The sequence below is a fragment of the Bos grunniens genome, chromosome 9 (genome assembly GCF_055505025.1).
Source record: "Bos grunniens cultivar Pamir isolate PY7600 chromosome 9, Bosgru_T2T1.0, whole genome shotgun sequence".
Classification (NCBI taxonomy): domain Eukaryota; kingdom Metazoa; phylum Chordata; class Mammalia; order Artiodactyla; family Bovidae; genus Bos; species Bos grunniens.
In genome coordinates, this window is record NC_141173.1 from 58,773,397 (window position 1) to 58,845,485 (window position 72,089).

Below are 72,089 nucleotides of genomic sequence, written 5' to 3' on the forward strand. Positions count from 1 at the left end.
CTTCACCTCCTGCCTTCAACACTTCCCACCATCAGGGTCTTTTCCAATTATTCGGCTCTTTTCTGCTGAATGAATACCACACACATAATTTCTAGGTACTATTGGGAAAAACCTGAGGTATTTGTGGGTTTATTAAAGTACTACATGCATCTATGCTAAGTTGCTTCAGTCATATCCCTCTTTGCAACCCTATGGACTGTAGCCCTCCACCCTCCTCTGTCCATGGAATTCTCTAGGCAAGAATACTGTAGTGGATTGCCATACTCTGAGGGACTCTTCCCAATCCAGGGATTGAACCCACAACTCCTGTGGCTCCTGCATTGCCACTGGATTCTTACTGCTGAGTCACCGGGGAAGCCCTTATTAAAGTCCTAGACAACTCTAACTCTTATACCAAAAGCAGTACTTAAAATACTCACTATGTATATAGTCTAGTCCTTTGTTATGTGTGATTAACCACATTCACTGTGAAGGAAGAAAGGAACAGGATGTTTTACATTGACACTGATGGAATGTTTATTGTTGTTCAGTCACTAAATCTTGACCAACTCTTTGTGACCCCATGGACTGCAGCACACCAGGCTTTCCTGCCCTTCACTGCCTCACAGTGTTTTGCATTTTTATCTTTTTCTAATACAATGTCTATTTGCTGGTAAAGAAACATGAGCTCACTAGTGTTTCAAGCTATTTTCTTTTCATTTTCTGCTTATTTATTTTTTAAAAAGGTATATTATGTTTGTTTTTCTTTAAAAACAGAAGAAAATAATCCAAACATGTCCTTCATGAAGAAACTATTTAGTACTTTTGTAATTTCTATATATCTCAGAATTTCAATGAAAACATTTAAACTGAAGGTAAATTAAATCTAACAAACCTTATTGTGTCTCTTAACAGAGAAACTAGAGGGAATTATTTCAAAGATACCTGCTTCAGCCTCTCAGGAGGACGACTTGGACACTGCTTTGCTTATATGAAGAAGCTCTGGTGCCCTTTCTCTCTCCTGTCGGGCATGACTCAGCCGACCTAATTGGTAAGTAAAGCTTCTTTTCTCTTAGGTTATTCATTCCCTTAACATGGTGTTAGATGTAACATTTCAGGAACAGGCATTAATATTAAGTTTTGCAACTTGTTGAAGTCCTGCACTGCTTGTTCTTCATTGTTCATTAGCTGAGATTTAAACTGCAGTGGAGTAGGCACATCATTAATCCTGTCTGTGGAACTTAGTACCTCAAGCAAAGTCACTATCTTGGTAATACTGTTATAGAGTCAATTTTATAGACACACACAGAGTAAAAGCAAGTTCACTAGATATGCCCAGGAAGCAATCTGAAGAGTGGATTTCATAATGTCATTGAGGGCTGGAGTCAATAAAGAAGTTCTGATGACTAAGAATATTATCTGCCTTTTGTTGGTATAAAACTATAACTCATAAAGGACATGTATAAAAATATAATAGTAAATGACAATAACTATCAAACTGGTAATTCTTAGAAGTTGCACAAATGTTAATTATTAATAAAATTAACTTTGTTTTAATTTATTTTATTTGTATTTGTTTCCTTGCCTGAACTGATTGGCATTATAATGTTGAAATACAGACAATGGACTATAACACTCCACTTAAATACTTTTGTTCTAGGATTTTATAGTAGACATCACACATCTGCTTCCTCTCTTGCTCTTTATGGTATTCTGCTTCACTTGATTAATGGTGTGATTGTACCAAACACTAAGCTATTAAGAGATGTTAGTGTTTTTTATAAATAATCTTTCGTTAGTGTGATAAAATTCAAATATTTTTCTCTATTGTAAAATGTTTATTTTATGATCGATTTTGTTTGTATTTATAAAATTGAGAAATCCCCTTATCTGGAGAATAGTGATGATCATCTGGACTCCCACAGTCTTAACTGAGTTTCCCTCTATCCCATCAACAACATGTAAGGATTGTTGTTTACTAGTATCCTAGCCATTCAGAGTTCTTTAAATATACTCCTTTACTTATTCATGCATTCTATTTACTATCCCAGGCAACAAAACTATTATATGTTCTACTGAAGTAATTGATTGATTAATTAATGTATTCATTCAATAACACTGCCTGATTGTCTACTATGTAATTACAGGAATATCTCAGAGACATTATGGGTTCAGTTCCAGACCACTGCAATAAAGCAAATATTGCAATGAAGCATGTGTGTATGCTAAGTCACTTCAGTCACATCTGACTCTTTGTGACTCTATGGACTGCAGCCCATTAGGCTCCTTTGTCCATGGGATTTCTCCAGGCAAGAATACTGGCGTGGGTCGACATCCCTCCTCCAGCAGATAGTACCACTAAATTTTTGGTTTCTCAGTTCATATAAAAGTTGCTTATACTGTACTGTAGACTATTAAGTGTGCCAGTAGCATGTCTAAAAAACAATGTACACAGCTTGGTTAAAAGTGCTGTATTGCTAAAAATGCTAACCATCATCTGAGCCTTTGGTGAATTATAGTATTAACAGTATCATAAAAGGTAACTGATTACAGACTATCATGACAGATATAACAATCATGGAAAATTTTGAAATCGTGTGTGAATTACGAAATGTAACACAGAGATATGAAGTGAACAAATACTGTTAGAAGAACAGTGCCAATAGATTTGCTTAAAGCAGGGTTGTCCCAAATTTTCGATCTGTAAAAAATGTAATATCTGCAAAGTGCAATGCCTGCATAGGATAAATCACATATGTTAATGGAGTAGTAGTGGAAAAATATGTAATAATCTCCCATTAGTTTTTTAAACTGTATTAATTTCAATATGAATCTCTTTTTCAATATGCCAGACATCTTTATGTTGTGAATACTACTACCTACTCTTCACTATCAGTAGCCCTCTTTTTAAAGCATCTTTTATACCTGTGTCCCGGTCACTATTCCATTTCTGATATTCACCTCTCTCTACTGTATATTTTCCTATAAAAACTCTTTTCCTTTCCCATATCCTGAATTATCAATTACTTTCTAATTTGAAGGGGAAAAATTAGTATCAATTTGCATTTTTAATACATAAAACTCCTGAAGACCTGATTGTTGAAAAAGCATCTCACCAAAAATATGCTTTGAACAGTATTTTTCATCCTTGCATAATTTGTGACATAAATAACCAGGCACACAGAGATTAGCCAGTAATGTTGTGAAAAACTGTACTGCTGCTTCACTTGCCAAGATATCTTTCAGATCTTTGTTTTTATGAGTCGAATTACTTCTCCCCAAAGTTGCTGAAGTCCTAATCCCCACTACCTGTGAATGTGACCTCAGTTGGACAAAAGATGTTTGTAGATGATTAAGAGGTCATTAGGGTGGGCCCGTAATCCAATGAGATTGGTGTTCTTATGAAAAATTTAAACACAAAGATGGCAGGTCTGTTGGGATATCACTAAGTGACGATGAAGACAACTACAAGCCAAGCAATGTCAAAAACTGCCAGCAAAAATCAGAAGCTAGGAGAGACATAGAACAGCTTCTTCCCCACAGAGCTCAGAAGGAACCAACCCTGTTCTGACACTTTGATCTCAGACTTTTAGCCTCCAGAACTGTGAGACAAAAATTTCTCTTGTTTTAGCTGCTGAGTTTGTGGTACTTTATTATGACAGCCCTAGGAAACAAATACAGTTGTTTTCTGGATTCTGCCATGAAACACATGCTGATATTGGAATGATGGCTCACACAAAGGAAATTTTGTCCAGCATTGTAAACTCTTGGTATTGTGGAATTCTTCCTCTGCATTTCACCAGATGATTTCTGGCACTCCCACATTCTTGCCCTCTGCTGAAATGAGGTTTGCTTTTATTCAACCCAGGAAATCATTAAGGGTCATTAGCAGCAGAAGGCTGTTTACTGCAGTCAGACTCACTGGTAAGTGGAGCCCTATCAACAATACTGCACTGGAAAAGTCAATTTAAGAAATAATTTGCCTTCAGTCCTACAGTTAGGTTCTGAATATAAAAAATTGCAAAAAACCTTTCAAAAAGATTTTACATGATGCTATCTGCTAGTTCAGTGATACAATTTAATGTTAATGAAGATGGAGGCAAGACAGGCCTTGCTGGTTTCCTCCTGCAGTGAGACCTTTCAGGTAGGGGCATAGCATAATGACATCTGTAAACAAGAGAGAAACAGCCAATAAGTTCTGAAGATAAGGGAAAGTATATTGCTTTGTTGGGATGATTAGTTAGGGAGGCACTAGAAGCTTAGAGTTCTTTTATGTCTTTTGACTTGCTCAACCATCCCTGTTTTTCCCCTATTCTGTTAGCTAATGCTCAAGTTTTACATAAGACGCAGATGGTGATTGCAGCCATGAAATTAAAAGACGCTTACTCCTTGGAAGGAAAGTTACGGCCAACCTAGATAGCATATTCAAAAGCAGAGACATTACTTTGCCAACAAAGGTCCATCTAGTCAAGGCTATGGTTTTTCCGGTAGTCATGTATGGATGTGAGAGTTGGACTGTGAAGAAAGCTGAGCACCGAAGAATTGATGCTTTTGAACTGTGGTGTTGGAGAAGACTCTTGAGAGTCCCTTGGACTGCAAGGAGATCCAAACAGTCAATCCTAAAGAAAATCAACCCTGAATATTCATTGGAAGGACGAATGCTAAAGCTGAAACTCCAGTACTTTGGCCACCTCGTGCGAAGAGTTGACTCATTGGAAAAGACTCTGATGCTGGGAGGGATTGAGGGCAGGAGGAGAAGGGGACGACAGAGGGTGAGATGGCTGGATGGCATCACCAACTCGATGGACATGAGTCTGAGTGAACTCTGGGAGTTGGTGATGGACAGGGAGGCCTGGCGTGCTGCAATTCATGGGGTTGCAAAGAGTTGGACACAACTGAGCAACTGAACTAAACTGAACTGAACTGAAATGCCAAGACCGTGAATTCTGCTGAATGTCTAAGAAACCTACAGAAAGGAATTCCAGACTTTGGTTTTTACTCATTTGGCCCAGCAGATAAAGAAATAAGAAATTATTTTCCAGTAAGAGAACTCTCTTAGCTTCCTTCTTTGCCTCAAGGCAAGAAGATAGAAATTGAATCTTGGCATTTTTAAAATTATCTAAGGCCTTAAAAGCAATCTCTTCAGTTCTATAATTCCTCATCCCTTCAATTCCTATCCTAGGCACTCAGGATCCCAGAGTCCTGCTCTCAATAGGACTGTAGTTCTAGTTACATTAGGTAATAACTGAATTAGGCATTTCACCACAGCATGCTATGGGCATTTAGGTTACAATTGTGTAGTATGAGGCAGTTGACCAGATAACTTATTTCTAGTATCCTACACTTTTCTGATTTTTGGCTGGCAAAACACTTTTCTGTTTTTGGCTGGCAACTTACTCTCTGATTCTATTTCCTGTATAAAATGTTGTATTCTGCTTTTGTGATTTGTGATTTGGTTGTGAGTAGCAAATCATGATTTCCTTTGATGTAAAAGAAATTTACTCAAAGGAGATGAGGGATCACACTAGACTGAAGGAAAAGCTGAACAGACGGGCTTGGAACAGAGAGAAAACAGGGAAATTCAGGACTTTTATAAGCAGGAAGTATTCATTTGTTATTAATAAATATGCATAAAATTACGCTAGGCAGATAGAACTCTGTTATTACTAAAATGTGTTTGCAAAAAAAGCTAATTACTTTTGTAGATGAACTAAGTTGGCTAACATGAAACTATGGAGATTATTCTTTAATATATGCTGCTGCTGCGCTGCTGCTGCTGCTAAGTCACTTCAGTCGTGTCCGACTCTGCGCAACCCCATAGACGGCAGTGCACCAGGCTCCCCTGTCCCTGGGATTCTCCAGGCAAGAACAGTGGAGTGGGTTGCCATTTCCTTCTCCAGTGCATAAATGTGAAAAGTGAAAGTGAATTCGCTCAGTCGTGTCTGACTCCTAGAGACCCCATGGACTGCAGCCTACCAGGTCCACTATCCACGAGATTTTTCAGGCAAGAGTACGGGAGTGGGTTGCCATTGCCTTCTCCACTTTAATATATAGACAGGCCTATAACTTCTTTTTGCCTGGCACAGTGAACCTTCCTATAAGGAAGAACCATACTCATGTTATCAAATAGGCAGGTCAAGGGAGACTGAATTTCAAAATTGCCAAGTAAGCAAAAAAGAGAGCAGAGAGCATTTGTGTCCCCACATAAAATATTATGCCTTTTCTTGTCCCAGAGAAAATTCCTATATTAATGAATACCTTAAAATCCATGCATGTGCATTAGGATATTTCTATTTGCAAGGAATAAGCCCAACAGGAATGAATAAGCATAAAAAGGATTTATCAGCACTATTTACACCGGTTATGTAAGCAACCAGTGACAGCAAAATGGACCTGGGCAATAAGAATCAGAAACCAAAGTAAAATCAGAATTCTTTCTTCTTATTGTTCATATTCCCTTTTATTTGTATTATATCTTAATTGCTGAGATTAAAGTAAAAGTCACACAGTGATGTCCGCCTCTTTGTGATCCCATGGACTGTAGCCTGCCCGAGTCCTCTGTTCATGGAATTCTCCAGGCAAGGGAGTACTGGAGTGGGTTGCCATTTCCTTCTCCAGGGGATCTTCTTTATCCAGGAATCAAACCTGGGTCTCCTGCATTGCAGGCAGATTCTTTACCAACTAAGCCACCAGGTAAGCCCAAATTTCACACATGGTGTGTGACAAAGTCTAAGACAACTTCAAATTCACAGTCTTGCAGCTCTGCATTGACAAAAACCTCTCTCCTTGCCTAGACAGAATTTAAAGAAAAGTTTAGAAAAAAAGTAAGCCCTAATCCCACACCATCACCTATGGTGGAAGACCACAAGTCCCAGTTTCATAAGAATAACCCAGTTGCCTTGTTTATATCTATTATTATATGTTTGTGAAAAGCCTTTCTTTTCACCCTCAAAGATAGATGGGTTGAGACAATAAATGCTATGGTCAGCCCTATGTCCTACAGCTGGCAGCACCCGACATAATGTAAAGAAGCTTGCTTTTGTTCTAGTCAGTCCAAAGTGGATGCATTCACCATTCCATCCAGGGAAAGTCTCTGGTTCCAAGGAAGGGTCATGTATTTGGGTAAAGAACTTGCTGATTTCTCTAGAAACCACAATTTACATTATGTGACACTAATTTCCTAGTGGAACTTATGTAATAAATGATCAAATGAAGCCAATATGGGCTTTTAACATTTTTATTGAATGTCATGAAGCAAATAAAATTAAAAGCTTATAAAATGCCCAAGTATCCTGTGTCCTGTGAGAATGCCTACATATCTTTTTCACAAACAGCTTCTTAAACACTCTTTGGTGAAGATTATTCAATTGCAGTGTACTAACCTTTGCTAAGAAGTGGACGGAAAAAAAAAAAATGAAGATACATCTACTTGGCATAATACCCTGACAAGAAAGGTGTGTGTTTTCATTTCTCTTTCAAAACTGGTAAAGTAGAGACTGACTTCTTTTTGTTTGTTGTAAAATATCAAACCTAGGGAAGAAAGTGTAAATAGAAATTCTCTCAATTGGAAAATGTCCTTTTAAGCTTTCATTCTAGTTTTTCTGATCTGAGAGCAAAGAGGATTACAAAGAACTCTTATTTGAAATTGAAAGATATATATATTTTTTGGTAGCTCGGGGAATAAGTACAACTGGGAGCTTTGTCAAAACTGCAGTCACCTGAGAGTGAAATAAGCTAGGAAAGAGAGAACTAGTCAAGTTTTAAAGACAAAGAATCAAAAAGGGCATTTTAATACTTTGCTTCGAATCCAGGAAAAAGGTGAAAACCAAACAAATGATTAGCGAGGCAGGTGTCCCATTCTTCAGATTGTGTTTACCAACCAAAGCCCTTAGAAAGCATGAGAAGAGAAAATTCCAAGTCTGAAAATTCAGCTTGGGACCACACCTCATTCATTTTTTACATGCCTGGCACCTAGTAGGATCTTTGTTAATAAAGTTTCAATGAAGTAATGGGGAGTTAACATGTCTCATAAGTCTGAATACCAGTTTGTAGAGTGTGCCATATTTTTATTAAGATGCAGATATAACTTCAGTTTATTCTTCCATAAATTTACAACTGCTGTTTTTAACTCAATAAATATAAAATTTTCTATGATAACTGAGCATAAATAATGCTAACAAAGTCTGAGGGGTTCCTTTTGAGAAACTGATAAAACTTTGGAAATCTCAAGATAAAACTTTGGTGATAAATACAACTCCTGGCAATTCAAAGATGGCCCAAAGATTCTTCATGAGATCCTTTGGGATTCTAAGGAAGACATGTTTACATAAGAGTGTTGAAAGGCAACTATATAAAGAATCATGTCCAGCAAACCAGGTTTGGTTCTGCTACTAACTGTGTAATTTGGAACAAATTAATATCTTGTCTTTGGTTTTTCATTTGTATGGTACAATCCTTCCTCAAATTGTTTTCTGAATGGGATAATAGCAGGCTGCCTATTTTAACAAAGATTTGGTAGTAACTAAAGAAAGAAAGATGTTACTGTATCTGTTCTGGTTAAAACTCCTAACATAAAGGGAAAATTCCCACAAGTCTATGAGGTCTGTACAGAACTCCAGGGCTACTAAGTATATAGCTGTTCCAGTCATCCAGTTATCCACAGCTGTGCAATACCTATCTCAAAATTCCAGGGCTGTTACACAAAAACACTCATTTATTTTGCTTACCAATGTGTAATTTTGTCAGCTAATCTCTACTCAACATGCTGTCAGCTGGAGCAGTTCACCTTGGCTGGAGGACCTACTTACAAAATGATTTAATCTCCTGACTGGCAATTTGATGCTTATTCTTGAGTCTCTCCATGGGACAGCCAGCATGGGCTTCTTCACTGCTTAGGGACTGATTTTTAAGAGCAAATATCCAAAAGACAGGAAATAGAAGCTATCAGTTTCATAAGGACTGAATATAGAAACTGGCACAGTATCATTTCCACCATATTCCCTTGGCCGAGCCGTGATGTAACCTGGAATTAAGGCAGAGATTCAGACAATCTGGAGAAGGGAATGGAAACCCACTCCAGTACTCTTGTCTGGCAAATCCCGTGAACAGAGGAACCTGGAGGCTACAGTACATAGGGTCTCAAGAGTCAGACACAACTTAACAACTAAACCACCACCACCACAGACATAACAGGAGAAATTTTGAAAAATACTGGAGCTGTCTTCAAAACCACAACCACAGTAATTGCCATGCTCCCTGAGACAAGCTTTGTTTTTTATTTTTTACTTAGGCAATATTATTTTTAGTGTTTGGCTAACCATTTTATTTTGGAGATGAAAGACAATCCCTGCACAAATGGATTTTTCAAGAGGAATCCCATGATTTAAGAGTCTGTTAAGGACAGACTAGCACTCTGTGCTGATTTGAAAGAACTCATCTGTATTAAAATGCACACACACACACAGCAGCCTTATTCTATTATACATCCCCAGAAAGCAAGTTGATCAATATGCAGGGTTTAGCCTGGCGAATCCCAGGGATGGGGGAGCCTGGTGGGCTGCCATCTATGGGGTCGCACAGAGTCGGATACAACTGAAGTGACTTAGCAGTAGCAGTAGCAGCATTGGTTCTAGTAACTTAATATCATTCTCATCAACTAAATCTCACCCTTAACCAAGTAACCCTATAAGTAGAGCATTTTTGTTGCTTTATCCCACAGTGTGACTTTTCTTAAAATCTTTTTTCTTCTGATAATACTGTCCCACAGGCTGCCTCTCATCTACATCCAAATCCACTCTCTCTAGCTGGGTTGCATTTTTATTTATTTATTTTTAATTGAATGATAATTGCTTTATAGTATTGTGTTGGATCGTATTGTTTTGTAGTGTTTCTTACCTGCCATTTCTCAGTGAGCTTGCAGCCAAGTTAGAACACCTGTGAATTCTTTGATCATGCGCAGTTGAGCTCATTATGAACTAAATAAGCCTCTCTAAGTGTACGGATGGTAAAAGATCAGCATCAATGAGTTAGTTAGATTCTGGTAATATCCCAGTAGGTCAGTTAGGCTCTAGTAATACCTCTGTGGGTTAATCACTGCTTAATTAGCTTCTCCTGAGGGCTGACCTTGCTAAGAAAGGAGAGCTCTTGCAATTCAAAATGGCTCCTTTCCCCTCTCCTTGCTGAAGCTTGAGAGGATTCTTCTCTTATATTTACTGAGAGCTCCTATAGGCAAATCTTGCAAAACTGTGGGGGCCCTTGTGCTTGGGTCTCCCTGGAGTTTTTACATCTCCGAGTTGTTCAGACCAAGCCTCAAGCAAGTCACTAATTACACTTTAAGCTTTCCTACCCCAGAACTGGTTCTGAGGCCATCTCCACTAGTGAGTCTCAGCTCCTATGAGCTGCATTTGCCTATTTCTAATGAATCCTGAGTAAGTTGTTGGTTTTCAGTCTGTTCAGCTACTATCTCTTTTACATATGAGTGTTTAATTTGCTAACCTTTTGTTAAAAATCTTTGAGACTGTGTTCACAAGAGGTATTAGTTTACAGTTTTCTCTTATGCTTTGTAATGCTTTTGGACAAAGATTGGCTTCATAAAATGAATTGCTGGGGTCCTCCATCTTATACTTCTAACATGCATGTATAAATTTGGCATTAGTTTTAAGTTGTTTTGCCTAAATGTTCAGTAGATTCACCAGTGAGGCTGTGTGGGCCTGGAATTGTTTGTTTTGTTGGAAAATTTTAACCTAAAAATTGAAATGCTAGAATGAATGTAGGACTATTTAGGTTATCTATTTCTTCTTAAATGAACTTTGGTGATTTCTTTCAACCAATCTGCCCATTTCACCTAAGTTGTAAATGTTAGGAAACTTAAGATGGAAGGAGTTTTGTTCAGGCTTCAGAGACAATTTAGGCCTCTGATGAATTTGTTCATGACCTTGCCTGGACTACATGTGAAGCGAAGTCACTCAGTTGTGTCCGACACTTTGCGACTGCATGGACTGTAGCCTGCCAGGCTCCTCTATCCACTGGATTTTCCAGGCAAGAATATTGGAGTGGGTTGCCATTTCCATCTCCAGGGGATCTTGCCAACCCAGGGACTGAACCAGGGTCTCCCACGTTACACACAGACTCCTTAACGTGTGAGCCACCAGGGAAGTAGGCTCCTAGACCCGGTGGCACCTCAGATAAAATAAGGGAGTTAGTTGTGGAATTTCTTGAGCTTTGAGAATCTGGCTACTCCCTGAATTTGGATGGAAAATCTTACGATACTATGGTAAAATGAACAATGTTGTTGATGAGAACCAGAGCTGCCCATTTACACTCAAACTGATAGTATCAGTTTAGGGCCTGATATTTTATGTGAGACTCCCCCAAACTACAGTTTAAGTCTCACCCTTGGGTGAAATCATTGCAAGGGATCACTTCCCAGTTGGGACTTCAGATTGCCTATTGTCAGGAAATTCCCAGCGATTGCTCAAGTCTGGCTGTAGGTTTCGGCCCAATTTGGTAATCTAAAAACGCTCTTTCTTTCCTTCTAATGACTGTATATTGAAATTAAGTTCAATGACTTTCTATTAAAAAAATTGAAACTGTTTTGCGTGTGTGTGTGTGTCTGTGTAACGAATGGTAGCTTTTTGTTATCAAATACTTTGAACCTAAAACAAATGTAAAACTTTCAGCAAAACAGTAAAATATATTAGCAGAGAGTGGTTAACTAGGGTAAATTTGTGATTTTTTTTGCTCTGATTAGTCTGGATAGAGGCTTATCAATTTTCTTGAACTCATTAAAGAATTAGTTGTTTCTTTGACTTCCTTTGTGATTTTGTTTTCCCCATGATTGTGCAATCTTAACTTCATTATTTCCTGTTTATTTGAGGTACTTTTATTATACTTATTAAGTAGAAAATTACGTGATTGACTTAATATTTTTCTAATATAAGCAGTAAAAATGCTTTATGTTTTGCAAATATTATTAATATGTTGTTTTGATTTTAATTTACTTAAAATTTTTTTTATAATTTTCTATAATGTTTTTTATTTGAGTCATGGGTTATTTATAAGTATCTGTTCAGTTCAGTCACTCAGTCGTGTCTGACTCTTTGCGACCCCGGGAACCACAGCACTCCAGGCCTCCCTATCCATCACCAACTCCCAGAGTCCACCAGAACCCATGTCCATTGAGTTGGTGATTGCATCCAACCATCTCATCCTCTGTCATTCCCTTCTCCTCCTGCCCTCAATCTTACCTAGCATTAGAGTCTTTTCAAATGAGTTGGCTGTTCATATCAGGTGGCCAAAGTATTGCAGTTTCAGCTTCAACATCAGTCCTTCCAATGAACACCCAGGGCTGATATCCTTTAGGATGGACTGGTTGGATCTCCTTGAGTCCAAGGGACTCTCAAGAGTCTTCTCCAACACCACAGTTCAAAAGCATCAATTCTTCGGCTCTCAGCTTTCTTCATAGTCCAACTCTCACATCCATACATGACTAATGGAAAAACCATAGCCTTGACTAGGCAGACCCTTTTTGACAAAGTAATGTTTCTGCTTTTTAATATGCTGTCTAGGTATTTATTTAATATGCTGTCCTTTCCTTCCAAGGAGTAAGTGTCTTTTAATTTCATGGCTGCAATCACCATCTGCAGTGATTTTGGAGACCAAAAAAATAAAGCCTGACTCTGGTTCCACTGTTTCCCCATCTATTTGCCATGAAGTGATGGGACCAGATGCCATAATCTTAGTTTTCTGAATGTTGGGCTTTAAGCCAACTTCTTCTCTCCTCTTTCACTTTCATCAAGAGGCTTTTTAGTTCTTCTTCACTTTCTGCCAAAAGGGTGGTGTCATCTGCATATCTGAGGTTATTGATATTTCTCCCAGCAATCTTGATTCCAGCTTGTGCTTCTTCCAGCCCAGCGTTTCTCATGATGTACTCTGTATATAAGTTAAATAAGTAGGGTGACAATACACAGCCTTAACATACTCCTTTTCCTAATTGGAACCAGTCTGTTGTTCCATGTCAGCTCTAAGTGTTGCTTCTTTACCTGCATATAGGTTTCCCAAGAGGCAGGTCAGGTGTTCTGGTATTCCCATCTCTTTCAGAATTTTCCACAGTTTATTGTAATCCACACAGTCAAAGGCTTTGGCATAGTCAATAAAGCAGAAATAGATGTTTTTCTGGAACTCTCTTGCTTTTTCGACGATCCAGCAGATGTTGGCAATTTGATCTCTGGTTCTTCTGCCTTTTCTAAAACCAGCTTGAATATCTGGAATTTCATGGTTCACGTATTGCTGAAGCCTGAATGGAGAATTTTGAGCATTACTTTACTAGCGTGTGAGATGAGTGCAATTGTGTGGTAGTTTGAGCATTCTTTGGCATTGCCTTTCTTTGGGATTGGAATGAAAATTGACCTTTTCCAGTCCTGTGGCCACTTGCTGAGTTTTCCAAATTTACTGGCATATTCAGTGCAGCACTTTCACATTTATAAGTATGTTAACTTCCAAATATTTTGGGATTTTTTTTAGAGATCGTTTTGTTACTGATTTTGAATTTAATTACAATTATTATGATATATATGTGCATGATTTGAATATTTTAAGTTTTATCAATACTTGTTATATGGCATAGAATATAATCTATCTTGGTGAATGCTACATGTATTATTGAATGCATGTTTTGTGGTTGTTGGTTGAGGTGTTCTAATATTAATTAGGTCAAGTTGTTCAGAGCATTGGCCAAGTCTCCTGTTTGTCTTAAATGTTCTATTAATTATTGAGAGATATATGTGGTGTTATGTGTTTTTCCTTTCATTCTTATTCACTTTGTTTTCTGTGTTTTCAAGTGCATTGTCAATAGTATATATTAAGTACATTTAGAAATGTCATATCTTATTGATGACTTTATCATTGTAAAATATCTGGTACCATTTTTACATCTGCATCATTTTATATTAATACAACCATTCTAGCTTGCTTTTTATATTCGCATGGAAAACTTTGTTCTACTTACTTTAACTGTATCTGTATCTCTGTATTTTAGCAGTCTTCTTATGGATAGTATAGAACTGGGTCTTCTTTTTAATCAAGCAGTTAATAATTCTGCCTTTTAATTGAGGTGTTTAAATGTTTTAAATTTAATGTATTCATTAATTTTATTTTCTCAGATTTTTTTTTCATTTAAAGTCTCCTCTTGCTTTCTGTTGGATTAAACTTGATTTAAATAATGATTTAATTGCTTTGCACTATTGACATATTCTGTATTTTGTTTATAATCTTATTAATGGTTACTTTGGAATTTACAATATGTACCTTTATTTCTTCACAGTTTACCATGTGATAATTTTAAGTCAGTTCATATGTAATATAAATTTAATGACAGTATTTTTTCATTGTCTACTTCACCCTTTTTTTGTTGCTATAAATTTTATTTTTACATAAAACAATTATCTTTTAGAGGAATTACAATATAGTTTTGTGTGTGTGTGTGTGTGTATTTTGCCCACATACTTTGTTTAGATCCAAATTTCTAACTGCTGTAATTCTTCTGCTAGGAGAAATTCTTTAGTATTTCCTATAGTGTAATCTGTTGCAAATGAAGTCTTATAAGATTTGTGTTCTGAGAAAGTCTGTTCTTATTTATTGTTACTTTAAAGGGCAAAATTTCTAAATTTTTCAGCATTTTAACAATATTGCTCCATATTCTGTTTCGCACATTTTCTGATGATAATTCTGGTGTAAATTTATAAATTCTTTTCCCTGTAAATAATGTGCCTCCCCCCCGCCAACCCCCGGCTGCTTTTTGAATAGGCTTTTTAAACAGTAGATTTTTTTTTTTTTAAACAGTAGATTGCAGTAAATTGTGATGTCCCTTGGGATATTTTTATGTTTGTTGGGCTGGGAATTCATTAAGCTTTTAAACCTGTAAATTTATTGTTCTTATCATCTTAAGAAGCTATTAAACCTTTGTTTGCTCAAGCTACCGCTTCTCTTTCTGGGACCCCAATAACATCTTAGAACAATTGCTTTGATTCTTTTAAAATCTTCTGTTTCTGTCCCTATTATACCTTTGTTTTTCCTACATTCGTCAACATGCAGAGCATTTTATTCCTTTTTTCACATGCTTATCTGCTAGTTCCATCATCAGAATCTGTATTGATTTGATTTTTTTTCCTGTTACATTTTCCAGCTTCTGTGCATGTCTAATAATTTTTCATTGGCTTTCAGGTGTGCCAGACATTAGAAATAATGTTCTTATTTTTTTGGGGGGGGGTCTGCCATGAATTTAAGTTATTTAGGATGAGCCTAAAGTAGTGTTTTATCCAAGACAAATTTATCCCAGCACTACAATGCTACATTTCTGTGAATCCTACCTAATTCTCTGTATATGACCAGGTCTTTTCCTCTTGACTGTTGTAAATGTAAGCTATTACAAGACCTGTGTGGACACTAAAAAGTTTTCTATTCATTTTCAGTTTATTTTAGCCAAGATTTTGGTAATTTCCTCTCAGACTTGATCAAAGTAGTTCTAGGCCAAAGACTTGAGGGGACATTAAACTTCCTTTAAAATTTTCAATTTGTTAACAGAGAATTCTTTGTAGAATTCTCTAAATAAATATTATATGTTGTATTTAGTTATGTCTCTCATTCTTGAAAAAAATATTTTAATGGTCTTGTCAAAGAAACAACTTCGTTAGTTCTCTAACTGCTATCTCTGTTTTCCATTGTGTTAATTTCTGATCTTTTTATTCCTTCTATTTTTCTTTGAATTCTCTTATTCTTTCCCAAATCATTTAAGTTGGACAATTGGCTCATCAATAGTAAACATTCATTGTTTTCGAATATAAGTATTTATAGATGAATTGCCCTCAAATTAATTTTTAGCTGTTTCCCATAAAGTTTAAGATGGCATATTTTCATTAACATTCTATTCCAAGTTTTATTTAAAATTTGTATTATATCTTGACCCATGAATGACTAAGGTACATTTAAATATATGTTTATACATTTTTATATTATCCTTTTCATTTTTTCCTCACTTTATTACCATTAGCATAGTGAGTATCTTACATACTAGTTTTTTAAAACCTATTAGAACTTTTTATATTTGATGAGCATGTGACAAATTTTATAATAGTCTAAGGGCTTGAGAAGAAGTTATTTTTTTTAAATATGCTATAAAATTTTATGCATATGCCTTAAATATTGATGATTTTGTTGCACAAATCTTTTGTTTTTAATTAATTTATTGCTTGCTTGGCTTATCAAGTATCATGGAATATATTTTAATGTCTTCCACTATAACAAAGATTTGCCAGTTCTTTCTTGTTATTATTTAATTTTTGTTATTTTCCCCCTGTACTATGAGATGAATATAGGTATTGTACCCAACAGTTTGCCCCTCCCACTTCTGCACTCCTATGTTTTCCCCCACCCCCACATTGGTGATCACTAGTTTTTTCTTTGTATCTGTAAGTCTGATTCTTTTTTTTTTTTTAATTGAAGTATAGTTAATTTACTTCCTTTATATGACTAGCTTGTTGTATTTTAAGTGATATCACTCAGTATTTATCTTTCTCTACCTGACTTATTTCACTTAAGCCTGACACCCTCTAAGACCATCCATGTTGCTGTAAATGGCAAAATTTCACTCTTTATGTCTGGTAATATGCAAAGTATATACTCTTAATGCTTCTGCCCTGAAGTTTTATATGATATATCCATTTACATTTCAGTACTCAAGGCAAGTTGTATAGTGAAACTAACACAAATCATAAAATGTGCAATCCTACTATGTATCATGAATAACAAAAAGCCCAAAGTATCATATATGATAATTAGTTGTATACTGGAGCTTGCACATTCTCCATGTCCCTGAGAATGTTTCATATTATATTTTGTTTCTTTTTTGTTATATTTTTTCTTATTTCCCAAGTTAGGTGATAAGGGGGAAAAGTTAGATATAACATTTCCCTGTTGTTATATAAATCAATAGAAGTTTAGGATTAGAATAGTTGGTTTTGCCCTTTACTTATCTCTATCTGCAAAAAGACATCATCAATCATCTGTTTATTTGATAAGCTCTGACAGTTTTCCAAGGTTCAAAGTTCAAATGGCATGTGGTTTTTGGTTCAGACATCACAGATATGAAAAGAATGTGTGAGTTATAGTCAGCCATAACCTGCAGCTGCTCCGTGGTTCCAGATATAGTTAGGGTACTTTCTGTGCAGACTTATGAACTGTACAGTCACATGAAATGTGACGGAAATGTCACATGTTGTAGTGGGGATACTGACAGGAGCGTGGGTGACTAAGGAAGCATCATGAGTCAGTTTGATTCTAGCTCAACATCTTAAAAGATGCAAATCAAAACACATCACGTAAGCAAAATGCATGAACTATTCAGCCTAGACTCTGAATTCCACATAGAAAAAAAAAATTGTCACAGCATTTAATGATATTCTCAGTATATATTTCTCTGAAATTTGCAAAGAACACCGAAGAAGAAAAAGAGCTCTGCTTTTGTTAAAACTCATACTAAAATAACAACTTCTTATGTTAGTACCTGCTAGTTGAGTCTTAGGTAAATTATTTTTTGGCTGTCATATAATAGCTTTTATGATACACCTTAAAAGCACTAAGATAGTAAGTGAAACTGAATGTTTTAAGTGGCATCAAAAAGAATCTACTTTTTGAATGGTCTTTGGTAATTGTAGTCCTTTTGTGCTAATATTAGAGATTGGTCAGAACTTTGACAGCATTGAAAGCTTCTGATGCATAGTCCAAAGGTTTTGGGTGCTCACCTATCTTCTGTTAGTTTCTGCTCCCTGACAATGTAAATAAATAATAATGTCCTCAGGACCCAGCATCAGAATCTGTGACATTTCATTCAGTTCAGCTGACATTTATCAAGCACATACTCTTTCCTGCTTCATTTTCTTCTATTAATCATGCCTATATTTTCCATCTCCAACACCACCAACTATTTGAGTCCTCGCTCTATGCCAGAAACTAAGTTGTGTAGACATAAAGTTCACAGATCTCGCCTTTAGGAGGGTTCATGGTAAGAGCTTCTATTGCATTCTCACTAGGAAGTTACCCTTCCTCATGTCTCAACCACTATATGGGACATTCATTCATTCATTAGTTGCTCAGTCATGTCCAACTCTTTGTGATGCTGTGAACTGGAGCCTACCAGGCTCCTTTGTCCAAGGGATTCCCCAGGCAAGAATCCTGGAGTGGGTTGCCATTTCCTTCTCCAGGGGATCTTCCCAATCCAGCAATTGAACCTGAGTCTCCCACATTGCAGGCAGATTCTTTACAGACTGAGCTACCAGGGAAGCCTACTTATTAAAAACAAACAAACAAACAAACAAACTGTTGTATATGTAAAATTCAAATAGAACTAGTTCTTTCTTTCCCCTCCTCCCCCAAATCATCCAAGCTGTGAGGCATTGAGAGCAAGGGTCTATAAACTTGACTTCTCTGAAATATAAACTCAGTACATGTAATATTCTAGTCCTGAGCAAGGGAAGTATAACCAATATTTTCTCTCTATGTATAATCTATCTTGAGAACTGTTTAATCTCTCTCTTTTCCCTGTATTTTAAAATACCTTTACCCATCCACAGAAATAACAGTGGGACTATATAACGTCACACTTTCAATTAATTTATGGCAGAGAAGGCACATAACAGGAAAAGCAATAACTTAAACCAAAAGAAAATAAGCTATGAAAAAGCCTTGTCATTAGAATTTCACTCACTCAAAGTTACTTTTAGAATAATACTACTATATCTATCTAAAAGAATAAAACGATATCTATCTCATGCAAAAGGACTTTGGTGAGTAAGCATGTAAAAATTGTGAAAAAATATCAAAATAGAATAGGAAGGCAAATATGCTCTATTCAAGGTCAGAAATATCTCTAACTTTCCTGTAAGAAAATTCTATACTTCTTAGGCCAAACATAAAGCATAGACACTTGTAGAGAATAAATGTCTTTCCACTTCCTGTTCAATCTTTAGAGAGCAAAGCTTATAAAAGTTAAAAGTAGCAAGTTTATAGCAGTGAATACCATTAAAGTATAATGATAGCAAAACAACTTTAATTTGGGTGCTATTCATGAAAGGTGAAAATGTAAACTTCAAGTTTTATTGACGAATTATAGGTACAAATTCTTTATGGGATTCTCAAAAGCCCATTGATTGTTGTATCCATTTTCTGATCCTTTGGAGGAAATTTCTAGGGTCAAGACACGATGCCAGACAGAATATTTTTGTAATAAGAGCAGTGGCTTTAGAGTAGGATGGATAAATGTGAATATTGGCAGCCTCTCACACTGATTTAACTTCATAGAAATTTCTGAACTCCAATATAATGGGAATAAAAATACACTTATAAGAATTAAGATTGTGTCTAACATCAACCATATGTTAATCCTCAATGGCCAGAAACTATTTTATAATTATACTATCAGTATAATAAAAAGATAGTTGAGTACAGTCAGTACAAAAGTTTCCTTGTGGTATTTTAAATTTTCTCCTTTTTTTCAATGTCTTCTGTGATTTATTTCTCATATTGGTAAAGACAACATGACATATTGTTCATTGTCACAGTAAATGGCTAGGAAGATAGACTGTATCACTTTCAGTAGTATCTGTCCCCTATTTTTTAGATTTAAAATACTTTGCATGAATAAACTTGAACAACAAAAATGTATCAGCTACCATAGTTTTCTAACATCTTCTGTTTACTGTCTTAAGTAGCAGATATGTTGATAATAATTGGCGTGAAATGATTATGAGAAACTGACTTGAAAATTGCAAGTGTATTTTGAATGGTAAGCTTCCTTTAAGAAGACATATATCTAGAGTTTTCAATATATGCATTAAAGTGGCATGAAAAACCTTCAGGATATCTGAAGTAGTTACAGGCCTGATTTGCTAATTTCCATCTCTAATGTCATCATATCTCTTATCTCTTTCCTCCTGAATTATTTACTTAGGAATGGAGACTGTGTCCCAATTCTGCCTAATAAAACATGAGAGAAAGTTAGCTGAGGGCATCTTGGAAACTAGTTCCTTCTCATAAAAAGAGAGATTAGACAGAGAAAGAGTCATCCTCTGAATATATTGTCATGTCAGATTATAACACCTGGAAGTTGTTGCCATTTTACAGTCATGAGTGGAAGCAGCCTAAGGGCCATTGCCACACACAGTTGGTTGAGAAGACATATGCAAAATCCTAGGTGCTTGATGATCTGAACCTAAATGGAGATTTTTACTCTTGGACCACACTTCATAGGGTTGTAAATTTTAAAACCAATTAGCATCACTGTTTTCTGTAACATGAATGCATAAACCACCAGAACCGAAAACCAGGAAGCCCTCAATACATGTTAGCTATCTTCTTCCTCATCCTCCTATGCATTTCTCCTCAATATCAGCATCATCCTTCAATCCTTAACACAAACTCTATCCCCTGCAGGGCAGGCAGTGACCTCAAGTCTTCTCTTGGTGGCTCAGTTCCTTTCTGTCTACCCTTCAAGGTGGACCAAAGGCTATCTCAGATCTGCTGTTCTCATAGCATTCTGCCCTGTTCTTCCTTGTCACTGATGACAATTGTAATTGAATCATAGTCTATGAATCGCTTGTTTGTCTCAGTAGATTATAAACTTCTATGGGTAATAAATTTTCCTGCCTTATTCAATGTTGTCTATCCAGTATAGCCCTGAAAAGTAGGAATGAAGTTTTTATGGTAAAACGAAAAGAATGAATGGGATAAAATTGAAAATATTAAATAGGAGGAGTCACTATTGTTCTTCTAAATACACTTAATCATTCATTCTGAAAACATGTCTAATAAATAGGCTACTTACAACTGGATGAAGATTTGACAAAACTGGATTGACTCTGAAACTGTCCCATAAGCAGTGTCTTTCAAAGAAAGGAAAGGGATTGGGAATGACTAGAACTGAGGGAACTGAGAAGGGAGCTGTCAGGTAGACCAAAAATTATGGTACTCATGGGGTTAAAGGCTTTTATTTGACAGTTGTGTCTTCCCTCACTTTAATTGGACATACAATTTTCTTTGCATTTTGCAGTTGACAACTCTTCAAGGACAAATACTGAACCCTGTGGGGGGAAGAAAAAAAATAACAGATTGCCAGATAGACTAAAAAACAATTTAGCACTCAGCAAGGAAAGAGGTGAGAACTCAGGTTGAAACAGCCCATGTAGACAATGTCACCACAGCACTTCTAGGGAAAAAGGAAGCAAAACACCCCCTGAACATCTCAATTAGGGAATCACGGTGAACTGAAACCTTTTCCTGAAGCCCTGCCAAATATTTGACATAAACTTCAATTTTCAGCAACAAGCTTCAAGACATCAATTAGAACTAAAATTTTCTTTTAGAAAAATAATCCAGGAAGGAGTCCGCTTAATGTTTTCTCTCATAAAGCTCATTTTGTTTAATTGATCTGAGGCTCTGTCTGCTTAAATATAGACTTGTCTGTTTTTGAGGGATATCAGATTCTCTTTCCTGTGCTGTGATCTAAAGAAAACTTTATACAGATAAGTGTGTGTGTGTATGTGAACACAACTCATTATGGAATCAGACTCCAGTCAGGGAGAGTTTAAGATTAGTACCTTTATGAAGGTTCTTCTTAAATGTATACAATTTTTCTCAGTTCTTTAAATCTCTTCTATTACCAATAACTATATTTAATTTCAGAGTGCCAGAGTATCCCTAAGTATTCCTAAGTATTTTTTCTCTCTCTCTAAACTTAACTTGAAAATCTAATTGCACTGGAAAGTAAGGTATTGCCATGTTTTTCTGCTTAACTCTTAAGGAATTTACCAACTGTTTAGGCAAGTTCTCTTCTATGTAGGAAGCCAAATACTAGATTAAGGAATTATAGTCACTTTTTACTCCTGATGCTAGCATCTGAGCAATCCTTCCACTTGCCCGCAACAAACAATTTGAAATTCTAATTTTTCTCATCTATTCTTATTTCAAGATTCCCAGTACCAGTACAAACCCTGAATGTACTTCTACTATTAAGACAAACACATATATGAAAATGAAAAGCAACAAATTGTTCTAAAATTAGAAATGGTTAAAAAAAAAACTACCCATTATAACTTTCAAAAAAACATTTTGTATAACTATTTAGCTGTATAATTAAAATAATTTCAGGAGTAGCATTCTTGGTTGAGGGAGAGAAAGTTAACAGTGCTATCACAGGAATTTTATAAAATAAAACAAAGAGGAAGAGGATAGCATTCTGACATAACCAGTCATCTAAGGCTGTATTTGACTACAATATTTGAAATGACATTTATCTTTAAAATAATCATTTTCTTACAACGGCATTTATTATGCATCTCTTAGATACTTACTTGAAGGCAAAGGGATGCACAGGTAAATATGCACATTGCACTTCATAATAGTGTGGACTTTGAAATCATTGCTGTGGTTTACCAGATGACACTATCTCTTGCCTCTTATCATGTGTGTGACCTTGACCAGGTTACTTAAACTTGCTTTGCTTCAGTCTCCTTATGTCCAAAATGGAGATGACCAGGGTGCCTTCCTTTCAGGATTGTTGTGAAATTTTACTCAGGTTTTTAAAATTGTCTGACACACACTGAGCTTGCACTAAATGTTAGCTGTTATTCCTACTATGATTCAGTTCAGTTCAGTTGCTCAGTCATGTTTGACTCTTTGCAACCCCATGGATTGCAGCACACCAGGCTTCCCTGTCCATTACCAATTCCTGGAATCTACTCAAACTCATGTCCATTGAGTCAGTGATGCCATCCAACCATCTCATCCTCTGTTGTCTCCTTCTCCTCCCACTTGCAATCTTTCCTAGCATCAGGGTCTTTTCAAATGAGTCAGTTCTTCACATCAGATAGCCATAATATTGGAGTTTTAGCTTCAGTATCAGTCCTTCCAATGAATATTCAGAACTGATTTCCTTTAGGATAGACTGGTTGGATCTCCTTGCAGTCCAAGGCACTCTCAAGAGTCTTCTCCAACACCACAGTTCAAAAGCATCAATTCTTCGGCACTCAGCTTTCTTTACAGTCCAACTCTCACATCTATACATGACTACTGGAAAAACCATAGCTTTGACTAGATGAACTTTTGCTGGCAAAGTAATGTCTCTGCTTTTTCATATGTTGTCTAAGTTGGTCATAGCTTTTCTTCCAAGGAGCAAGTGTCTTTTAATTACATGGCTGAAGTCACCATCTGCAGTGATTTTGGAGCCCAAGAAAATAAAGTCTCTCACTGTTTCCACTGTTTTCCCATCCATTTGCCATGAAGTGATGGGACCAGGTGCCATAATCTTGGTTTTCTGAATGTTGAGCTTTAACCTAACTTTTTTACTCTCCTCTTTCATTTTCATCAAGAAGCTCTGTAGTTCTTCTTCACTTTCTGCCATAAGGCTGGTGTCATCTGCATATCTGAGGTTACTGATATTTCTCCCAGCAATCTTGATTCCAGCTTGTGTTTCACCCAGCATGGCATTTTTCATGATGTACTCTGCATATAAGTTAAATAAGCAGGGTGACAATATACAGCCTTGACGTACTCCTTTCCCAATTTGGAACCAGTCTGTTGTTCCATGTCCAGTTCTAACTGTTACTTCTTGACCTGCATACAGATTTCTCAGGAGACAGGTGAGATGGTCTGGCATTCTCATCTCTCTAAAAATTTTCCAGTTTATTGTGATCCACACAGTCAAAGGCCTACTACTATATAATGTATAAATTAGTAGAACATTTGCTACATAAGTTTTTATACTACCATGCAAACTATGTAGACATATTTTGTGTTCCATGGACACCTACTTGATCCTAAATAATTCAAGGAAAGTTTTAGTGGAAAAAAAGATGAAGATGGCTTTTGGCTAAGGGAATCATCTATTTCACCATCTGGGTAACTATGATTCTGAGTGAAAGGGAGTGATATTTCTGATTATTTTGAAGCAATAGATGTAAACCATAAATCACAAAGGGAAATCCAAATGTGTGATGACATTACTTTGACCTGACCTGGACATTTCCATTTTCTTCCCATGGAAAAAGAAGAGAGATAAGGTCAAAAATAGTTGGCTGGAAATCTGAGGGTCATGAAATGGATGGGATTCTTAAGGGACAGCAAAGAATTTAGTACAGCTGGCATATGGAGACAAAGAATATGGAGAATTAAAAGAAGAAAGGCTGAGGATATACTTTGGCCTCAAAGTGGCACTTTATCTTAGAGATTATTAGGAATCATTGAATAGTTTTAATCATGCGTATGGCATGATTGAATTTGCACTTGGAAAGATAATGCTAGCTGCTTCACATGGATGAGAATGGTGAAGAAACCTAGCAAGAGAAATCAGCTTTCATAATCTAGGCTGAAAATGAAAGAATCAGTTAATCCAAGGGCTATAAGAGGGGAGCATAGAGATGGGATTCTGAGTCATTTCAAAAATGGATGTGATAAGATGTATTGAGTAATGTTAGGTGCAGAAGTTCAGAAAATGGAGAGAATAAAAATGATCCAAATTCCAGCGTGCATTAGTAGATAACTGGTGATTAACCAAGAAAGAATACAGAATAGGAACAGGGTGGGAGGAGAATGTAAGGAGGTGTACCTTGAACAGAAGTCCTGTGTTTGAGATGTTGCTAGAGAAAGAGTCCAAGAGATGCTGAGTACATGCCCATGTATCATGATGAGTAAACATTTTATTTGAGATAACAAGAGAGTTATGACATTGCATTTATGTTCTGTTGAAACAAATTGAAGAAAGAGCCTAGAGACATGCTCTATACTGCTGCTGCTGCTGCTAAGTCGCTCAGTCGTGTCCGACTCTGTGCGACCCCAGAGACGGCAGCCCACCAGGCTCTCCCGTCCCTGGGATTCTCCAGGCAAGAACACTGGAGTGGGTTGCCATTTCCTTCTCCAATTCATGAAAGTGAAAAGTGAAAGTGAAGTCGCTCAGTCGTGTCTGACTCTTAGCGACCCCATGGACAGCAGCCTACCAGGCTCCTCCGTCCATGGGATTTTCCAGGCAAGAATTCTGGAGTGAGGTGCCATTGCTTTCCTCTGTGCTCTATACTAATTGCCCTCAAAAAGTTAAATGGCAATTTTATTTTTCTCTGAGAATAGAAAGGTATTTTAAGTGAAATTCTCTTAAACATGCTACCAGTTATAATCCAGTAAGTAACTTACTTTCCTTCCTTGAACAGAAAGCAATAACTAAATATTTGTTCAATTGAGTTTAACGGATCTTAATTGATTGAAATAAATGCTCAGACTGAGGAGAGAACAAACTGGGCAGAACAAAATGAGAACCTGTAAAGGAATCACATTTCTTTCCCTTTTCACTACCCTCAAACTGTGCTAGCTGATGACTCTGGAAGGCAGGCAAGAGCACACATATCCTCTGTGAATAACTCATATCATATTTCAGGGGCCCTTGTTGGGGCAGAGGGATGGGTGGGTGAGTATTCACAGAGCAGGTATTGGACAAAAGACACCAAACAATCCCAACCAAAATGGACCTTCTTCTCTCGGCCTTGCAAAGTGTCTGGACTGGGGAAGTTCTTTTCCACCAAACCATGTTTCTTGGCTCTCAGCTTAAGACAAAGTACGACAAAATGTAAATTGCTTTGGGATATATGATCTTGTTTATTTATTAAGGCAGATGCTTAAAATTTAAAATTTTATCTTAAAATTGCACTGCCTTACAAACATGTCTCTTTCATTAGCTTGTTTTTCAAAATATTTAAATATAAATCTAATTATCTTAAGCTAGATATTAAAATCAGTAAGAAGCATAGTCTATTTATAATGAGAATAGAAGTCCTTTTCGGTGTTCTAAGGGATTCTTGTTGTTCAGTCACTCAGTCTTTGCAACCCCGTGGACTGCAGCATACCAGCCTTCCCTGTCCTTCACTATTTCCCAGAGTTTTGCTAAAACTCATATCCATTGACCTGATGATGCCATCCAACCATCTCATCCTCTGTTGCCCCCTTTTCCTAAGGGATTCTGCCCCAGTGACTTTTGTTTTGTTTTAAATGTGAGATGTCTGCTTGGTTCCTCTTCTGCTGAGCTACTTGATTCCAATTCTCAGAGATATAGATGCTAACATTGACAGTTTAAGAACCCTGCTTCCTGCAGATAATAGGAACAATAAGCAGGTAGCCCATGTCACCCTTCCCATGATGTCCTTCATGATGAATCATTTCTAGAGATAGAGACCAGAAATGATTGCCAAACGCTTGGAAATGCATGCCTATTTTTAAAAATTGGCTACAAGATGTTTTTCTGATCTCACAGTCCTAGTCAGCATTAGGAACCCATGCTCTTTTTCTTCACTCTCCGGAAGACTCTGTCCCTCCTTTCCAAGACAAAGTCTGGGCACCACAGCATGTGCATTTGTCATATCCAAGTCATATTAAAATAATGTGGGAAAATCTAGGTTTGGCAGACAGAGGGAGTTGAAATTGGGACAGTGTTACTCAAGTTCAGATTGATGCTGGCACTGACCCCAAATTACTTCAATTTCCTCTAACTTTGGCTGCTGATTAAAAATACCTGTGTTCTGTGATAATATAAGATACATTAGGTCTGATGCCCAGAAAAACCTTCTTGAGGCCTGGAAAGCATAGAGGAGATAGAGAAAGATATAGGCAGAACTGTTCTCTGTTGGGAAATTTTAGTTATCATGCAGTTGTAAAAAGGAAGCAGGCTTCACAATTTAGAGACTTTTTTTTTCTAAGCACAGCAAAATTTCACCATCAGCCTTGCATTCCTTTCCTTTGTACCATTTATGAGGAAAGCATATTTGGAAGCTTTATTCTTTTCTTGGGCTTTCCTGGTGGCTCAGAGGTTAAAGCGTCTGACTGCAACGAAGGAGACCTGGGTTCTATCCCTGTGTTGGGAAGATCCCCTGGAGAAGGAAATGGCAACGTACTCCAGTACTCTTGCCTGGAGAATCCCATGGATGGAGGAGCCTGGTGGGCTACGGGGTCGCAAAGAGTCGGACACGGCTGAGCGACTTCACTCACTCATTCTTTTCTTAACTGTGAGAACTCTTGGATTTCTCTTGAAAATGTTGAGGATTTATTGAAGTAAATAGTTTCCAAGTATCATTTAGCTTTAATTTTTTTATTATGCTCCTTAACATATATATTAACCTACACATATCAGTGAATGATATTACTTATCCTTCTTCAGCTTCTTTATATAGCATTGCCTACTGTGCTAAAGTCATAAGAATTTGACTATGACAAATACAAATAGACCATGTCTGACAAGACCAATGGTAAGATATAAATAAGCATGGATCTCATTGCCTCAATATTCAGACAGCTTCCTCTCAAAACAAAATATTTTATAGGAAGCTTTCATGAGTATTTTATTATGTGGGGAGTAGAGTTTGACTCATATAATGATGGGGTTATTCTTATAATAATTCTCTGGATCATTTATCTTTTTTAAATGGATAATCCCCACTTATTTATGAGAAATGAATCAGCCAATCAGGCATAGTCCATCCAGGGATATCCACAATTACCATAAATATATAGACTCTGCTAAAGTACTCTTCAGGTATGGATTAAGATATGTATATCACTTGCAAACCAATTACATCTGTTTCCTAATGTTGCTGTGATAAATTGCCATGAGCTCAATGGATTAAAGCAACGCAAATTTTCTTACAGTCAATCCACACTTGTCCAAACTAGGTTCCTCTGGGATGAATTCAAGGTGTCTGCAGGACTTTGTTGTGATCTGGAGGATCAAGAGGAGAATACTTTTGTTTGCATTTTCCAACTTCTAGAGGAAGCCAACATTCATTGGCTCCAGGACCCCTTCCAACTTCAAAGCCAGTGATGGCAGGTTGAGTATCACATCTCATCATTCTAACATTGACTCGTTTCCTTCCCTCTTCCACTTCTAAGGATTTGTGATTGTTTACACAGGACCCACCTGGGAAATCCAGTCTACTACTCTTCCTTTTTTAAATTAAGGTCAGGTTATTAGCATGTTTGGATCTGTACATGCCATGTTCTCTCTTGCCATGTAACTAACAATTATTCATAGGGTCTGGATATTAGAGCATAGACATTTTTGGCAGTTATTATATGGCCTACCACTCCATGCTAAGGTGTTGTGTTCCTTAATCACAGTAGCTGCAGTAGAAATGTTTTGGTTGTGCCCACCCTAAGCATGCATGCATGCTAAGTTGCCTCAGTCTTTTCCAACTCTGTGTGACCCTATGGACTATAGCCCACTAAGCTCCTCTGTCCATGGAATTCTCCAGGCAAGAATACTGGAGTAGGTTGCCATTTCCTTCTCCAGGGGATGTTCCCAACCCACGAATCAAACCTACATCTCTTTCATCTACCTGCATTGGCTGGTGGGTTCTTTACCAATAGTGCCACCTGGGAAGACCCACCCTGAGTGTACCCTTTCTCAAATGTTTGCCCATCTCCACTGGTCACAGCTGAATGGAACTAGGGGAACATCTAACTGAAGAAGGAGCCCATTTACCAATTATCCAATAATTTATGATATCTGAAAACTAGTAACAAATATAGGCTGACCAATTATCTCCTTGTGGGTTTGGATCTAGAGACAGAAAATATCAATTGTCTGCTGATTCAGGAGCTACAAAGTTATGCAGACTTGGAAACTAGATGTAGGTCACACTTTGTTGGTTTTTTTTTTTTTTTTTTTTTTTTTTTTTTAGCATATTTAATCAAGCTAAGGAAGCTGGCTGAGAAAAGGAACAGAATAGAGGTTGTTGCTGTGGTTCAATCACTAAGTCATGTCTGTCTCTCTGCAACCCCATGGACCATAGCATTACAGGCTTCCCTGTCTTCCACTGTCTCCCAGAGTTTGCTCAAATTCATGTCCATTGTGTCAGTGATACTATCTAACTGTCTCATCCTCTGCCACCCTCTTCTTTTGCCTTCAATGTTTCCCACCAGCAGGGTCTTTTCCAATGAGTCAGCTCTTTGCATCAGGTGATCAAAGGACTGGAGCTTCAGCATCAGCCTTCCAGTGAATATTCATGATTGATTTCCTTTAGCATTGACTGGTTTGATCTCCTTGTTATTCAAGGGACTCTCAAGAGTCTTCTCCAGCACCCCAATTTGAAAGCACCAATTCTTTGGCACTCAGACTTCTTAATGGTCTAACTCTTACATCCATACATGACTACTGGAAAAACTGTAGCTTTGACTATATGGACATTTGTTGGCAAAGTGATGTCTCTACTTTTTACTACACTGTCTAGGTTTGTCATAGCCTTTCCCTCCAAGGAGCAAACATCTTTTAAATTCATGGCTATGTCACTGTCCTCAGTGATTTTGGAGCCTAAGAAAAGAAAATCTGTCACTGCTTACACTTTTTCCCTTTCTATTTGCCATGAAGTAATGCAAGGAAGCTGGCTGAGAAAGGGGATATATAGAATAGAGGCACTAAAAAACAAAATGAAATCTATGAAGTGACCTTAGGAGATAATATGTGCTTACCTGGATACTTTGGTTCCTCCCATTGTTTCTTTTTTAACATATTTTAAAAATTCATTTTTAATGGATGATAATTTCTTTATAATGTGTTGCTTTCTGCCATACAACAACGTGAATCAGCCAAAAGTATATATATGTCCCTGTCCTCTTGAACCTCTCTCCCTTCCCCCACTACATCCCACCTCTCTAGATTAGTCACAGAATACCAGGTTTAGCTTCCTGTGTTATAGAGCAGCTTCCTATTCTTTTTAATGATGATATTTTTGAGGAGTACAGGTTACGTATCTCGTAGAGTGTCCCCAAATTGGTATTTGTCTGATATTATCTCATGACTGGACTAGAGTCTTGGATCTGCAGGAAGGATGAGGTATAGTGATAATCTCTTCACAGCCTAGCAAAGATATGTCTTGTCAGTATGGCTTACTGTTGATGATGCTAACCTTAATTACTTGGCTGAGACAATATGAGTTTTCTCTGCTGTAAAGACAAAGAGTGGGGTTATCCTCTACCTTCTTGAAGTTGAAATATCTACATAAATTATTTTGAATCCTTATCCATCCACCATTCACTCACTGTCCTTAAAAGTAATTTATTTTTTAAATCATTTTTTGTACTAATATGGACTCATAGATATTTATTTTATTATTTGGCTTACAATTCAGTTTTCTCTTTAAAACTCATCATCTGCATATTAACTACATTGCCTGACTCTTTTCTCACTCTGTATACTTTCTAAAATCAGTTTTGTGCCCATTGCTTTAATTATTGTTTGTGCTCAAAAGATTAAAAACATCTATCTCCCAACTTCTCCTAACTACTGAAAACTTTCTCATGAATGTCTTGATGGCATCTACAGTGAGTACCAGGTTGGCCTGTTGTGTTCACTTCCTCCTAAACTTCCTTGTAACAGAATGAAGCTGTTGATGACTAATCTTGTGTTTCTGTAAGCACACAGACTAGCCATCAGTGAAAAATTGCAACACATATATACATACATCAACTCTATTGATAATTATTTAATCTAAGGTCAATGTTGATAAGTTAGCACCAACACAGACTTAGAAAGTGTGTATAGAACTTGGTAGTTAGGTCTATGTGACACAATCTGTGATAAAAGAAGCTTGTTAAAGTTAAACCCTTATTAAATACATTCTATGACTTGGCAGCACCTCACCAAAAGCAAGTAAAATGCCATCACTGTCAAGGGGAACACGTAACCCAAGAGGAATTTAGAAGATTCTGCGGGCTTTGTTCTCCAGTCTCCTTAATCCTAATAGCCTTTAATATGCCTGGCTGGAAATGTAATTTTTATAGTAATGAGAAAACTGAAACTTACCTAAGACTTACGTTACAGCACTCATTTGTTACCCGTCAAAGGCAATCATTTTAGGAGAATTTCAACACTCAAAACTCAGCCTGTCCATAATGAAACATTAGTATTTCCTCCTTACCAAATTAGATCCTCTCCCATTCCTTATATCATTAGATGGCATCACAATTACAATATGAATCTTTCCCAGAATATTTTACCAATTTATGGAAGAGTTATCTTTGGTTCTGCATTCTCCCCTTTCCTTCATATCTAACTCAGTGCTGGGTCCTAGATATTGCTTGCTATATAGGTACCTAATTAATCAAATTATATTCCTTTTTATCACCAGTGTACTAATGCAAATTATCCTCTTTTCAGTTTGGTTCTACTCTGGAAATGTTCTGTCACCCACGTTCATTCTTGACCAACCTGTCTTGTCTTCTGACTTGAGTCAAGCAGCATTGTTAAAGCAAACATATGAGCACCTTACCTTCCTGTTTATAACCATGAATGAAACTTCACTGATCTCAGGATTATGACAAAATCTTCCAACCCAGTTTATAGATCTTTTGTAGTCTGTTTTCTTTTTTTTCTCTATATGAAATATTTTTTCTTTTTCTAGTTTATTTATTTTTAATTAATTAATTAATTAATTTTATTTTACAATATTGTATTGGTTTTGCCATACATTGATTTGAATCCACCATGAGTGTACGTGTGTTCCGTATTGATCCTCAGCCCCTTCTAGGATTATGTTCTATCAATCCCTCCCCTTCTTACTCTTTCTCTTTCTCTCATTCTCTCTCTGAACCCCATCTTCTTGCTTCATCCTTTAGGATAGGTCACACCTCTTCTGCCCATCATGCCTATATTAGCCCTTTGCACGAAGTTCTTTGCTTTCTCTCCCTCACCAGACAATGCTTATGATCATTCTTGAGATCTCAGCTCAGCCATCACATGCTGGAAAGCCTTGCCTTATCTTTCTGATGAGCTCAAGTCATCAATGTGCTGTGATCCTCTGCCACCACAAGCACCACATGTTTCTCTTTCATAGCACTGACCTCAGTGACAATACTCTATTTAATTGGGAATTTAATTAGATTTTCTTTCTTCCACTATACTGTAAATTTGGTAAGCGTAGAAATTTGATATTTATTCATTTCTGTGGATTTTCCAAGGTGGCCCCAGTGGTAAAGAATCCACCTGCTAATGCAAAATACTTGAATTTGATACCTGGGTCAGGAAAATCCCCTGGAGAAGGAAATGGCACCCCACTCCAGTATTCTTGCCTGGGATGTTCCATGGAAGGAGGAGCCTAGCGGGCTACAGTCCATGCCATCACAGAGTCAGACATGATTGAGTGACTGAGCACACACACACACATCTCTGTATCTTTACTATTTAAAATGGTATCTGGAATATGTTGTTGTTGTTTAGTCACTCAGTTGTATCTCTTTTGCAGCCCCATGGACTGTAGCCCACCAGGCTCCTTTGTCCCTAGAGTTTTCCTGGCAACAATATTGGAGTAGATTGCCATCCTAGTCCAGGGGATCTTCCCAACCCAGGAATCGAAGCCACATCTTCTGCATTGCAAGCAAATTCTTCACCACTGATCCATCTAGGAAGCCCTTCTGGAACATGTGCTTAATTTCTCAGTCGTGTCTGACTCTTTATGATCCCATGGATTGTAGCCCACAAGGCTCCCCTGTCCATGGGGATTCTCCAGGCAAGTATACTGGAATGGGTTGCCATGTCTTTCTCCAGGGGTTCTTCCCAACCAGGGATTGAACCCAGGTCTCCTGCACTGCAGGCAGATTCCTTACCATCTGAGCCACCAGAGAAGCCCAATATGGCACATAGAAGTACTAAAATTTGTTTTAATATTTCTGAGTAAATCCAGAAATAAGTAAGTCTGTTATTTTTCCAAGTGAAGAAACAAAAGCCTAAAGGAATGAAGTGCAAGATAATCAATTTGTTAAGGTAGAGACTAGAACAGTTCTGAATTTTGAATCTTACTCTGTTATTCTCTCATCCTTGCTCCTTTGTAATTGAATTTAAAGAAAGGAAGGGCAAACCAAATAAAATTCAGGTGCAAAACATGCAATAAACTTTTATGCTGTTTCTAATACGGTAGATGTTTTTTCACAGCTACAGCTTGATTTACTTATATATTTATTTTTCCTCAGATACATTGAATTAGCATAAATGTAGTCTTTGATTAATGACAGACATTATTTTTTATGAATGTCCTTTTTAAATTTAACTGGATGGACTTTTTGTTTTTAATAAAAGAATAAGCATTCACTAAACCACCATTAAACATAAAAACTAAAATCTTTCAGATCTCTTCCACTTCCCTTACCTGTTTGTCACCTTACTGATATACTGTGGTAGCAATTCCATCCCTTTTCACATGAGGATGTGTGTTTGCCTCATCCCCAAATGAAGAAATCCTATGCATTCACATACTTTCTGACATTTGCTTTATTGTCTGACTTTTATTTTTTCCAGTAAAATGGGTACAAAATGATAACTTGATATGATCTTCATTTGCATTTGTTCAAACCCCAAATGGGCTTGAATCATCAGATGTTAATTGTCCATTAATTCCCTTTTATTCTAAGTTGTATAGACCAGAGCTCATTTGTCTATATATAGAATAAGTTATTTCACTGAAAATCATGAAAAAGAATTATCTTTCAAATCACTTTATTATGATACACCATTTTATTATGGTGACTCAATAGATATTGTTTGGAAAATGGGAAATGGAAATTACTAAAGATTAGCATATTTTCACCCCACCTAATTTTTTCTTTTCACATTTGGTGACTGTAGAAGAATGGATTTAGCTTAAAAGTCTGTTCTACGAACAAGTGGGTGGAATTCTACAGGTATAATAAAACTGATATTTAGGATGAGATACCTTACTGAAATGAGAGGAATGATTACTTTGCATACATATGTATCTGTATGTCTTTGTATCTGAACTCCTAAGTATGTGTATTGTAATAAATTCAATTTAAGGCAACACCCATCTGTTACTTGGTCCACAACATTATTAACTAACACTTAGTGGCAACATATCGGAGAAGGCAATGACACCCCACTCCAGTACTCTTGCCTGCGAAATCCCATGGACGGAGGAGCCTGGTAGGATAGGCTATATGCAGTCTATGGGGCTGCGAAGAGTCGGACATGACTGAGAGACTTCACTTTCACTTTTCACTTTCATGCATTGGAGAAGGAAATGGCAACCCACTCCAGTGTTCTTGCCTGGAGAATCCCAGGGATGGGGGAGCCTGGTGGGCTGCCGTCTATGGGGTCGCACAGAGTCGGACATGACTGAAGCGACTTAGCAGCAGCAGCTGCGGCAACATATGTATGCTGCTGCTGCTGCTAAGTCGCTTCAGTCGTGTCTGACTCTGTGCGACCCCATAGACGGCAGCCCACCAGGCTCCCCAATCTCTGGGATTCTCCAGGCAAGAACACTGGAGTGGGTTGCCATTTCCTTCTCCAATGCATGAAAGGGAAAAGTGAAAGTGAAGTTGCTCAGTCCTGTCTGACTCTTAGCGACCTCATGGACTTCAGCCTACCAGGCTCCTCCGTCCATGAGATTTTCCAGGCAAGAGTACTGGAGTGGGGTGCCATTGCCTTCTCCAACATATGTATAGCTTAATCCAAATAGGATTTGCAAAGATGATCTACATCTTGGGAACTTCTCTTACGAATTATTGCCAAAATATTCCATTAAAATAATAAAAAAAGTCTAAAAATAAAATTTTACTCATTTGTCTACAGTTTTTTTAGCAGATATATATGACTTCCAGTCATTTCTGGGAAATTGTTGTGGAGCTCAAACTGATACGGTATTACTAGTAGGTAAAACTGATGCTCTGGAAGATGAGTCCTGTTTATCTTGGGACCTGTGATATTAACGCAGAAGTACATATGTAGTCTAAAATCAACAAAAGGTCTCTAAATTATTTAAATCTATATGTTATCTAAGGAAGGGAAAATATTCGGTTTTTACACATGAAACTACTTTACTCTAAAATCCAGATAGTATTTATTCCTAAAGCTATTTTCCAGAAATTCATGAGGTTTCACAAATGCCACTGGAAATTCTATAATTCCTTGGAGTGCAAATGTTTTATAGGAGAAGACATTGGTCAGTGTGAATTCTGGTAATAATGTATATGCTGGATCAAATGTCTGCATTCCCAGCCAGTTACTAAAGTCAACTCTGATCAACAGTCCCAGGCTGTTTAATTTTTTACCATGGCAATCATCAAGGTTTCCCTCTTCCTTCTCATGTATTTACATTAATAATGAAACTTTTAGCTACTACGCTCAGAGAGAAATATGCTTCTCAGAAATAGTTTAAGGAGCCAAACTTCTTTTCAGTGTCAAGCAGAGCTCAAACCGTTGACTCATTGTTTTTGTTTTCCCAGATAATATCAAACATGTGTCCCAGATCATGTAGAGGGAACCAGCTCAGAAAAAATTCTGACTGCATTTGGTGTACAAAGTATGATACCAGCTGCCAGGAACTATGTATTTCAATGTGGGCCAGATGTTGGGTATTTGTGCATAAAAATGATGGAAAAAAAATATGCTTCCTTCATATTCCAAGGTTTTGCCAGCCATTGTTCTGCAGGAGATTTTGATATTATATTTATAGTACAATGGGATCAAATTATTAAGTGGGAAGAGTAGGTAATCCCACAAAATTGGCTCTTCAGAAGAATTATTACAGGAGGGGAATAAAAGCAATATAATTTCCAATCATCTGTGATTGATCTTGTCTCACATCTCCAAGTCAACGTTTGCCATTCTTCATTTAAATCTATGTACTTTACTGTCAAACGTTGAGGTAATATGAGATCATTTTATCATTTTCATTAGAATGTTATAGGAAGTATATCACAGATATAGAAACAAAACATGAAACATTGCTACACTGGTGAATTGGGGAGAGTTTGGATGTTGCGTTGTAATAATTTAAACAAAGTGCATCTTTTGGTGTAAAATATCTGAATATCATACCTTAATTCAATTAGGTTACTCATACAAAGCTTTATATGATGGAGTTCTCATTTGCATTTGATACCTGAGGCAAAATTAATTTTCCTTTCAGATGGATATATAATAAAATCCTACTAGCATTGTCTTTATTTAAATCTCTTTTAGATAAGAAATCCTGGGAGCATTTCAAGCCTCTTAAAATACTTGATGGAATGGATGAAACCAAACTCTGAAGAACTAAAGATAGTCAGTTAACACATATGTCACTATTAAATAGCCTCAAGAAATTAAAGATCAAATGTGGATTTGACAGATAAGGATCTCTGAGAAACATGGGGAAAAAACCTGGAAAAAGTCATAACTGCTTTGCTTTAGAAAGTTAAAAATTTAAACTAAAAACCTTAATCATTTTTATTTATATATAATATAGGAAGAGATGCAGAAAGTGCTGTAGGCAAATCCTTTTGCTTTTAACTAGAGAGAAATATGTCAACTGAGTCAAAATTAAGTAGTAATGTATTCAAAAAATAAAAATTCTGTATGTCTACATAGAAATTTTTACATATTTTTAAATCAGGGAAATATAGAATCAATATATACATAAACAGAGACTGCTTGAAATTTGAGTACACTTTGATATAGAAACTAAGTGTGTATTCATTCATCAATAAAAGTGAGCAGACTTATGAATGTATTTGCATTCTAGATAATGGTAATGATACTTAGTTTTTTAAAATCTAGTCTAGAAGTCATATCCTAAACATAAAAATAATTGACTCAAAGCTCAGCGTTCATATATCAACCTAAAGGGAAACAATGTTCAGTGAGTGCAATTTTTGAATAAATATTCAGGTGTTTTTTTCTGAGTTCAGATCAGGTAAGAGTTGTGAGTTCTATTGCTTTAAGAGAAAGCGTCTAAGATACACTACATGTTCACGTAGCTATGCTATGGAATTACTTCCTCAACCCTGAGCTATTCACTCACAAATACTGCTGCACTGTGCTAGCCAGTCAGAGATCCTTAAAAGAAGAATCTATTTTATTGAGGCTTTTATCATATAGTTGTGGGAGATGGTAGATCTGCCATTTTGGTAGCTCTTAGCAGGACTTATGATTAGGTAAGTTATCTCTCTGGTAACAATCTATGTAAGTTCTCATCCAGGGTGCTGAGAACAAAATTCTTGCAGAAAATTTCTTGTAGAAAATTCTTAGAGAGACTGTATCAAGAAGGATCAGTAGCTGTGGTAAGCCATTTATGTGGTTGATATAAATCAGGTGGAGAGAAATGAAAGATTTACCACAAATCATGCATACGTGCTCAGTCATGTCTGACCTTTTGCAACCCCATGGACTGCTCCTCAGGCACCAGGCTCCTCTGTCCTCTACTCTCTCCCAGAATTTTCTCAAATTCATGTCCATTAAGTCAGTGTTGCTATCTAACCACGTCATCCTCTACAGCCCACTTCTTTTGCTTTCAGTCTTTCCCAGCATTAGGGTCTTTTGCAGTGAGTTGGCTCTTCACATCAGGTAGCTAAAGTATTGGAGCTTTAGCTTCAGCATCAGTCCTTCCAATGAATATTCAGGGTTTATTTCCTTTGGGATTAACTGGTTTGCTCTCCTTGAAGTGCAAGGGACTTTTCTCCAGCACCATGATTCAAAAGCATAAGTTCTTTGGTGCTCAGCTTTATGGTCCAACTCTTTGATCCATACCTGACTATTGGAAAAAACATAGCTTTGATTATAAGGACCTTTGTCAGCAACCATGAGTTTGAAATTACTAGGTAACATTTGGGGCTTTAAAATGTTTCTGATTAGGATGAGTTTGAAATATACTTTTATGAATAAAACTATGTGGCATATTAATATATACCATCCATCAATAATTATGTTTATTTGTCATCCCATGATAGAAATAGCTGAGAATTGAATAATACAGAGTTATTTGTTGTGTGATTCTCTCATTCAGCTCAATTAAATATAATTTTCACTTTCTGGCAGTCAGTAAATTGTAGGATAGGATCAATGATGACTCCTTATAAGAATGCATACCAGGAGCATTCAGTGTCAGAGAGCTTTGATACTAAAATATAATTTCTTGATGAATTTAAATGAAGATATATACTGTACTATGGGCTTCTCTGGTGGCTCAGACAGTAAAGAGTCTGCCTGCAATGCAGGAGACCTAGGTTTGATCCCTGGGTTGGGAAGATACCCTGGAGAAGGAAATGGCAACCCACTCCAGTATTCTTGCCTGGAAAATCCCATGGACAGAGTTGCCTGTTGGGCTACAGTCCATGGGGTCTCAAAGAGTTGGACATGACTGAGTGACTTTCACATAGACATACATATACTGTACTAATTATTACTGAGAAGTTCAGTTATAAAGTGCTCTTACATAACAACAAATCAAGTGAATACACTGGAGAATTTTTGTTTTGTTAACTTTTTGCATTGCATTGAAACAAGATTTTTATTTTAGAAGCACCATCATTTAAGGTACATAGTTAGATACCTCAACCATGCCTAGTAAAAAATATCAAAATTTCTGAAAGCTGACTTCAAAATAAGGATTCAGATTCATAGGTTATTATTTCTTTATAAATGAGCTTATTGCAATTAAATATAATGCTACTTATTATATTCACTTTAGGAGAAACTCAGAAAATAGTAGAGTTTACAGTCTGATGTACTCTAGAGAGAAAAATCTACAGAAATAAACAAAAAGTGTCTCAGGATGTTTCTAAGAACAGGATTAAATGATATGTTTTCTACTTGCCCAAATAATAAACACCTACAGAAAATAAGTGAAAGTTGTGAATTTAAATTACAATTGAAATAGTGGTGTAAGGTTTCTAAGTCCCTTGGGATGAGGCATCTAGCCTTTATTTTATTTATTTATTTATTTTTGTTGAAGGCAAATTACTTTACAATATTGTAGTGGGTTTTGCCATACATTGATATGAATCAGCCATGAGTTTACACGTGTTCCCCAATCCTGAACTCCCCCCCCCCACCTCCCTCCCTATCCCATCCCTCTGGGTCATCCCAGCGCACTAGCCCTGAGCACCCTGTCTCATGCATCGAACCTGGACTGGCGATATGTTTCACATATTATAATATACATGTTTCAATGCTATTCTCTCAGATCATCTCACCCTTGTCTTCTCCCACAGAGTCCAAAAGACTTCTTTACATCTGTGTCTCTTTTTGTGTCTCTCTTATAGGGTTATCATTACCATCTTTCTAAATTCCACATATATGTGTTAGTATGGGAGAAGGCAATGGCACCCCACTCCAGTACTCTTGCCTGGAAAATCCCATGGATGGAGGAGCCTGGTGGGCTGCAGTCCATGGGGTCGCTAAGCGTCAGACAGACTGAGCGACTTCACTTTCACTTTCCGCTTTCATGCATTGGAGAAGGAAATGGCAACCCACTCCAGTGTTCTTGCCTGGAGAATCCCATGGACGGAGAAGCCTGGTAGGCTGCAGTCCATGGGGTCACACAGAGTTGGACACGACTGAAGCAACTTAGCAGCAGCATGTGTTAGTATACTGTATTGGTGGTTTTCTTTCTGCCTTATTTCCCTCTGTATAATAGGCTCCAATTTCATCCATCTCATCAGAACTGATTCAAATATATTCTTTTTAATGGCTGAGTAATATTCCATTGTGTATGTGTACCACAGCTTTCTTAGCCATTCGTCTGCTGATGGACATCTAGGTTGCTTCCATGTCCTGGCGATTATAAACAGTGCTGCAATGAACACTGGGTACACATGTCTCTTTCAATTCTGGTTTCCTTGGTATGTGTGCCCAGCAGTGAGATTGCTGGGTCATATGGCAGTTCTATTTCCAATTTTTTAAGGAATCTCCACACTATTCTCTATAGTGGCTGTACTAGTTTGCATTCCCACCAACAGTGGTAAGAGGGTTCCCTTTTCTCCAGACCCTCTCCAGCATTTATTGTTTGTAAATTTTTGGATAGCAGCCATTCTGACCAGCGTGAGATGGTACCTCATTGTGGTTTTGATTTGCATTTCTCTGATAATGAGTGATGTTGAGCATCTTTTCATGTGTTTGTTAACCATCTGTATGTCTTCTTTGGAGAAATGTCTGTTTAGTTCTTTGGCCCATTTTTTGATTGGGTCATTTATTTTTCTGGAATTGAGCTGCAGGAGTTGCTTGTATATTTTTGAGATTAATTCTTTGTCAGTTGCTTCATTTGCTATTATTTTCTCCCATTCTGAAGGCTGTCTTTTCACTTTGCTTATAGTTTCCTTCGTTGTACAAAAGCTTTTAAGTTTATTTAGGTCCCATTTGTTTATTTTTGCTTTTATTTCCGATATTCTGGGAGGTGGGTCATAGAGGATCCTGCTGTGATGTATGTCGGAGAGTGTTTTGCCTATGTTCTCCTCCAGGAGTTTTATAGTTTCTGGTCTTACATTTAGATCTTTAATTCATTTTGAGTTTATTTTTGTGTATGGTATTAGAAAGTGTTCTAGTTTCATTCTTTTACAAGTGGTTGACCAGTTTTCCCAGCACCACTTGTTAAAGAGATTGTCTTTTCTCCATTGTATATTCTTGCCTCCTTTGTGAAGGATAAGGTGTCCATAGGTGCGTGGATTTATCTCTGGGCTTTCTATTTTGTTCCATCAATCTATATTTCTGTCTTTGTGTCACTACCATACTGTCTTGATGACTGTAGCTTCGTAGTAAAGCCTGAAGTCAGGCAGGTTGATTCCTCCTGTTCCATTCTTCTTTCTCAAGATTGCTTTGGCTATTTGAGTTTTTTTGTATTTCCATGCAAATTGTGAAATTATTTGTTCTAGTTCTGTGAAAAATACCGTTGGTAGCTTGATAGGGATTGCATTGAATCTATAGATTGCTTTGGGTAGTATATTCATTTTCACTATATTGATTCTTCCAATCCATGAACATGGTATATTTCTCCATCTATTAGTGTCCTCTTTGATTTCTTTCATCAGTGTTTTATAGTTTTCTATATATAGTTCTTTTGTTTCTTTAGATAGATATATTCCTAAGTATTTTATTCTTTTTGTTGCAGTGGTGAATGGAATTGTTTCCTTAATTTCTCTGTTTTCTCATTATTAGTGTATAGGAATGCAAGGGATTTCTGTGTGTTAATTTTATATCCTGCAACTTTATTTTATTCATTGATTAGCTCTAGTAATTTTCTGGTAGAGTCTTTAGGGTTTTCTATGTAGAGGATCATGTCATCTGCAAACAGTGAGAATTTTACTTCTTCTTTTCCAATGTGGATTCCTTTTACTTCTTTTTCTGCTCTGATTGCTAGGGCAAAAACTTCCAAAACTATTTGAATAGTGGTGGTGAAAGTGGGCACCCTTGCCTTGTTCCTGACTTTAGGAGAAATGCTTTCAATTTTTCACCATTGAGGATAATGTTTGCTGTGGGTTTGTCATATATAGCTTTATATTATGTTGAAGTATGTTCCTTCTATTCCTGCTTTCTGGAGAGTTTTTTTTTTTTTTTATCATAAATGGATGTTGAATTTTGTCAAAGGCTTTTTCTGCATCTATTGAGATGATCATATGGTTTTTATCTTTCAATTTGTTAATGTGGTATATTACATTGTTTGATTTGCAGATATTAAAGAATCCTTGCATTCCTGGGATAAAGCCCTTTGGTCATGATGTATGATCTTTTTAATATGTTGTTGGATTCTGTTTGCTAGAATTTTGTTGAGGATTTTTGCATCTATGTTCATCAGTGATATTGGCCTGTAGTTTTCTTTTTTGTTGTTATCTATGGCTGGTTTTGGTATTAGGGTGATGGTGGCCTCATAGAATGAGTTTGGAAGTTTACCTTCTTCTGCAATTTTCTGGAAGAGTTTGAGTAAGTTAGGTGTTAGCTCTTCTCTAAATTTTGGTAGAATTCAGCTGTGAAGCCATCTGGTCCTGGGCTTTTGTTTGCTAGAAGATTTCTGATTACAGTTTTTATTTCTGTGCTTGTGATAGGTCTGTTAAGATCTTCTATTTCTTCCTGGTTCAGTTTTGGAAAGTTGTACTTTTCTAAGAATTTGTTTATTTCTTCCAAGTTGTCCATTTTATTGGCATATAGTTGCTGATAGTAGTCTCTCATGATCCTTTGTATTTCTGTGTTGTCTATTGTGATTTCTCAATTTTCATTTCTAATTTTGTTGATTTGATTCTTTTCCCTTTGTTTCTTGATGAGTCTGGCTAATGGTTTGTCAATTTTATTTATCTCCTCAAAGAACCAGCTTTTAGCTTTGTTGATTTTTGCTGTGGTCTCTTTTGTTTCTTTTTGCATTTATTCCTGTCCTAATTTTTAAGATTTCTTTCCTTCTACTAACCCTGAGGTTCTTCATTTCTTTCTTTTCTACTTGCCTTAAGTGTAAAGTTAACTTATATATTTGACTTTTTTCTTGTTTCTTGAGGCATGCCTGTATTGCTACGAACCTTCCCCTTAGCACTGCTTTTACAGTGTCCCATAGGTTTTGGGTTGTTGTGATTTCATTTTCATTTGTTTCTATGCATATTTTTATTTCTTCTTTGATTTCTTCTATGATTTGTTGGTTATTCAGAAGTGTGTTGTTTAGCCTCCATATGTTGGAATTTTTAGTAGTTTTTTTCCTGTAATTGAGATCTAATCTTACTGCATTGTGGTCAGAAAAGATGATTGGAATAATTTCAAATTTTTTTTTAATTTACCAAGGCTGGATTTATGGCCTCAGATCATATCAGTCACTCAGTCGTGTCTGACTCTTTGTGACCCCATGAATCGCAGGGCCTCCCTGTCCATCCTGGAGAAGATTCTGTGTGCGCTTGAGAAAAAGGTGAAATTCATTATTTTGGAATGAAATGTCCTATAGATATCAATTAGGTCTAGCTGGTCCATAGTGTCATTTAAAGTTTGTGTTTCCTTGTTAATTTTCTATTTAGTTGATCTATCCATAGGTGTGAGTTTGGTGTTAACGTCTCCCACTATTATTGTGTTATTGTTAATTTCCCCTTTCATACTTGTTAGCATTTGCCTTACATATTGTGGTGTTCCTATGTTGGGTGCATATATATTTATAATTGTTATATCTTCTTGGATTGATTCTTTGATCATAATGTAGAGTCCTTCTTTGTCTCTTTTCACAGCCTTTATTTTAAAATCTATTTTATCTGATATAAGTATGGCTACTCCTGCTTTTTTTTGTTTGCATTTGCATGAAATATCTTTTTCCAGCCCTTCACTTTCAGTCTGTATGTGTCCCTTGGTTTGAGGTGGTCTCTTGTAGACAGCATATATAGGGGTCTTGTTTTTGTATCCATTCAGCCAGTCTTTGTTTTATGGTTGGGATTTCAACCGATTTACATTCAAGGTAATTATTGATAAATATGGTCCCGTTGCCATTTACTTTGTTATTTTGGGTACAAGTTTATACACCCTTTCTGTGTTTCCTGTATAGAGAAGGTCCTTTAGCATTTGTTGAAGAGCTGTTTTGGTAGTGCTGAATTCTCTCAGCTTTTGCTTGTCTGTAAAGCTTTTGAATTCTCCTTCATATCTGAATGAGATCCTTGCTGGTTTTAGTAACCTGGGTTATAGGTTTTTCGCTTTCATCACTTTAAGTGTGTCCTGCCATTCCTTTCTGGCCTGAAGAGTTTCTATTGAAAGATCAGCTGTTACCCTTATGGGAATCCCCTTGTGTGTTATTTGTTGTTTTTCCCTTGCTGCTTTTAATATTTGTTCTTTGTGTTTGATCTTTGTTAATTTGATTAATATGTGTCTTGGGGTGTTTTGTCTTGGGTTTATCCTGTTTGGGACTCTCTGGGTTTCTTGGACTTGTGTGACTATTTCCTTCCCCATTTTAGGGAAGTTTTAAACTATTATCGCCTCAAGTATTTTCTCATGGCCTTTTGGCATCTAGCCTTTAATGTAAGGAAGAAAGGACATGAGTAGTCATCTTAATTCATGCCTAGGAGGGGCATGAGAAGCATGTTACTGGATGAGAAAGAATTGCAAATTAATTTACATAATTTTTCTCCTCTAGTTTCTTCTGTCAGGCACTCCAAGGCCTCTAGAAGATCAGTAAAACAGTAATACAACAGAATGGACAAGACTGGGCAACTCATTAAATGTAGGGACCAAGAGAAGAAAGGATGGAATAAAAACTGTTCTCTTTTGATTTGGATGATGGTTGTGGGTTCAGGTATATAAATGGTATGAAGGCACCATTTATAAAAATCGTGGTTAGAGGGGGGAAAGGTGTGAATTTGTAGTTAAAGAGGCAGCATTTGGATCTAGGACTGTAGGACTCAGAATAGAAATGGGAATAAATACATTTGTTTATTAGGAAATCCCCCATAAAGTAAAGATAAATAAAGCTATGATTTTAGGATAATATTACTAAGGGGGAGATCTTAAAAGAAAGTAAAATAGGCCTTTTGCTACAGGCTTAAGGACACTTCCACTTAAAAAATGAAAAGTAAGTACAGATATATATGTAGAAAAGACAGCTAATTATTGAGGAAAAACCAGGAGAAGCCAGTGGATAATCTCAACTGGAGGTAATAAGAAATAAATAGGTAATCAATAAAAGGTGGAGAGATGAGGGAAAAAAAGAAAAAAGGTTGAGGGGATAGATAAAGAGGAGAGAGGAACTGAAGATGATGACATGGGGTCATCAGTCATGCAGCAGAGTTCTGAAGGAAACTTGATGCGTGGACTCGGTGTGTGGACCACATAATCCTCTGATAGTGGGTGTGACAAATGTAGATTTATAAAGACTGGGGGGAAGGGTGAGGTGGAAAGGGAAATTGAAGGTCCTCTGTTTTTTCTTTATATGAGGATGGAAATGGGACACGCTTGGAAAGGTGATATAAAAATATAAGCAAGTGTAAATGAGAGATGATAAGGAATTTTTAAATGAAGATGAAGGCCATATGCATGAGTTTGCCTATTTCTTGTCACTAGCCTGTGAGTAATGGATAAAAAAGCTGTGGTACATGTACACAATGGAGTATTACTCAGCCATTAAAAAGAACACATTTGAATCAGTTCTAATGAGGTGGATGAAACTGGAGCCTATTATACAGAGTGAAGTAAGCCAGAAAGAAAAACACCAATACAGTATACTAACGCATATATATGGGATTTAGAAAGATAGTAACGACAACCCTGTATGAGAGAGAAATGTATAGAACAGTCTTTTGGACTCTGTGGGAAAGGAAGAGGGTGGGACGATTTGGGAGAATGGCATTGAAACATGTATAATATCATATAAAAAACTAATCGCCAGTCCACATTTGATGCAGGATATAGGATGCTTGGGGCTGGTGCACTGGGATGAACCAGAGGGATGGTACCGGGAGGGAGGTGAGAGAGGGGTTCAGGATGGGGAACACGTGTACACCCGTGGTGGATTCATGTTGATGTATGGCAAAAGCAATACAATATTGTAAAGTAATTAGCCTCCAATTAAAATAAATAAATCTAAATTTAAAAAAATAAGTAGGAGAGAAGTGTAAGTGAAGGAGAGTGAGGCCCAAGGGAATCAAAATCTCAACTAAATAGTGACTGAAATAGCTGTCAAGTAACATCAAAGGGAGAGAGTCCACCTCAAGGCCGGGGTAGCATTTAAGCAGTGGAGTAGGTCCTGGGTTAAGACTTTCATCCTTTCATTTACTCAATAAGCATTAACTTTTTGATCACCTGCAATCCACTAAAGCTGTGATGAAGATTCTTCAGCAATGATCTTCACCCATCTAGTGAGAGGAAGTATTGAGTCTCCCAAGGACCATTTCAATCTTATATTTTTTTAAAATGTGAATCTAATTGACTTAAAGTAAAACATGAGAAACTAAGTCAAAAAATTTCCTCCAGTTTATAATAAGGCAGGGAAGAACCCATGAAATGGCATAATATTATTTTTTTATGAGGATAGAAGTCTAACTTTCTGCTAAAGATGTTCACATATTTCTGAGCTGATAGAATTTTCTGATTTTTAGAAGTAATTTAATTCATACATCTAGAATTGAAGTTTTCTTACAATGCTTGGGGGAAAACACTAGGAAGTATTTTTGTTGTTTATCCCCTGACAGACTGTTTCAATTTTATTGGCTTTATGATTTGGGAAATATTTGATAACAAGGCAAAACTCAAAGGGGTGAAGTTTATTACTCTCATTTATTTTGCTTCAGGGTCAAAGAGAGTTGAAATATTTATCACTATAGTGCATCTTCTGCACATGTTCCTATCACGGGTGCTGACACATGTTCACATGTGGAAAGATTCACACTTCTGAAGAATGTTCCTTCATGCCTTGCCTACTAAATCATTGGGCCATGGTACTTTTTAATTACTATAAACTTTACTCATAAACAGGTTGATTTAGTAGAAGATAGTTAGAAATTGTTGAGGCCTCTGCAAATAGTGATCAAAATGGATTTAAAAAATCATCTGTAAGACTTGTTTATAGCAAAAATCAGTTTTCAAACTAAAAAAGTTAGACATTTGAGGTTTATAGATTAGAACACAAAAATAAAATGAGGCATACAATGATGGTGGAAGAAATTGTAACTAGAATTGAAATCTTTAGTTTCCTAGAGACAGACTTTTTTTATATTCTCCTCAAAAGTGATGATAATTTTAAAGTAATAGTGGAAAAAAAAATACCCCACCAACTGTGAACTATTTTAATAAACAAAGTCAAAACCCACAGTCAAATGGTCATTATGGAAACTAGAAACAGTACCCAGTATTTTGAGTACCTAACATTATTGAACTTTTGATTTTGTTATTTCTGTTTTTAAAAGCTGCATGATTCTATACTGTCTCAAAGGTACATCAGTTTCTACCTTTTATGTACAAATTTTACTGGTGTACTGATTTTATTCTTACTTTTGCATGATACCTGAGCAGTTGAATTTTATTTTGTATTTTCTACAGCTATTATATCAAAGTTAGTTATCAAATCCAAAACAAAAGGATGCTAAATTAGAGAACTCATTTCACCCAAACTTATGTTATTTTCTAAGTTATTAAATTTTTTGCAAGCATTAAGTAATAGACTAATTGTCTGTATTAATAAAACCGAAAAGCATACCAATAGTCACCCAGTCATCAATATTAGAAATTATAAGTTTCTTAGTGCTAAGTTAGCCAACCTTCTCTTTTTAGTTATGAAAACTGAAGAGAGAGGATGGCCACCATATTTGAGATTAGAATTCAAGCCTTGTAATTCCTCCAGTTCAGTTCAGTCGCTCAGTCGTGTCCAACTAATTGTGACCCCATGAACTGCAGCACGCCAGGCCTCCCTGTCCATCAGCAACTCCTAGAGTCCATCCAAACCCATGTCCATTGAACCGGTGATGCCATCCAACCATCCCTTCCTCTGTTGTCCCCTTCTCCTCCTGCCCACAATCTTTCCGCGTCAGGGTCTTTTCAAATGAGTCAGCTCTTCGCATCAGGTGGCCAAAGTATTGGAGTTTCAGCTTTAACATCAGTCCTTCCAATGAACACCCAGGACTGATCTCCTTTTATGGACTGGTTGGATCTCCTTGCAGTCCAAGGGACTCTCAAGAGTCTTTTCCAACACCACAGTTCAAAAGCATCTATTCTTCGGCGCTCAGCTTTCTTTATAGTCCAACTCTCACATCTATACATGACCACTGGAAAACCATAGCCTTGACTAGATGGACTTTTGTTGACAAGTGATGTCTCTGCTTTTTAATATGCTGTCTAGGTTGGTCATATCTTTCCTTTCAAGGAGTCAGCGTCTTTTAATTTCATGGCTGCAATCATCATCTGCAGTGATTTTGGAGCCCAGGAAAATAAAGTCTGACACTGTTTCCACTGTTTCCCCATCTATTTGCCATGAAGTGATAGGACCAGATGCCATGGTCTTAGTTTTCTGAATGTTGAGCTTTAAGCCAACGTTTTCACTCTGCTCTTTCACTTTCATCAAGAGGCTCTTTAGTTCCTCTTCACTTTCTGCCATAAGGGTGGTGTCATCTGTATATCTGAAGTTATGGATATTTCTCCTGGCAATCTTGATTCTAGCTTTGCTTCCTCCAGCCCAGTGTTTCTCATGATATACTCTGCATATAAGTTAAATAAGCAGGGTGACAATATACAGCCTTGATGTACTCCTCTTCTTATTTGGAACCAGTCTGTTGTTCCATGTCCGGTTCTAACTGTTGCTTCCTGACCTGCATATAGGTTTCTCAAGAGGCAGGTCAGGTGGTTTGGTATTCCCGTCTCTTTAAGAATTTTCCACAGTTTATTGTGATCCACACAGTCAATGCCAAAACCTGAAATCCTTCTTATTTGTTATAATCTTCATATTATTTGCTTATTTCTCTTCTATAGGTGAAGAGAACAAGCCCTTGTAAAATGAAAGTTGCAGGTGAATTCTTTACCAGCTGAGCCACTAGAGAAGGTTGAACACACCCTTAGTAAGCTGCTATAATGTTCTAGACAATGTATTTAGCAATTTGCTTATGCTTACCATTATGGGTTTTTTTATGTTTTATTTATTTATTTATTTATTTTTAAATTTATTTATTTTTTTAAATTTTATTTTGTTTTTAAACTTTACAATATTGTATTAGTTTTGCCAAATATCGAAATGAATCCACCACAGATATACCTGTGTTCCCCATTCTGAACCCTCCTCCCTCCTCCCTCCCCATACCCTCCCTCTGGGTCGTCCCAGTGCACCAGCCCCAAGCATCCAGTATCGTGCATCGAACCTGAACTGGCGACTCATTTCATACATGATATTATACATGTTTCAATGCTATTCTCCCAAATCTCCCCCCCGATCCCTCTCCCACAGAGTCCATAAGACTGATCTATACATCAGTGTCTCTTTTGCTGAGGAAACCAGAAGGGAAAGAGACACGTGTACCCCAATGTTCATCGCAGCACTGTTTATAATAGCCAGGACATGGAAGCAACCTAGATGCCCATCAGCAGATGAATGGATAAGAAAGCTGTGGTACATATATACATAATGGAGTATTACTCAGCCATTAAAAAGAATACATTTGAATCAGTTCTGAGATGGATGAAACTGGAACCTATTATACAGAGTGAAGTAAGCCAGAAAGAAAAACACCAATACAGTATACTAACGCATATATATGGAATTTAGAAAGATGGTAACAATAACCCTGTGTTTTATTTATTTTTAATTTACTTTTTTTTTTTTTTGCGATAACATGTACCCAGCCAGAGATCAAACCCACACCCTCTGCACTGGAAGAGCATAGTCTTAACCACTGTATTGCCAGGGAAGTCCCTGCTTACCATTACTTTTTAACTCTTAAAGGAGTCACTGATATGCTTTTTATCTCATTTTTCCGGTTTTAGAGACAAAGATTCAGATTACTAAACTTCTCCCTACTAATATAGACAGTAAAGGGGCATGAAGCTTTTACCACGTTGTTTTTGCTTCACACCCCATTCTTATTTTCTCTGTAGAATAGCTCTTCCCAGATACTCTATAATCTCCTTTTCATTGTTAATTACGTAATCTTTCCTAACATTACCTTCATCAACTTATGTTCAAAGCAATGTATTTTTTGGCACTTATTTATTTACTGAGGAGTATTTTGTTCTTTCAGCTGCCCAGTGGCATAAATATCACTTCATTAGATCAAATGCTCAAATTTTTTTCTTCTTTATTTCTTGAAATAACATCTGGAAGAACAATATCATGTTGACACTGAGTTCTTAAAATAAAATCTCATCCTAGATGATGTATGAGAAGTTAATCAGCAATTCAGAGAACTTGTCTTCATTATTGGATAACAAACTCATGATTAAGCAAAGATAAGATTTTCCTGAGATGAACCAGAGACTCATCCTTAAATAAAATAAGCTGACTTTTCATTTATGACAACTTTAAATTTCTGAAATATTGAGCATGATTCTTCATGGCATTTTTGTTGATGTAGCATCTCAAATAATGCTTTGTAAATATGGAGAGACCCATTTAACAGATGAGTTAACCAATACAAGGAAATTACATGCATGCTTGGAGTTAAGACAAATTATAAACTACTCAAAATCTAAAGGCTTTTGAGCCTTTAACTGTTGTTTAGTCAACAAACTAATGATAAATTAATAAAGATATACATGTAAGCCTGAGGTGATAGTTTTGGATCCATTAATATGGTGCCTAATCCTATACAGTCAGATACATATTTTCAAAGATATTACTGACAAATAATATAAATGAGATATTTCAAAGATGTGATAGCACATGCTGTTATCCCATGTATTCTCCGCATACTGGTTTGACATATTTTTCTAATTAAACAGTAAAAAGCAATTGTCAGTTAATTGACTTTTAAGAAGTTAATTTTAAATATATGCTATTATATTGATTTAAGAAGTCTATAGCATAATTTTCTTCCTTTTTGGCATCAAGTGCTTTCATTCTCTATTTTCTCTCCATACACACACACACACACACACACACACAGATACCATCCTTTTCCTATTCATCAGTGATTTGACACTCTGGTTTGAGATAAAATTCTCACACTGAAAGTACTATTTATGACTATAAGCAACAAAATACAGAATAGCAGATCTGGGGTAGATTGACAATCATAATAACAACTATTATCCTCTAAAGCTGCTTGCTGCTACTTAAAGGGGCAGTATCCATTATAGAAAGAATACATGAGTCATTCTTTAAAGTATGGCTCCACTGGAAAAATGTTTTGTTATGGTGATTGTTGCAAATATAAGCCTATTGCCTTTGGCTCTTTGAAATGAAAACTGCTTCATTTCACTTAAGAAGGTTATGTGAACATGTTTAAATTGGTTACATTTGAATCCACATGTGGTTAAATCTTTCTTCCAGAGAGAAAAGAAAAGTTATTCATCTCCATTTCTACTACAACAATCTTAAACCTGGATTTTCTACCTCACGTTCTGAGTACAAAGTCCTATTTGTGTTCTTTGTACCTCAACCACACATATCATTTAAATTTATGAGTATAATCATTTCAAACATTATAATGGCCATATTTTCCCTGTTCATGAACCTCTATTCATATCCAGTAGTTAAGCAGATAAAATATAAACCCTATTGTCTTGACATTCAATGAATTAACACACACTACCTTGGGAAAAATATTTCCTCATTCCCTTCCTCTCAGACATGGATGTCTGAAAAAAGTAATGTGAGGAAGTAAAAATTGAACATTTACTCTGCTGTCATGGTATATTCTATATTACTATTAAGATAAGCATTTGTACAGACTGTATAATAAGAAGATATCTATAGTGATCATTAGTTTTTTGGCTTCTTTCTTACGTTTTATTGGGGAAAACTTGTTTCTCTAGTCTCAAAACTTGCACTGAATTCTAGTTTTTGAATCAGAGTACACCTCATTTCAGAACACAGACACTGGCTCAGGCTTGGGTATTGTGATTCATCTCTGGCAGTTTTGCCAGAACTATATAGAAAAAGATACTCTCCTCCTGAGTTCACTGATAAGAGGAACCATGGAAGCCTGGAGAGACTGGAAGCCTGGAGAGACCAGAAGCCATCTTCACCAACACGTGGAAAAAGGAAAGACCTTACCTGAGGGGGGGGCAGGTGGGAAGGGAATCAGGAAGACAAGAAAAACATCTCTGATGACCTTTTGAGCAGCAGGACTAGGTTGTTTGAAACTATTTATCTGAGTTGAAATTTATTTTATTTTTTTTAAGTAAATTTGGGTTTTTTAAATTTATAACTATAAAACTAAAGAAATACTGTTATTAAACATCTGACTAGGGTGACTTGATTAAAGGTATTATATATCATTCAAGAGTCTTTTGAAATAGTTTTCTATCCATGTCCATGCTCAGTCTTGTCCGACTCTTTGTGACCCTATGAACTATAACCCACCAGGCTTCTCTGTCCATGGGATTTTTCAGGCAAGAATACAGGAGTGGGTTGCTATTTCCTCTTCCAGGGGATCTTCCTGACCCAGGGATCAAACCCATGTTTCCTGGGGCTCCTGCATTGCACTTAGATTCACTGGGGAAGCCTTGAAGTAGCTTTAAACAATGTGAATTTATAGTAAATGATACTTGATTTACTGTATACAAAGTAATTTTAATTAAATATAATCCTCAAAATAATTATAACAGAGGATTCATTTAAAAAAATTTTTTAATTCCTTTTTGTTTGTAATAGTTTGTGTCTTAATTTTTCATGAGTTATTTTATTTTAAATTAATAGTATCTTTAATAACATGCCTGTTACTTCTTAAGACAGAAGATATGCCATCAGTGTCTCCCTCCATACCTTGCCCAGTTCCACCCCATCAACCAGTGGCACACTCTTAACTACATTTCTGTATGTAGATTTTTATGCATGTGTATTATGTATATTTCTAAAAAATTTATCCATATACAAGTAAATACATATCGCACCCCTATTTTTACCCAACAGGGAGCATATTTTACCCAACAGGCAGCACTCTTTGCCTTACTGCATTTAATGTCTAGGCTGAAAGCTCCCAACTTTATTTCTATAGGCCAGACCTCTCCCCTTAATTCTAAACCCACATGTCTAACCACTTAATTGGCATCTGTAATTGGGTATATAATAGATAGCTCAAAGTGAGCTAGCCTAAAATTAAACTTGAGACCTCTTTTCATAACACCTCTATTTCTATGTTTCTTCATCTCAGTCACTGACATCTGCATTCTGCCTGTTTAGGCAAATGATATCACCTATCAATAACCTCAGATATGCAGATGATACCACCCGTATGGCAGAAAGTGAAGAGGAACTAAAAAGCCTCTTGATGAAAGTGGAAGAGGAGAGTGAAAAATTGGCTTAAAGCTCAGCATTCAGAAAACTAGGATCATGGCATCTGGTCCCATCGCTTCATGGGAAATAGATGGGGAAACAGTGGAAACAGTGTCAGACTTTATTTTCTGGGGCTCCAAAATCACTGCAGATGGTGATTGCAGCCATGAAATTAAAAGACGCTTACTCCTTGGAAGGAAAGTTATGACCAACCTACATAGCATATTCAAAAGCAGAGATATTACCTTGCCAACAAAGGTCTGTCTAGTCCAGGCTATGGTTTTTCCAGTGGTCATATATGGATGTGAGAGTTGGACTATAAAGAAAGCTGAGCACCAAAGAATTGATGCTTTTGAACTGTGGTGTTGGAGAAGACTCTTGAGAGTCCTGTGGACTGCAAGGAGATCCAACAAGTCCATCCTAAAGGAGATCAGTCCTGAGTGTTCATTGGAAGGACTGATGCTGAAGCTGAAACTCCAATACTTTGGCCACATCATGCCAAGAGTTGACTCATTGGAAAAGACTCTGATGCTGGGAGGGATTGGGGGCAAGAGGATAAGGGGACGACAAAGGATGAGGTGCTGGATGGCATCACCAACTCGATGGACATGAGTTTGAGTGAACTCCGGGAGTTGGTGATGGACAGGGAGGCCTGGTGTGCTGCGATTCATGGGGTCGCAAAGAGTCAGACATGACTGAGTGACTGAACTGAACTGATTCCTTTCCCCCTGTTTCTCTCATAACAGTTCCAACAATAAATCCTATTGGCCCTACTTGAAAATGCAATCACAAGTCAACTGAAGCTCACCATTTCTGTTTGCCACATTTCTAAGGTTCTAGTAATATTAATAAACTAGTAAGTTATGAATAATTGAAAGAGCTTTTGAATTCATTCTCTCTCAGTCTTACAGTATAGGGAAATAAAATTTTATAAAGGAAGTCCAATAATTGTTACTTAAGGAGGAGAATAAATTCAGAAAATTTATAGGTATTTCAAGAGAACTAGTGTGAAATTTCTTTTAATGCATTTACTACAAAGAATAAAGTGCACTTAATGTTTAAGCAGTTCTCATATATTTGGGCTCAGAGTTGGGCTTAAACTCTGTGGTATTAACTTAACCAATTGGGACATTGTAAGAAAGCACAGTGCTTGTGCTTTTTTGTGTGTGCTCAGTCATGTCCTGCTCTTTGCAGCCCCATGGACTGTAGCCCACCAGGCTCCTCCGTCCAAGCCATAAAGAGACAAAAATACTCAGTAAGGATTCTTCTTGGTTAATCCCACAGAATAGATTTAATCCTGGCAAGTTAAGATAAAGGAAGCTGCTGTGACATACTATAAAGCTTACAGGAGCCTGTCACTGATGTATGTATGCATGTATGAAATATGTGTGAAATTGCCATTATTAAAACATTGGCTTATTATAGTAAAAGGCTAAAATAATGTTTAAAGTATGAGTCCATTAAAACTTAAAATTTCTCTTAGAAGGTTAAAGGATACGTTCAGGTGTTTAATCTGGAGACATTATGGGGCATTCCACCAGAGATGTATGAAATAGCATAAGATCAACAATCATGTTATTATGAGGAGTTATTGTGCTACTTTCAAATTTAAAGATTTTACTTTGTGTCAAACAGCCAAAGATTATGTTTCTCCTGTTTGACTTAGCTGCTAATTACCTACAGGTTATTTACAACACACACATCATCAGAATTTGTATTCTTCTGCATTGTCATATTACATACTTTATTCTTTCATACCTTCACTTTCACATTCACTTTGATTCACTTGCACCTATTACAAGAAGTGAATTGGGAAACCCTGTGTCTGTTGGAATTGTAAAGGTATTGAATAATGAATGATTTAAATTGAAATCTAAACAGTCTCAAGGGACATCATCAAATAGTTACATACTGAAATTGGGGGAGATAGTATTCTTTGAAGTGTTTGCTTTATAACTTATATATGCTTTACATGTATTCATTTGCCTGAACATTTCATTAGTGATTGAATGAAAGGAGTTTGGTTTCCAGGATAGCTGAGTAAGCTTCTACTGTGCCCACTCCAGTTGCACACACACATGCACACACACCCGCACACATTTCTCCAATAAGTAGAAATAACATATATTCCATCCTAAATACATAATCTCTTCTTGAAATAATTATGAAGCCCACAGTCCTAAAGTTAAACAAGTTTTATCAAGATCTCCCCCTGGTAAATGATTGTTCTTAGTTCTTTGATGTTGTTTAAACTGTCTGAGACACAACTTCTTCTTCTGTAAAATGAAAGTGAAGTTGCTCAGTCATGTCCGACTCTTTGCGACCCCATGGACTGCAGTGTACCATGTTTCTCTGTCCATGGGATTTTCCAGGCAAGAGTACTGGAGTGGGTTGCCATTGCCTTCTTCAGGGGATCTTCCTGACCCAGAGATCAAACCCGGGTGTCCCGCACTGTAGGCAGACACTTTACCATCTGAGCCACCAGGGAAGTCCTCTGTAAAATGAATGGGTTTAATTTTCTTTCCAGTTTTAAAAACTTGAAAGTAAAGCATTTTGAGACACAAATAACAAAACAAAAGTAAATTTAATCAAATATTTTGTATCTACTATGTATAGACTCCACTCTTAGCTAAGTTTTCTCTTATCCACACTCAGTAAGTCTGCAATGACCCTCCTGTTAAAAGCATAGATGTTCTAACAGTCTGGATCTAACAATTAAAATCAAGTATTTCTATATATCTTCTTAGCATTAAGATATTTATTTATAATATTTCATTATTTTTTTTAAAGAAACATAGCTCTTGAGTAATATTTTTATTTTTCCTTCAAATGCCCAATATTTTGGGGTTAGAACAATATTCATAATTACATTAAAATGAGAAAAAAATATTTCTTCCTAAAAACAGTGAAGCTTAAGATAATAAGGAAACATTCAATCAACCTGTATTGAGTCATTTGGAGAAGGCAATGGCACCCCACTCCAGTACTCTTGCCTGGAAAGTCCCATGGATGGAGGAGCCTGATAGGCTGAAGTCCATGGGGTTGCTAAGAGTCGGACATGACTGAGCGACTTCACTTTCACTTTTCACTTTAATGCATTGGAGAAGGAAATGGCAATCCACTTAAGTGTTCTTTCCTGGAGAATCACAGGGACAGAGGAGCCTAGTGGGCTGCCATCTATGGGGTCGCACAGAGTCGGACACGACTGAAGTGACTTAGCAGCAGCAGCAGCATTGAGTCATTTTGAATCTAAGGTGAGTATTAAGTAATACTTAATCTTGAACTATACAGTGTTTACTATAGGAACCAACTTCACAGCAGAGCAGCAAAGCCAGTGTCTGTACCACAATTAACCTGAATGTAAGCTATGCAATTAGAAGGCTATTTGCAGTATTATATGAGCATGGTTACAACCATTCTGGGGGTTTTCCTTAAACAGGTTCTAATTACCCATTCATGTGGTATCAATAATAACTAAATTTTATGTCCCTGTAAGAAGCAACACTATGAAGGTGGCTACATATGTTATTTTTAAGTGAATTCAGCATTTATTTTACTTTTCAGAGTAATAAGCTATAATTGTACAATTTATTTTCTGGACTAATGCAGTAGCTTTTCTCTCCCTTTTTGGCATAGAGGGAATTTTTGCTTTAGAACTTGTGAAAAAAGGAATGTTACAGATACACTAAATTTTTATTTTAACAGTGATTGTTTTCATATGAAAGTTTTTAAATATGTGAAATATAAATAATGAAAACAACCGAGGAATACTAAAGCATAATTAGGTTATTTCTAAGATGAAGGAGAGCCATTAGTGTGCATTTTTCAATTTTATCTGCTCTTATTTACACCTGACAGGAAATTCTGGAGGGCAATTAATGGCATTTTTCACAAGAGAAGGCGTATCACTTTTTTCTTTTAGCAATGACCCTGATCTCTATGCCAAACAGAGGAGACAGATAAACATTTAGATGACAGGGTTGAATCCCAGTAGCTCATGTGGGTAACTACTTTTTTCAAAAATTTCTGGGAACAAGGATTGTCTTTAAAATATTAAAGCTGTAAGCTCAACAAGACAGTATGATGAATTGAGAATTTGTAAACTATACATATAAATATTGCCCAAGGACAGCAAATCAATAAGGTGCAACACAGGGGAAAAAACTGGGATGGGGAACTTTTTTGTCAGGAAGATAATGATAATAGAAAGCAGCAAGAAAATGTACTCAAATAAATGAAACACAACTACAAGATTGTCTTTAAAACAAGACAAAACTTTATCCACATGTTCAATGGAGAAGCTTCTGTTTTTTGACTACCTAAAAGATATAAACTCTTGTTTACCTTATAGTCTTGAAAAGGGGTTCTGAACTGGAGATGAAAACAATTACTCTTTCCCCCATTTTGAGCCTTAATATAGCACTTTCCAAGTATATTTAATTCACAATTTGAACAGCAAGATTATCACATAAAAGTAAGTCTAATGGAAGAAATATTCTCAAAACATAGCCGCAAAATCCAGAGTTTTAAACAAATTTCAAGGTTCATATGCAATGGATTTTTTCTTAGCTCCATAAAGACTATCAACTATGAAAACATAATGGAGTTAATGATAGTACATTTCAAGATGGTACTGCACAAAAAATGTATTAGGTCTAAATATGAATATATATTCATATTTCTATTACAGTATAAAAGCCAACAAATCATGACACAAGCAAAGTAAATCGCTAATAAAGGAGAAGGAGTTCCTGGGCTTAGTTGTTAAAATGAATGCCCTCAAACTAACAGAAGATAAATCCAAACACAGATTTCTATTGCCATCAGATCATCTGTTACGTATGTACATTTGGAGTCTAAAAATCTCTTTCTCCAGTACCTCATCTGAGGAATAACTTTAAATTGAGCAATGCACTTTTGCCTTAAGAAACATGGAAAAGAAGTTCTGAGTTTGCATACTTTTCCTGACTCAGAATGTGCTCTGCTTAGTTGCTCAGTTGTGTCTGACTTTGCGACTCCATGGACTGTAGCCTCCTAGGCTCCTTTGTCCATGAGATTCTCCAGCGAAGAATACTGGAGGGGGTTTCCATACCTTCTTCCAAGGGATCTTCCCAACCCAGGGTTCGAACCCAGATCTCCTGCATTGCAGGCGGATTTTTGACCATCTGAGCCACCAGCGAAGCCCCTGATTTAAAATATGGGCTCAAAAATATGCATTCAACCAATCCATAAATGAGCTATAATCATTTTAAAACCATGCAAGACAGTTGAAACCTCAGGTATAGAAGCCTATCAGGTCAGTTCAGTCACTCAGCCATGTCCAATTCTTTGCGATCCCATGGACTGCAGTACAGCAGGCTTCCCTGTCCATCATCAAATCCCAGAGCCTACTCAGACTCATGTCCATTGAGTCGGTGATGCCATCCAACCATCTTATCCTCTATTTCCCCCTTGTCCTCCTGCCTTCAATCTTTTCCAGCATTAGGGTCTTTTCCAATGAGTCAGTTCTTTGCCTCAGGTGGCCAAAGTATTGGAGTTTCAGCCTCAGCATCAGTCCTTCCAATGAATATTCAGGACTGATTTCCTTTAGGATGGACTGGTTGGATCTCCTTGCAGTCCGAGGGACTCTCAGGAGTCTTCTCCAACACCACAATTAAAAGCTTCAATTATTCGATGCTCAGCTTTCTTTATAGTCCAACTCTCACATCCATTTGTGACTGCATGTCACGGAAACAGTGACAAGCCTATCACTTCAGTTCAATTCACTCACTCAGTCGTGTCTAATTATTTGCAACCCCATGGACTGCAGCATGCCAGTCTTCTCTGTCCATCACCAGCTCCCGGATCTTGCTCAAACTCATGTCCATCGAGTTGCTGATACCATCCAACCATCTCATCCTCTGTTATCTCCTTCTCCTCCTGCCTTCAATAATCTGTCCCAGCATCAGGGTCTTTTCCATTGAGTTCTTTGCATCAGGTGGCCAAAGTATTGGAGTTTCAGCTTCAATATAGAAGCCTATACTGCTGCTGCTAAATCACTTCAGCCGTGTCCGACTCTGTGGGACCCCATAGACGGCAGCCCACCAGGCTCCCCCGTCCCTGGGATTCTCCAGGCAAGAACACTGGAGTGGGTTGCCATTTCCTTCTCCAATGCATGAAAGTGAAAAGTGAAAGTGAAGTCACTCAGTCGTGTCCGACTCTCAGCAACCCCATGGAAAATCCCATGGACTACAGCCTACCAGGCTCCTCCATCCATGGGATTTTCCAGGCAAGAGTACTGGAGTGGGGTGCCATTAGATATGCGTAAACTACAGTCTATATACCAGGTCAGCTAACTATGTCTGTTTTTATACATTAAGTTTTATTGGAACATGGCCATGCTTGTTCATCTGTGGCCTGCTACTGTCCTACAACAGCAGAGTTGTTTAGTGGCTATAGAGGCTACATGGCCTGCAAAACTGAGAATATTTATCAAATGCCTTTTATAGAAAAAGGTTGCTGATTTCTTCTGTTTAAATATAAATTTCTTAAGATTATATAAATTTTCATTTGCTAAATTCTCTTTCAATAATATGTACTATTTCTTTTTTCTGATTACTCACCTCCAGTCACTCTCTGAAACCAATATTATACATGATAAATGGGTTTCACCACTATACTAATATTGACCATTACAGTGTACGTACATGCTCATTCGTATCCAATTCTTTGAGATTCCATGGACTACAGTCCACCAGGCTTCTCTGTCCATGGGATTTTCCAGGCAAGAATACTGGAGTGGGTTGCCATTTCCTTCTCCAGGGGATCTTCCCAACCCAGGGATACAACTCCTGTCTCCTGCACTGCAGGCAGATTCTTTATACTGGACCTATGGAACTATGCCTATACTGGAACCTATACTGGAACTATGCCAGTATCCTTTCCCAAAGTGAAGTGGAACCAAATAGTTACTGAGAAAGAAAATTGTTAGAGTCTTCTGTAACTTACAGTTGGTCCTAATTTTTATAGACATGATTTAATTATATGACAAGTTGAATGTGTTAAATATTTGTTTTAGTAATTACTAACTTAAGAACTTTCCTTGAAAGAATGTGAACAGTTTCTAACCAGCAAATGCAATCCTGATAGACTTGTTTACATTTCACAAATAATGTTAGATCACGGTTAGCTTAAGCAAAAACAAATGAATTAAAAAAATATTACATATTTTACAAAATCAAAGGAAGACCTAAAATGACCAGACCAGGTGAATGATGTAAATAAAGACATTTCAAAGAATCTCAGTAGTGAGTTTTGTGAACCCTTCTATGGGCACACTGCCACTGAAAAAAAAAAAAAATACTCCAATTGTATTTTCTTGGAGTATCTACTTGAGATTCAAAGTTTGGATACAGAGTTACATTTGCTTTGCTTGGCTCTTATTTTTAACCAGAGAGACTAAAGTTTATTACCCACAATTTATAATGCCAAAGCGGTCATAAGGAGGAGGCTCTTGAAAAAAAAAAAGTAGCGTCGGCCGGCCTCCACCGTCGGCCGGCCCTGGGGCCGCGTCCCCCGGGCGACTCCTCAGCTGCGGCCTGAGCTTCTGCCCGCAGGTGTCGGCGCCGAGGCTCCTGGGCGCGGCCTGCTTCGGCCCCATGGTGGGCTTTGGGGCGAACCGGCGGGCCGGCCGCCTGCCCTCCCTGGTTCTGGCGGTCCTGCTGGTGGTGATCGCGGTGCTCGCCTTCAATTACTGGAGCATCTCCTCACGCCACGTCCTGCTGCAGGAGGAGGTGGCGGAGCTGCAGGGCCAGGTCCAGCGCACCGAGGTGGCCCGCGGGCGCCTGGAGAAGCGCAATTCGGACCTCCTCCTCTTGGTGGACTCGCACAAGAAACAGATTGACCAGAAGGAGGCCGATTACGGCCGCCTTAGCAGCCGGCTGCAGGCCCGGGAGGGCCTGGGGAAGAGATGCGAAGATGACAAGGTTAAACTGCAGAACAACATATCATATCAGATGGCAGACATACATCATTTAAAGGAGCAACTTGCTGAGCTTCGTCAGGAGTTCCTTCGACAGGAAGACCAACTTCAAGACTATAGGAAGAACAATACTTACCTTGTGAAGAGGTTAGAGTATGAGAGTTTTCAGTGTGGACAACAGATCAAGGAGTTAAGAGCTCAGCATGAAGAAAATATTAAAAAGTTAGCAGACCAGTTTTTGCAGGAACAAAAGCAAGAGGCCCACAAGTTTGAATCAAAAGGTGGAAATGAATTGGATACGGACAATCATGCAGTGCCTAAAAACATTCCAGAAGTTGCTGAGAACGGTGCAGGCAAGAATGAAGAACCCTCAAGCCATCATATTCCACATGGGAAAGAACAAATCAAACGAGGTGGTGATGCAGGCATGCCTGGAATAGAAGAGAATGACCTTGCAAAAGCTGAAGATGTTCCTGTTGCTTTAAAGAAACCCCCTGTTTCCTTTTCTCAATATGAAAGTCATCAAGTAATCTCCCATCTTCCAACTGGACAACCTCTCTCCCCAAATATGGTTCCAGATTCTCATATAAACCACAATGGAAACTCTAGAACTTCAAAACAGAATCCTTCCAATCCTCTTCAGCGTTTAATTCCAGGCCCTAACTTGGAGAATGAACCCAGAATTCAAGCAGAAGTTCTAAAGCAGGCTACTAAGGATCGAGCTGGTGATTTCCATAAATTGAAGCAAAACGATGAAGAACGAGAACTTCAAATGGATCCTGCAGACTATGGAAAGCAACGTTTCAACGATGCCCTTTAAGCCGTGAAGGAAAACTTCAGATAACCTAAAGTGCTGTAAAATGGAACCATTTCTACTTTGTTGATTTTGACTTTTGTTGTAAAGATCAGTTGTATCAGTTGTAAAGATACATTGAGATAGATTTAAGGAAAAATTTAATGACAGAATGTACCCATGTACATATGTGAACTTTTCATATTGTATTATTAAAGCAGAGACTTCTGGGGTTATGTTACAGTTGAGCCAAAAACAAAGTAAGAAAAACTTTAATCTTTGCATTTAAAGCAAACTAATGTATATTTTACATTTTATTGAGCCTAGTTCTTTCCACAAAGAGACAAACAGGAAAAATGGTTGTACAGTTTATATGTTGCACATAGCAGAACCACAGTGAGAACAATTATTCAGCTGAAAACCTTTTTATACACGAGTACATTCTTGTTAGCCCAACAGGTGTTCTGTTCTGTCCACTCTTTACTCACGCTGTTCAAGGAATTATACCTAGAATAGTTTCATGAAAGAGAGGGGCACCTGCAGCCAAACCCTGGGCAGCGACATGCAAAATCACCCCTCCTGTTCCTACTCCACGTGAGTGCCGGTGCGTGTGGTAGACAAGCTTTCAGCTGAGGCCTGATGTGAGCGGAGAAAACCTGCAAAGACGTAACAGTATTTATGAGTTATACTTACCTTACTTCATGAAATTGTGAAATGCATGATTGATGACCTATTTTCTATTTTTATTTTTTCACATAATATCAATACTGTTTAACTGTAACTGTTACTGGCTAAAATTTTTATATTTTCAGAGTTAAAGTTGATGAAGATATTAATGATTTAAATGCCAGATTCCGAAAGAGGCTAAATCAACCTTGAAATGAATTTTCAGTCAGTATTTCAAAGCTTCTCTGGTAGTTTTAGTGACCTTATTTGACTAGACTTTTTCAGAAGTATTAAATAAGCGGTTTTAACAGGTTTTTATTAATGCACAGATAAACAGAAGTACAGTGAGGTCTACAGCCATTTTATTAAAATAGCTGAAAAGTTTGTAATGAAGATGAAGAATCTTTCTATCTACTTAATATGTTAGTTAAGAGCCCATAAACCTCATATTTGCTAGACTTAAAAATTATTTTAAATGCATTTGTCTTTTTTGACACCCTTCAGTAGAATATGTAAGCTAGCTAATCCTTATTTTCTGATTGAAAGCACTTTTAAATCTTATCCCCCACCCCCTAAATAAAAGGTTTTGATCATGAGAATTTAAACTTGTTAACTGTTTTCAGAAGGGCTACTGTTAATTGCAGGTGAACGTGAGATGCTTTTCTTTTACCCCCTGTAACTCAGGTTCTAGTCAAAATTCAAACTTACAGAGGTTAAAAAAAAAGGTTGTTCACTTATTGGAGGTGTAAAAATTATTAGATCTCTGTTTAAAATTATTTAGCAACCAAGAAAAGATGTAGTGATTTACTAAAATTGTTTTTTCTACCCTATCAAAGTAAGTAATTCATGCTTTTGCTGTGAGTAGTCAGGCCTATAATGATAGTTTACAGCATTTTTTAAAATGGAATTAAAGGGAAGTGATGTGTACCTTTTGGAAGTTAGGGTGGGAAGACGAATCTGAAACATATTCCTAGTAACACTTTATATTTAAACACTGTAAAACCTTCACAAATGAAAACCGTGAACTTCCTGCCTTAGCTCTTTTGTCATAGAAATAGTCACTTGGTCGTATGGTGGCTGTTACTCACACAGCAAAACGCCTTCAATCAGCAGTCTAGACATTTTATAAACGGAGAAATCTTGGATCAATTGATATTTCTGACTGTATTAACATTTTAGTGCTATAAAATACTATGTGAATCTCTTAAAATTCTGACATTCTACAGTCTGTATTAGACATCCTGGTTTTATAATGTTTTACTTCTGCCTTACAGTTTATGTTTTTTAAATGTATTTTTGCCCTGAATTCAGTGTTAATTTGATGGAAACTCTGCTTTTAAAATCATCACTTACTGGGTTCTAATAAATTAAAAATTAAACTTGTAAAAAAAAAAATATTAAAAAAAAATAAAAAAAAAAAAGAAAAAAAAAAAGTAAGGAACACTATATAAAAACTAAACAAAAGACCTCCACTAAGGCATTTTAAGCAAAGGGAAAACATGCTTAAAGCTGAAGTTGTGTGAAAACATATGATAGATATACTGTAAAAAACAATGAAGAATATTCGAAGACAGGAGGTCCAGATATTTAGAGATTGAGTGTTATTGGTAACAAAACAATACACAGAAGATAGATCAGGGCTTTGCAGACCATATGGGCATTTGTTAAGTACTCATTAGTGTAGTATGAAAGCAGCCATTGACACTAGGTAAACAAGTGTGCATGTGTTTCAGTAAAACTTTATTTTTTAAAACTGTCACATTTGATTTTATCTGTAGACCGTAGATGCTGACCCATGGTCTAGGTTCGTGGTTGCCGCAGGAGACTGCGTATGTGCTAAGTTATATAAGATGAACCCCTAGAATGTAGGAAAAACAAAAATTTTCATATTTATTTTTTCTTATCCTTTAGAAATCCCTATATTATATATGTACATAATTGTATAGAATATATGTGTAGAATAATGTATTACTACAATTTAAATATAAATATATATACAGTGGATTTGCTTGTTCAATACTGTTCTACTAAGGCAGATATATGATAGAAAAAGAGATGTACAGACAACTGCTTTAGGTAATAGAGAATAATTGTATAAAGAGCCTCTTGATAAAAGTGAAAGAGGAGAGTGAAAAAGTTGGCTTAAAACTCGACATTCAAAAAACTAAGATCATGGCATCCAGTCCCATCACTTCATGGCAAATAGGTGGGGAAAGAGTGGAAACAGTGGCTGACTTTATTTTTCTGGGCTCCAAAATCACTGCAGATGGTGACTGCAGCCATGAAATTAAAAGACACTTCCTCCTTGAAAGGAAAGTTATGACCAACTTAAACAGTATATTAAAAAGCAGGGACATTACTTTGTCAACAAAAGTCTGTCTAGTCAAAGCTATAGCTTTTTCCAGTGGTCATGTCTGGATGTGAGAGTTGGACTATAAAGAAAGCTGAGTGCTGAAGAATTGATGGTTTTGAATGGTGGTGTTGGAGAAGACTCTTGAGAGTCCCTTGGACTGCAAGGAGATCCAATCAGTCCATCCTAAAGGAGAACAGTCCTGGGTGTTCATTGGAAGGACTGATGCTGAAGCTGAAACTCCGATATTTTGGCCACCTGATGCGAAGAGCTGACTCATTCGAAAAGACTGTGATGTTGGGAAAGATTGAAGGCAGGAAGAGAAGGGGACGACAGACAATGAGATGATTGGATGGCACACTGACTTAATGGACATGAGTTTGAGTGAATTCCAGGAGTTGTTGATGGACAGGGAGGCCTGGTGTGCTGCGGTTCATGGCATCACAAAGAGTTGTACACGACTGAGCGACTGAACTGAACATTACATTTTTAAAATCAGTGAAGTAAGCTAATCAGATTTTTCAGAAGGATACTTTTTCATGCTGTATTTTTATCATATTCATTTTTTTTACCTTGAGTACAGCTGTCATTTCTTTTTTAGTTCAGAAGTTTTAATTTGCTTTCTTTTTTTTTTTGAAGTTTTAATTTGCTTTCTTATGTCTATGATTATCTTAGTTTTATTAAATATAGTGTTTCCTGATGGTTTTCCCAAATTGAAGCCTTAAAAAAAGTGTTAGTATTATAGACAATAATGATAGCAAAATAAATAATAAAGAATTGTAGCAACTTGAGATCTTATTGCACCAACCTAACTCAGTGCAGTTTTTGGTTTTCCTTGGAGAAAACAGTGAAACCATTCAGTAGAGCAAGTCTAATCTTCATGATAGAAAAGATGAAGTAATTAAATGGTGAAATATCTGAACTACTAATGCCAAAAGAATATTAAAAGGGGTTATGTCGAATGACTGCCATGATTTAATACAATGAAGAAAATGCATTTATAAAATTTAACTAAAATAGGAATTCTTCCTGTCAGAGTGAAATGCACATTACAGAATTAATATAGTACAACAAAGACAACAGAAAATAGCTTATCAGGCTGAAAGGACTATTGAAAGATCAAGGAAACAGATAAATTCATATGATTTTTAAGACATGAGGATATAGTTTCTAGAAAATAATGGAAAAAAGTTCTTCAGACGTTTATTGGGAAAGGTTTGTCCTCAAAGGGGGAACAAATCAAATATAAACCATTTACATAGAGTTTGAATTTAAACATAGGAAGTAACCAAATCCTGGCATGTATGATCTATAGAAAGAATACAGTAGAAGCTTAACCAAACCAGAAAAGTGAGAACAGATACTATACTCTTGGCCATCGAAGAACGTTCTTGAAAATTAAGCTGTCCCTAGGGGTGACCCATCTTGCACTCTGCCCTTAATATCACTGCCTCCCCATCGAAAGCTCTACCCTGTGTCTTATCCTTCATATTGGTAAAATCAAAAATTGTGCCAACCAGAAAATGACCATCCACTTCCATTCATCTTATTCATTTGCTCAATATTCCTCTACAATAATCTTTCCACCTTATTTTATTCAAAGTATACTTGACTTGCAATATTATGTTAGTTTCAGGTGTACAAAATCAAGGTTCAATACTTTTATACATTATGAAATGATCACTATTCTAGGACAAGTTACCATGTGTAATCATACAAGTTATTACCAATATGATATTATTGATTATTCCCTATGCCATATGTTGCAGTCCCACCAGTTCAGTTCATTTCAGTCATTTAGTCATATACAACTCTGCAGCCACATGGACTGCAGGATGCCTGGCTTCCATGTCCATCACCAACTCCTGGAGCTTGCTCAAACTCATGTCCATTGAGTGGGTGATGCTATCCAACCATCTCATCCTCTGTCGTCCCCTTCTCCTCCCACCTTCAGTCTAACCCAGCATCAGGGTCTTTTCCAATGAGTCAGCTCTTCACATGAGGTGGTCAAAGTATTGGAGTTTCTACTTCACCATCAGTCCTTCCAATGAATATTCAGGACTGATTTCCTATAGGATTGATTAGTCAGATCTCCTTGCAGTCCAAGGCACTCTCAAAACTCTTCTCTACCACCACAGTTCAAAAACATCAATTCTTTGGCACTCAGCTCTTTTTATGGTGCATCTCTCACATCCAGGCATGACTACTGGAAAAACCATAGCTTTGATTATAAGGGCTTATGTCGGTGAAGTAATGTTTCTGCTTTAATATGCTAAATTTTTTATGGCTTTTATTCCAAGGAGCCAACATCATTTAATTTCATGGCTGCAGTCACCATCTGCAGTGATTTTGGAGCCCAAGAAAATAAAGTCTTTCACTGTTTCCACTGTTTCCCATCTGTTTGCCACGATGTGATGGGACTGGATGCAATGATCTTCATTTTTTGAATGTTGAGTTTTAAGCCAGCTTTTTCACTTCTTTCATTTTCATCAAGAGGCTCTTTAGTTCCTCTTTGCTTTCTGCCATAAAGGTAGTGCCATCTGCATATCTGAGGTTATTGATATTTCTCCCAGCAATCTTGATTCCAGCTTGTGCTTCATTCAGTCCAGTATTTGCATGATGTATTCTGCATATTAAACAGGGTGACAAATACAGCCTTGATGGACTCCTTTCCCAATTTTGAATTAGTCCATTGTTCCATGCCTGATTTTAACTGTTGCTTCTTGACCTGCATACAGATTTCTCAGAAGGCTGGTAAGGAAGGTGGTCTGGTATTCCCATCTCTTCAAGAATTTTCCACAGTTTATTGTGATCTACACAGTCAAAGGCTTTGGCATAATCAATAAAGCAGAAGTAGATGCTTTTCTGGTATTCTCTTGCTTTTTTGATGATCCAGTGGATATTGGTAATTTGATCTCTGGTTCCTCTGCCTTTTCTGAATCTAGCTTGTACATCTGGAAGTTCACAGTTCACATATTGTTGAAGCCTGGCTTGGAGAATTTTGAGCATTACTTTGCTGGTGTGTGAGATGAGTGAAATTGTGTGGTAGTTTGAGCATTTCTTGGCATTGCCTTTCTTTGGGGTTGGAATGAAAACTGACCTTTTCCAGTCCCGGGGCCACTGCTGAGTTTTCCATGTCCAGTTCTAACTGTTGTTTCTTTACCTGCATACACATTTCTCAAAAAGCAGTTAAGGTGGTCTGGTATTCCCATCTCTCAAGAATTTCCCACAGTTTGTTATGATCCACAACATAAAATACTTAAGCATTGTCAGTGAAGCAAAAGTAGATGTTTTTCTGGAACTCTCTTTTTTTTTGTATGTTTTTCTGGAACTCTCTTGCTTTTTGTATGATCCAATGGATGTTGGCAATTTGATCCCTGATTCCTCTGCCTTTTCTAAATCCACTAGAACATCTGGAAGTTCTTGGTTCATATACAATTGAAGCCTCACTTGGAGAATTTTGAGCATTACTTTACTAGCATGTGAGATGAGTGCATTTGTGTGGTAGTTTGAACATTCTTTGACATTTTCTTTCTTTGGGATTGGAATGAAAACTGACCTTATCCAGCCCTGTGGCCACTGCTGAGGTCTTCAAATTTGCTGGCATATTGAGTGCAATACTTTTAGAGCATCATCTTTTAGGATTTGTAATAGCTCAGCTGGAATTCCATCACCTCCACTGGCTTTGTTTATAGTAATGCTTCCTAAGGCCCACTCGACTTCACACTCCCGGATGTATGGCTCTAGGTGAATGATCACATCATCATGGTTATCTGGGTCATGAAGATTTTTTTGGATAATTCTCTGTGTATTCCTGCCACCTCTTCTTAGTATAATCTGCCTCTGTTAGGCTCATACCATTTCTGTCCTTTGTGCCCATCTTTGCATGAAATGTTCTCTTGGTATCTCTAATTTTCTTGAAGAAATCTCTATTCTTTCCCGTTCTATTGTTTTCCTCTATTTCTTTGCATTGTTCAGTTAGGAAGACCTTCTTATCTCTCTTTGCTCTTCTTAGAACTCTGCATTCCAATGGGTATATTTTTCCTTTGTCTTTCATTTCTCTTCTTTTCTCAGCTATTTGTAAGGCCTCCTCAAGCAACCATTTTGCCTTTCTTCATTTCTTCTTATTGGGGATGGTTTTGATCACCACCTCCTGTACAATGTCACAAACCTCCATCTGTAGTTCTTCAGGCACTCTATCTATCAGATTTAATCACTTGAATCTATTTGTCACTTTCACTGTATTGTCCTAGGGATTTGATTTAGATCATATCTGAATGGTCTAGTTGTTTTCTGTACTTTCTTCAATTTAAGTCTATTATGCAATAAGGAGTTCATGATTTGAGCTACAGTCAGCTCCTGGACTTGTTTTTGCTGATTGTACAGAGCTTCTCCATCTTTGGCTGCAAAGAACATAATCAGTCTGATTTCGCTATTGACCATCTGTTGATATCCATGTGTGGAGTCATCTCTTGTGTTGTTGGAGAGGTTATTTGCTATGAAAACTCTGTTAGCTTTTGCCATACTTCATTTTGTACTCCAAGGTCAACCTTGCCTGTTATTCCAGGTATCTCTTGACTTCCTACTTTTGCATTCTAGTCCTGTATAATGAAAAAGACATCTTTTTTTAGTGTTAGTTCTAGAAGTTTGTAGGTCTTCATAGTACTTTTCAGCTACTTTGGCATTAGGGGTTGGGGCATAGATTTAGATTACCATGATATTGAATGGTCTGCCTTGGAAACAAACAGTGATCATTCTGTCATAGTTGAGACTGAACTCAAATACTGCATATCTTTTTGAGTTATCATTTTTTTACTTCACATAAATACCCAGAAGTGGAATCCTGCATTGTATTCTCACGTTATTTTTAATTCTCTGCTGCTGCTGCTGCTATATCGCTTCAGTCGTGTCCGACTCTGTGCAACCCCATAGATGGCAGCCCACCAGGCTCCCCCATCCCTGGGATTCTCCAGGCAAGAACACTGGTTTGGGTTGCCATTTCCTTCTGCAAGACATGAAAGTAAAAAGTGAAAGTGGAGTCTCTCAGTTGTGTCCGACTCAGCGACCCCATGGACTGCAGCCTATCAGGCTCCTCCATCCATGGGATTTTCCAGGCAAGAGTACTGGAGTGGGGTGCCATTGCCTTCTCCATGAATTCTCTGAGGAACCTCCATAATATTTTCCTTAATGATTGTACCAATTTGTAACCCACAGAGAGTATACAAGAGTTCCCTTTTTTCCACATCCTCACCTAAACTTGGTTTTTCTTCTTTATATACAAGACATTTTCCATTCTGACAGATGTGAGGTGATATCTCACTGTGGTTTTGATTGCATTTCCCCAATGATTAGTGATGTTGAGCATCTTTTCATGTGTGCATGTTGGCCATCAGTATGCATTCTTTGGACAAATGTCTGTGCAGGTCCTCTGCCCAATTTTTAATTGGATTTTTTTTGAGTTGTATGAGTTTTTTATATATTTTGAATATTGATCCCTTAACAGCCAGAACCTCTGCAAATATTTTCTCCCGTTCAGTAGGTTACTTTTTGTTTGTTTTTAATTTCTTTTGCTGTGTTGATTCTGTCTACCTCGTTTAGAAGTCAAATCAATTGGGTCCAATAAATTGTTTTGTCAGTTATTTCTTTCTGTATTAGATTAAGTTTTTTGATTCATCATCATAATCACTCTTTTGTACAAACACTAGTATCTTAAAAATAACAGATTATCAATCACGTCTTTATTAAATAATTACTTGTATGTATTACTGTTGCAATACCACAGTCTGTTATTTTAGTGAAATTGTATGAAATGCATGAATGATATTTTTACGGAGGTAGAAGAGGATGGTGATAATGGTTGGGAGCTTTCTGGAAGCAGTGTAGCTTGATTAAGAATTTCAGAATGTACAGAGACTGAATGGATAACAGGGCATTCTCTCATTCTGATGAGCATGAGTTGACAAAATATGAGGTTAGGTTGAAGAGATAAGTGATTCCTTATTTTTTATAAGTAATTAGCAATAAGAATTCTGAAAATACTTTAAAAATGTAAAGTTCATCTTTGTGCATACCAGTTATAAGGTTTGCAAAAAAATTTGTAGCAGAGACCATTGGACAGGACACGCTTTAACAGCAATCTATGTTTTAGGATGCTTTCTTAGTCAAATAATAACACCTTTCTTGGGTAGTGAGAACATTATTTTTTCAACAAAAATATCTCTGAAGTTTATATACTTGATTATATTTAGTCTCAGGCATTAATTTATATGTATGAAAATTATAATATTAATTAAGTTAAATGTTTAGTATTTGATTAAGTCTCTTTTCTATAATGTCATACCCAATCATTTTTATGACCTCAATATATTTAGCATGACATAGTAAACAAGATTAAAAGCACAAAAGCTACTTACTGAGCTCAATCAGCATTTTCCCCACGATCTGCATTTATTACAGACTTTCATTTGCAACTTGGTATAAATTGAAATCTAAGTGTATATATTAAAGACAATTAATCAAATTATGTTAATGTCTTCTTATATCTTGATCTATGACAGCCATCTTTGCATTCATTAATCCTATGTTCTATTTTAGGACCTAAAAGCTAATTTCAAACTTTGGGACTAAATTCAAGATTTTCACAGTTACATATCAAGAAACCTTTCTTAGTAGTGGGCAAATAATTGTTGCACTTAAGAAATAAAGTAATGGCATAAAATGTTCTAGATTTTCCTTCTAAAGAAACACATTCCAGATTTATAGGACACAAACTTCGCAAAACAAAAACAAATCTCATCAGGATGCTAACCCAAAACATAGATGTTTTACTTAAAATAGGGTGGTAAGAAGGAGAAATGAGTCTACTTTGTATCAGTAGCCATACTTTCATTCTAAAAGACCTGTGCTATCATTATTCTCGGTAATATCTCTAAGGGCAAGCTATTGTCTGGGAACTGAGAAGAGAGGATACAGAAAGAGAGACAAAATAAACTTAGGTGGATTCTTTGTCTAGCCAGGTAGATTATTAATGGCTATTGTAGAGATTGGTCTTTCTCTATACATTTTATAATTTATTATTCATTCTGAATAAACATGTATTACTAACCAAATATATCAGAATGTGCAATCTACTACTACTACTGTTAAGTTACTACAGGGGTGTCCAAGTCTTTGAGACCCTGTGGACTGTAGCCCAGCGGGTTCCTCTGTCCATGGGATTCTCCAGGCAATACTGGAGTGGATTGCCATTTCCTTCTTTAAGGATCTTCCCAACCCAGTGACTGAACCCACATCTCTTCTGTCTCCTGTATTGGCAGGCGTTCTTTACAACTAGTGCTACCTGGAAAGCCTATGCAATCTGCCAGGTTCAAGTAACATGCATTTATAGTTTCAGATTCACTGAAAATGTTGTCAAGAGATAAAGGAGTCAAATTTGGATTAAGAGTAACAGTTTGCTTACAAGCATATAGACACAAGTCACACACATGTACACACACACATACCCTTTTTGAGTATTATCAATAAATAGTCCAGATTGCAGGAAAATCATAAATGTAAGAACAAGGCTTTAACATATGTACATTGAAAAAGAATCCAGAATAAATTGAGTAGAAGTCAGAGCTTTTCTACTGCAAAAATGAGACTAAG

At 36.9% G+C, this 72,089-nt stretch overlaps 1 protein-coding gene and 1 long non-coding RNA gene across 5 annotated transcripts; both read left to right on the forward strand.

Moving 5' to 3' along the window:
* Window positions 1-10,046: 10,046 nt before the first annotated feature.
* LOC147365996 (uncharacterized) lies at window positions 10,047-36,868 on the forward strand. Of its 4 annotated transcripts, XR_015132361.1 has the most exons (4): window positions 10,047-10,406; window positions 27,730-27,883; window positions 27,967-28,014; window positions 32,295-32,947. It is a non-coding gene; the product is annotated as an uncharacterized LOC147365996 (long non-coding RNA). The 4 variants fall into 4 exon arrangements; XR_015132362.1 differs by lacking the exons at window positions 27,967-28,014; window positions 32,295-32,947 and adding an exon at window positions 36,026-36,868 and having other exon boundaries at window positions 10,066-10,406; XR_015132360.1 differs by lacking the exon at window positions 27,967-28,014 and having other exon boundaries at window positions 10,073-10,406; window positions 27,706-27,883.
* A 23,320-nt stretch (window positions 36,869-60,188) lies between these two features.
* LOC147365997 (protein GOLM2) lies at window positions 60,189-63,471 on the forward strand. The gene has a single exon (XM_086316397.1). It carries the CDS (start codon window positions 60,311-60,313, stop codon window positions 61,451-61,453), a length of 1,143 nt encoding a protein of 380 aa, XP_086172523.1. The 5' UTR covers window positions 60,189-60,310; the 3' UTR covers window positions 61,454-63,471.
* Window positions 63,472-72,089: the final 8,618 nt, after the last annotated feature.

Excerpts from the sequence above, each read along its gene's own strand:
- LOC147365997 (XM_086316397.1), top strand. The coding sequence starts at position 60,311 with ATGGTGGGCTTTGGGGCGAACCGGCGGGCCGGCCGCCTGCCCTCCCTG.